At 39.9% G+C, this 72,089-nt stretch overlaps 1 protein-coding gene across 1 annotated transcript; it reads left to right on the top strand.

Moving 5' to 3' along the window:
* Window positions 1–34,809: 34,809 nt before the first annotated feature.
* On the top strand, window positions 34,810–56,699 carry ZNF318 (zinc finger protein 318). Its single transcript, XM_074237020.1, has 10 exons — window positions 34,810–35,382; window positions 36,240–36,391; window positions 41,238–41,856; window positions 42,542–43,960; window positions 46,408–46,507; window positions 47,307–47,638; window positions 49,541–49,747; window positions 50,208–50,307; window positions 51,787–51,905; window positions 52,307–56,699. The coding sequence occupies exons 1-10, from the start codon at window positions 34,885–34,887 to the stop codon at window positions 55,472–55,474; spliced, it is 6,714 nt and encodes a 2,237-aa protein (XP_074093121.1). The 5' UTR covers window positions 34,810–34,884; the 3' UTR covers window positions 55,475–56,699.
* Window positions 56,700–72,089: the final 15,390 nt, after the last annotated feature.

Genomic DNA, 72,089 nt, shown 5'->3' with positions numbered 1-72,089 from the left:
CTTGAAAGTGTATTGTGGCACAGCTTCAGCAGTGGACCCGAGGTGAGAAACTTAACTGCATGATGAAAAGCCACGGAAGAGATGTGGCGGCCCCATCCTGCCATGGACACTTGAGAGCCTCCCAGGCACAGGGCCTGGCCCAGGCCCCAGAGCCCACTGCCAGGAAAGAAGAGAAAAATCAGAAAGAAAAGCTTCCCCAGGATGGTTTTTGATCTTTGAACTGCTGAGGGGAGCTGCAGCCATGATCAGTAATCCATCTCACAATGTTCTCCAGAATGGGGCTTGTTTTAGCCTTCATTTTCAGCTGTAGCCAATGCCTGCTCCAGATGTCTCCATCAGAGTTGTGCCAAACCCACCCTATGGCACCATGGGCAGCAGCATCACCTTGGACATCTATCTGGGGCTTCCCAGAAAATATCCTCAGCTATGTTTGGTTTGAGACATTCTCAGGAACCCTCATCCAGATCGCTGTCTACATCATTCCTTCTGGAGTGCAGATATCCGGGAGAAGGTGCTCCCCAATGGCTCCCTGTTCATCTCCAACCTCACCCTCAGTGACAACAATATCTATATAGTTCAAGTTGGGAATTACACTAGTGGTGAGGCAGTAATGGCTCGGGGATATTTGACCATCCATGATCCACTCTGCAAACCTACCATCAGCAGCAGCAACGTGGCCCCAGTGGAGAACAAGGATAGTGCCACCTTGATGTGCCAGACTTCCAATCAAGATGTCACATTCCAGTGGTTCCCACCCAAAGGCTCTTCAGCAAATGACAGGATACAGCTGTTCCTGGATAACAAGACACTCACTATCCAGAATGTCACAAGGGAAGACCAAGGACCCTATCAGTGTGGAATCTGGGACCCAGTCAGTCACATCTTGAGTGACCCATTCACACTGAAAGTGACCTGTTTTTGCAAGGCAAATGGGGTTGAGTGGCTTGCCCAAGGCTATACAGCTAGGTAATTGTTGGGTGTCTGAGGTCAGATTTGAGCTCAGGTACTCCAGACTCCAGGGCCGGGTGCTCTATCCACTGCACCACCTAGCTGCCCCCTCATTTTAAAGGTTTTTAAGGACAAAAATGACATAATCAAGGAAGATTAGATGGGAACAGTGGTTTGAAGGGTGAATTAAAGGTGAGAGACCAGAAGCAGGAGAACTGTTCAGAAAACTACTGCCATTAGCAAAAGAAATAGGATATCTTAATAAATGTATTTTAGGAAAAACGATTGAACAGACCATAAATGAACTTCCAAAGAAAAAAGCACCAGGACCAGATGGATTTGCAAGTCATTTCTGCCAAATATTTAAAAACCAACTCATTCTAATATTAAATAAATTATTTGAAACAACAGACAAGGAAGAGATCCTATTAAACTACTTTCAAGAACTAAATGGATACTGATGCCTAAGCTAAGAAGAATAAGCAAAGAAAGAAAATCATTCATGAATATGATTGCCAAAATCCTAAATAAAGTACTAGCTAAAAGATTACAAAGATTGTACATTATGACCAAGGAGGATTTATACCAGAAATGCTGGGATGGTTTAACAGAAGAAAAACTATTATCATAATTAATTCTATCAATCATAGAAGCTAAAAAATATATGATTATTTCAATAGATGCAGGAAAAAACTTTTGATAAAGTACAATACTCACTAAAAACACTTAAAAATCTGCATGAACTGATGCTGAGTGAGATGAGCAGAACCAGAACATTGTACACCTTAACAGCAACATGGGGGTGATGATCAACCTTAATGGACTTGCTCATTCCCTCAGTATAACAATCAGGCATAATTTTGGGGTATCTGCAATACAGAATACTATCTGTATCCAGAGAAAGAATCATGGAATTTGAACAAAGACTAAAGACTACTGCCTTTAATTAAAAAAAAAAACCCATTATCTTACTAGGTAATTCTGCTATCTCTTATACTTTATTTTTCTTCCTTAAGGATATGATTTCTCTCTCATCACATTCAACTTACATCAATGTATGCCATGGAAATAATGTCAAACCTAACAGACTGCCTTCTGGGGGGGGGGGAGCAAGATTAGGGGAAAAAATTAAAATTCAAAATAAATAAATAAATTAGAAAAAAAAGTGTATTGTGGCTACATTCCTCACCTCCTTCCAAGTCAGTTGGTAAACATTTACCAGCATACTCGTTTGCCATCATGGAACTGGCAAGAATACCTCTTCTCTCATCCATAGAGCAATAGGCTTTCTGTGTAGAGATGATGTATCCTCACCAAGATCTTAGAACAGTTGAGAAGAAGAAATAGGCTCAATGACTTAAAGTTGAAAAAAATCTCAAAGATTACTTAATCCATCTCCCTAATTTTACAATGAGGAAACTGATGCTCAAGATCACTTGGGCAGGAAACATTAGGGATGAAATCTGAACCCAGGTCCTCTGACTCCACAACTAATGTTTATTTCACTGGACTAAACTGCCTCTTGTCAGAGCAAGAGATAACTATCTCCATGGAGATATCATGGAGCCCAATCCAGATCCTGGTCACCACTTAATGGCGATGAACCTGCATGATCCTCCCCTTCCTTGCCTGCCCCCAACACTGGTAAAAAAGATAGGCTCTCAAGGGGTGAGAGCAGGGGTGGGGGGGATGTCCTCTGCGGCAGCAGTTGCCCTACTGGTGAGAATGAGAATGATCTCTGTTCCAGAACTGCCCTCTCCTCTCCCCTTCTCCCCATTTACTCAAACTGAGATTATCCCAGCCATACTTAAAATGCTGTTTAAGAACTGCTTGTTGAGCATTATATGCAAGTGGAGATAAACTAGAGGCATTCTCTCTCTCTCTCTCTCTCTCTCTCTCTCTTTTTTTTTTTTTAGGTTTTTGCAAGGCAAATGGAGTTAAGTGGCTTGCCCAAGGCCACACAGCTAGGTAATTATTAAGTGTCTGAGACCAGATTTGAACCCAGGTACTCCTGACTCCAAGGCCAGTGCTTTATCCAATAGACCACCTAGCCGCCCCTTGCTAGAGGCATTCTCAATAAGATCAGGGATGAAACAAGGATGCATGTTATCACCACTATTCAATATTATATTAGAAATGTTAACTTCAGCAATAAGAGAAGAAAAAGAAATTGAAGGAATTAGAATTGGGAAGGAAGTAAGGATATGATTTCATTGTCATCACATTCAACTGAGATCAATGTATAACATGGAACCAATGTAAACACTAACAGAATGCCTTTTGTGGAGGTGGGGGGAGGGAAGCAAAAATGGGGGGAAATTGTAAAACTCAAAATAAATAAAATCTTTCTTAAAAAAAAAAAGAATTGGGGGCAGCTAGGTAGCACAGTAGATACAGCACCAGCCCTGGAGTCAGGAATACTTGAGTTCAAATCTGGCCTCAGACACTTAATAATTGCCTAGCTGTGTGACCTTGGGCAAATCACTTAACCCCATTGCCTTAAATAAAAAAAAATTCAAAAAAAGAATTGGGAAGGAAGAAACAGAACTCTCACTCTTTGCTGATGACATGATGGTATATCTAGAGAACCCTAAAAAAATCATCCAAAAAATTACTGGAAACAATTAGCAACTTTAGCAAAGTCACAGGATATAAAATAAACCCACATAAATCCTCAGCATTTGTATAGATTACTAACAAGATATAGCAGCAAGAACTAGAAAGAGAAATCCCATTTAAAGTAACTTCAGATAATATAAAATACTTGCAAGTCTACCTGCCAAAGCAGTCTCAGAAACTATTAAAACAACTATAAAACACTTTTTACACAAATAAAATCAGATCTAAATAGCTGGGCAAATATCAACTGCTCATGGATAGGCTAAGCTAATATAATAAAAATGACAATACCTAAATTTAAACTACTTATTTAGTGCCTTACCAATCACACTTCCAAAAAATTACTTTAATGAGCTAGAAAACGCTAACTAAATTCATATGGAGAAGCAAGTCAAGAAAAAAGTGCAAAAGAAAGTGGCATAGCTTTACCAGATCTAAAATTATATTATAAAGCATCAGTCATCAAAACTGTCTGGTATTGGCTAAGAAATAAGAGTGTTGGTTTAGTGGATTAGGATAGGTTCAAAAGAAAGCTCAGTAAATGACTACAACAATCTACTATTTGAAAAACCCAAAGACATCAGCTTCTTGGGATAAGAACTCACTATTAACTGTACATGGATAGGCCAAGCTAATATATATAATAAAAATGACAATTCTATCTAAATTAAAGTACTTATTTGGTGCTATACCAATCAAACTTACAAAAAAATTGCTTTAATGAGCTAGAAAAAAATTACACCTAAATTCATATGGAGAAACAAAAGTCAAGAATATCAAGGGATTTAATGAAAAAAATGCAAAAGAATATGGCATAGCCTTGCCAGATCTAAAATTATATTATAAAGCATCAGTCATCAAAACTGTTATTGGCTATGAAACAGAGCGGTGGATCAGTGGAATAGACTAGGTGCAATAGCAGGAAATGATTATAGTAATCTGCTGTTTGATAAACCCAAAGAGTCCAACTTCTGGTATAAGAACCCTCTCTTCGATAAAAACTGCTGGTAAAACTGGAAGGTAATATGGCAGAAACTTGGATTAGACCAACATCTCACATCCATTTCCAAGATAAGATCAAAATAGGTAAAGGATTTAGACATAAAAGACTATTATAAGCATATTAGGAGATCAAGAAATAGTTTACCTGTCTCCTATGGAAAGGGAAGCAGTCTATGACCAAGGAAGAGATGAAGAACATCATTAAAAACAAACTAGATAATTTTGATTACATTAATTTAAAAAGCTTTTGAAGGGGCAGCTAGGTGGTGTAATGGATAAAGCACCTGACCTGGAGTCAGGAGTACCTGGGTTCAAATCCAGTCTCAGACACTTAATAATTACCTAGCTGCATGGCCTTGAGCAAGCTACTTAACCCCATTTGCCTTGCAAAAACCTAAAAAAAAAAAAGAAAAAAGCTTTTGAACAAACAAATACACTGTAACCAAGATCAAAAGAAATATAGTAAATTGGGAAATAATTTTTACAACTAGCCTTTCTTTTTTTTTCTTTTTTCTTTTTAGTTTTTTTTTTCAAGGCATTGGGGTTAAGTGGCTTGCCCAAGGTCACACAGCTAGGTAATTAAGTGTCTGAGGCCAGATTTGAATTTAGGTAGTCCTGACTCCAGGGCCAGTGTGTCACCTAGCTGCCCCTACAACTAGTATTTCTGACAAATGACTCATTTCTAAAATATACAGAGAACCAAGTCAAATTTGTAGAAAAAAAAACAAGCTATTCCCCATTTGACAAATGGTCAAAGGATGTGCAAAGGCAATTTACAGATGAGGAAATCAAAGCTATCCATAGACATATGAAAAATTACTCTAAATCATTACTGATTAGAGAAATGCAAATTAAAGCATCTAGGAGGTATCACCTTACACCTCTAAGATTGACCAATGTGACCAGAAAGGAGAGTCAACAGTGTTGGAAGGGATGTGGGAAATCTGGGACACTAATGCATTGTTGTTGGAGTTGTGAAGTCATCCAACCTTTCTGGAGAGCAATTTGGAATTATGCCCAAAGGGCATAATTTGATCCAGCAATACCACTACTAGGTCTCTACCCTGAACAGATCATAAAAAAAAAGAGTAAAAACATCACTTTTACGTAAATATTCATAGCAGTGCTGTTTGTGGTAGCAAGGAATTGGAAATCGAGGAGATATCTATCAATTAGGGCATGGCTGAACAAATTGTGGTATATGTATGTTATGTAACACTATTGTTTATTAGGAATTAGGAGGGACAGGATTTCAGAGAAGCCTGGAAAGACTTGCCATGAACTGAAGCTCAGCAAGATGAGCAGAACCAGAAGAACACTGTACACCATAACAGCAGCATGGGGGTGATGATGAACCTTAATGGACTTGCTCATTCCTTCAGTGCAACAATCAGAGAAAATTTTAGGATGTCTGTGATGGAGAATACCATCTGTAATCAAAGAAAGAATTGTGGAGTTTAAACAAAGACCAAAGATCATTACTTCCAATTTTTAAAAAAGTTGTCTTATGTACTACATAATTTTGCTATCTCTAATATTTTATTTTTTCCTCAAGGATATGTTTTTTCTTTCGACATTCAATTTTGATCAATGCATAGCATGGGAAACAATGAGCCTCCCAGAGGGAGCCCCAGGGCCCTGGGAGCCTGCTCACAGCAGCAGGGGAGTTTCCTGAGCTATGCCTGGGGGAGCACCTGGCACAAATTGGGAGAACAGCAGGGGACCTCTGCCAGAGGGAGCACGTGAAGCCCAGCCCTCAGGGCACACAGAGAGCAGAGTGGCCAGCCAGCCAGGAAACAGAAGCACATGGAGCCAGGTAAGCAGGAGCCTCCAGGGCATGAACCCATTGAACCTAGGGAGGGGAGTGGAGAGAGAGAGAGAGAGAGAGAGAGAGAGAGACTGCAGAGCCCTATCCTCTGCCTCTGGAACAGGACTCTGGGGCTCTGACCACATTCAGATCCTGATCACAGTCTAGGCCCCACCATAGAACAGCAGGAGCCCCCTCCACCTCAGCCCCGTGGCAGAGGGGGGGCGCATATACTCATTCACAGACCAGGAGGGAGGACAGAGCCTCACACAATGAGACCCTTGTGGGAGTGTCCCAAAAGCTCAGGAAGCACCCCCAAAACAGGCTCAGGCTGGGAAAATGAGCAAGCAGAGAAATAAAAGGAACACCATTGAGAAATATTTTGCAAATGAGCTCAAGAAGGATCAAAATACTCAGTCTGAAGATGAGGAAGCACAAGCTCCTGCATCTAAAGACTCCAAGAAAAACAGAAATGGGCTCAGGCTATGACAGAGCTCAAAAAAGACTTTGAAAATCAAATGAGGGAGTTAGAAGAAAAACTGGGAAAAGAAATGAGAGAGATGCAGGAAATATATGAAAATGGAGTCAGCAGCTTAGTCAAGGAAATCCAAAAAAATGCTGAAGAAAATAGCATGCTAAAAACCAGCTTAGGTCAAATGGATAAAACAGTTTCAAAAAAGATATTGAGGAGAAGAATGCTTTAAAAAAGCAAAATGGAAGATGGAAAAAGCAAGATGGAAAAAGAGATAAGAAAGCTCTCTGAGGAAAACAAATCCTTCAGACAAAAAATAGAACTCAGGGAGATTGATGAATTTATGAGAAACCAGGACTCAATACTTCAAAACCAAAAAAATGAAAAATTAGAAGAAAATGTGAAATATCTCATTGAAAAAACAACTGATATGGAAAACAGACTTAGGAAAGATAATTTAAAAATTATTGGAATACCTGAAAGTCATTATCAGGAAAAGAACTTTGACATCATTTTCAAAGAATTACTACAGGAAAATTGCCCTGATATTCTAGAAGCAGAGGACAAAATAGAAATGGAGAGAATCCACTGACCCCCCCCCCAGAGAAAGAGATCCCAAAAAATGAACCCCTAGGAATATTATAGCCAAATTCCAGAACTCCCAAGTCAAAGAGAAAATATTACAATCAGCCAGAAGGACACAGTTCAAATATTATGGAGCTGCAGTCAGGATCACACAGGACTTAGCAGCAACTACACTAAAAGCTCATAGGTCTTGGAATATAATATACTGGAAGGCAAAAGAGCTTAGAATTCAACCAAGAATCAACTACCCAGCAAAACTGAATGTCCTCTTCCAGAGAAAAAGATGGACTTTCAATGAACCAGGGGAATTTCAAATGTTCCTGTTGGAATGGCCAGAGCTGAAGAGAAGATTTGATCTTCAGATACAGGACTCAGGTGAAACATGGAGATTGGAGGAGAGGGGGAAAATATGATGAACTACATATATTCCTGTATTGAAAAATGACACTGATCATAGTCATATAAACCTTCTCAATTAACAGAGCAGGTAGAAGGAGCTTTTTTAGATGAAGCACGGGAGAAAGCTGAATTTGAAGATAAAATATGGTGTAAAATGGAGTCAATAGAAAAAAAAGGAAATGTAATAGGAGAAAGAAAAAGGAGAGGGGGAATAGGCCAAGATATTTCATGTAATAAGATTTTTCTTTATTACAATGAGCTATTGCAGTGATATGGAAGGGGGGAAGGCAAGGGGGAATGAGGGAACCTTTGCTCTCATCAGAGGTGGCTAGTAGAGGAAACAGCATATATACTCAATGGGGTATAGGCATCTGGAGTAAGAAGGAGAGGGGGTGGGGACAGGGGGAAGGGATGGGGATGTGAATGAAGGAGGAGAAGATAGACCATGGGGGGAGAGTGGTCAGATATAACACATTTTCTTTTTTACTTCTTGCAAGGGGCTGGGATTGGATGGTCTGTCCGGGACCATAGGGCCAGGTAGATGCTGGGCCTAAGGGTTGGTATGGGGGCTCAGGGCCTCTTGGCCCCAGGGCCTGGGATCTGTCCACTGCACCACTCAGCTAAAAAGGAGAGAGAAAATATAGTACATGGTAGTGGAGAAATACGAAAGGAGGGAGTTGCGATCAGCAATGGCAATGGTGGAAAAATATGGAAGTAACTTTTGTAATGGACTTATAAAGAATGTGATCCACCCATGACAGAGTTGGTGGTGTTGGAACACAGACTGAAGCACATTTTATTATTATTATTATTTTGCGGGGGGTGCAGGGCAAATGGGGCTGGGTGGCCTGCCTGGGGCCCCACAGCAGGGTGATCATTGGGTGTCTGAGGCCAGATTCGGGCCCGGGTTCTCCTGGTTCAAGGGCCAGTGCTTTGCCACCCAGCCACTCCTACTATTATTACTATTTTATTTTATTTTAGGTCTTTTTTTTCTTTTTTTTTTTGGTTTTTGCAGGGCAGTGGAGTTGGGGTGGCTTGCATGTCACACAGCTGTGTGATTATTTCATGTACGGGGCCAGATATGGGGTCAGGTGCCCCTGGCTCCAGGGCTGATGCTCCATCCACTGCTCCACTTGGCCATACCTACAATTATTACTATTATTTTTTTAATTTTAATGTCAATGTTAATTTTTTTGTCTCCCCTTTACTTTATCGCTCAAGCAAGTCTATATTTTTTGGGGGAGGGGGTATTTTGTTTACTCTTAAACAAGAATATTTTTTAATGTATAAAAAATTATTTGTACAAAATGAGAATAAATATTGAATTAAAAAATAAATTAAAAAAAATAAAAACATCTTGGGATGGAGAATTCACTATCTTCCAGGGTTCTGCATTCCTGATTTTGGATAAAAAATAAAATAAAATAAAATAAAAATCATTCAGTTAAAGAAATAAGTTTGTTTTAAAAAATCTTTTTTTATTTTTATTTCCCATTAAGATTCTTATTTTTTTTCCCAATTTCCCATGAGCTAAAAAGAAAACACATTTATGTTACAGAATAAAATACATTTCCTACATGAAAATAGTTTTAAGGTAGCCTAGCCATACCATATCTAAAATTATATTATATAGCAGCAGTTATCAAAACTATTTGCTATTGATTAAGTGATGGATCAATGGAATAGGTTAGGTTTATGGGACACAGTGGCAAATAACTACTAATCTACTGTTTGATAAACCCAAAGACTTCTGAAATAAGAACTCACTATTACACAAAAACTGCTGGGAAAACTGGAAATTAGTATGGTAGATACTCGGCATAGACCAACATCTCACAGCCTATACAAAGATGAGATTAAAATGGGTACATGGGGGGCACCTAGGTAGCCCAGTGGATAGAGCACCAGCCCTGGAGTCAGGAGTACCTGAGTTCAAATCTGACCTCAGACACTCAATAATTACCTAGCTGTGTGGCCTTGGGCAAGCCACTTAACCCCATTGCCTTGCAAAAAACTTAAAAAAAAATAAAATAAAATGGGTACATGATTTAGACATAAAGAGTGATACCATAAGCCAATCAGAAGATTAAGGAATTGTTTAACTGGCAGATCTATGGAGATAAGGAGATATAAGCAAAGAAGAGATAGAGAACATTATGAAATGTAAAATGGATTAAACTGAAAAGATTTTGCAGCAACAAAACCAATACAACTAAAATTAGAAGGGAAACAGAAAGCTGGGAAACAATTTTTACAACCATGTTTTTTTATAAAAGCCTCATAATGAGAACTGAATCAAATTTATAAGAATACAAATCATTTCTCACTTGATAAATGGTCAAAGGATATGAACAGGCAGTTTTCAGATGAAGAAATTAAAGCTATATGTAGTCATGTGAAACCATGTTCTCTATTAATTAGAGAAATTCAAATTAAAATAGCTCTGAGGTAACACCTGACATCTATCAGATTGGCTAATTGACAGAAAAAGGAAATGATAATTGTTGGAGGAGATATGAGAAACCTGGGATATCAATGTACTGTTAGTGGAATTGTGAACTGATCCAACCATTATAGAGAGCAATTTGAAACTTTGTCCAAAGTTCAATAAAACTGTGCATACCCTTTGACCCAGGAATTCCAGTGCTAGAGCAATATTACAAAGAAATCACGAAAAAGGGGAAAATACCCACATTACAAGAATATTCATAGCAGATTTTTTTTAGTAGCAAAGAATTGGAAATTGAGAGGATACCTATCAATTGGGGAATGGCTGAACAAATTGTGGTACATGAATATATTCTATAAGAAACAAAGAGCAGGCAGATTTCAAAAAACCTGGAAAACATAAATGAACTCATGCAGAGTGAAGTGAGCAGAACCAGAAAAATATTGTACACCTTAACAGCAGTATTATATGAGGATTAACTTTGATAGACTTAGCTCTTCCCAGAAATACAGTGATCAAAGACAGTCCTAAAAAGGAAAATGCCATCCAAATCCAGAGAAAGAACTATGGAATCTGAATGCAGATCAAAGCATATTATTTGTTTTTTTGCTTTTTCCTTATGTTTTCCCCTTTTTTTGTTTGGATTCTTCTTTCACTGCATAACTAATATGTAAATATGTGTAATACAATTTTGTATGTATAACCTATATCAGATGGGGGAGGGAAGAATGGAAGGGAAAAACTTTACAAAAGAGAATGCTGAAAATTATCTTTACATACAATTGGAAAAATAAAAAAAAGTCTTAAAAACAACAACTTTCCAAACAGTTGGCATTCCAACAATTCATTGGAGGAATCCATTCCCTGTTAGACTGTGAACTCCTTGAAAGCAGGGACTGTTTTCTTGGCTTTTCTTTGTTTTGTTTGTTTTCTTGGTCTTTTTTTTTTTTTTTTTTTTTGCTATATATGGTGTCTGGTTCAATAACTGGCCTACAGTACATGCTTAATAAATTCTTATCTTTATATGTTTTTCTAAGGCAATGGAGTTCAGTGGCTTGCCCAAGACCACACAGCTAGGTAATTATTAAGTGTCTGGGGCTGAATTTGAACTCAGGTACTCCTGACTCCAGGGCCAGTGCTCTATCCACTGAACCACCTAGCTACCCAAATTTTTTTTTAATCTTGATAGGACTTGATTCCCTCCAGAGGTCATTTTTGAAAGAGAATTATGAATTTTTCCTCCCTCCTCCTCTATATCTAGTCACAAAATGAGGAAAATTCAATCTCATTTCATAGGAAGATGACAATCTGACTCTCACTCCTAAAAATGCACCAACAGTTTTTAAAGTGCTTGCTATGTGCCTGACCCTTTTCTAAATGATGGACAAGCACATACAAAGAGGAAATTCCTGTTCTCAGGAAGATCACAGTTTGGTGGGGAAGCCAAGGCTGAGAAGGGAGGCAGATGCAGGGGCAGGGTGGGTACTGCAGCCTACAGGGAAAGGAAGCCCTCCTTTAGTGGAGGTCACCTCTATTAACCCTGACACTGCTTATCACACTGCAAGGTCCTCCTAGTGGCAAACTTGCCACCTGTGCTATGTCTGAGCATGACTTTCCACAATCAATGGGCATCTTTCTCTGGAAAATAGGTTTCCTCCAGGCTTCTCTTGGCAAGCATCCCATCTAAGTGACCATGGCAGTGGCCTCACTAGCAATTTCTAAATTGCTAGTTCTGATCAGTAGGTACCTAGAAAATGGAACTGAAGAGAGGGCTTTAAGAAAGAATTGGGGGGGGGGGGGAGAGAAAGAGAAAGAGAAAGAGAAAGAATGAGGGGTGGATAAGTGGTTCAGTGGATAGAGCACTGCCCCTGAAGTCAGGAGTACCTGAGTTCAAATACGACCTCAGAAGCTTAATAATTAACTAGCTGTGTGGCCTTGGGCAAGCCACTTAACCCCATTTGCCTTACAAAAAAAACTAAAAAAATAAAACTAAGTGGGGGGAGAATGAGAATGAATGAATATGTGTCTTTTACTCAGTGGACAAAAGTACTCTTTGCCAGTATACTGGCTATTATCACTATTTAGACCCATTTCTACTGCGAAATAAAAATTGTGTTTAAGCTACACTACCCTTGTACCTCTGGAATGCCATTGACATACCACCAAGCATGCAGTTTCTTATTTTTTTAATGTCCCATCAAATGCAACAATTATCTTTCTGGCAATTTGTTACTTTCAGGGGAAACTCTCTTGAACTTCCTGCATTTCTGATAAGGAATGTTATTTGAGTGAAAAGTCCAGAGGTATATGAATGAGACAAACCTGTCTCACCTGGCACTACCATATTGAAAAATATTAGAAGGGGCGGCTAGGTGGCGTAGTGGGTAAAGCACCGGCCCTGGAGTCAGGAGTACCTGGGTTCAAATCTGGTTTCAGACACTATAATTACCTAGCTGTTTGGTCTTGGGCAAGCCACTCAACCCTGTTTGCCTTGCAAAAACCTAAATATATATTAGAATACTGGGATAGTGAAGCATTGTTGTATATCAAGGAGATATATTCTGAATAGAAGCATGAATGAACGAAAAAACATTAAGCAAATTTTATATACCAAGAACTATATTAGGATCACAGATACAAAAACTAACTTACATTCTAATTGGGAAGTGTTATTTATAGAAATAAATTTTCTGGAGTGAGAACTTTTTATTCATGGATCTTGAATGGGTGCCTGCTTCCCCAGCGTGAGGCACACTGCAGTACACTAATGTCCATTAGTATACAATTTTAGAAACTCCCCTCCCACCTGAATTTTCATAGGCTTTCACCATTTGAGTAACAATCTAAGAGGTCTACCCATTCCATGACATGTCTTTAATATGACCTGCCTCATCTTACAACATGTTATGTTGAACCTCAATTGTCACAGGAGGTGTGTGGAATAATTTCAAGTACCTAATTGTGCAAACTCAATTGGGTTAGGTCAGAACCTCTAGATCACCCTTGACTGGTTGGGGACTGATTCTTCCTAATCTTGGGCCTGTCATCTTTGGGATGAAATTAGAAGAGCCCTCCTAGTTTTGTGATTGACTGGGGTTATTCTTCTTTGTAATGTATATTTTAGGCAGCCTCTACCTGTGGAGACCAATAATATCCCACATTCCTCACAAACCCCCCTTCCTTCCCCACCTTTTCTTTTTAATAAGACCTTGGTCTTCACAATTCACCAGCAGTGTTTTCTTCAAATTGTTTTAACATCAATTCACAATCTTCAACCTTGATAAGACTACTTTTTCTAGGACCTGACCAGGTTTGGGACTGGAACATGTGAGAAATGTGGGGTGTTGGTCTTTACAGGGTGTGGAGGGGAACCGTTTAGGGAATCCATTACAAAGGGGGAATGGCCCAGCCAATCACAAGGCTGGAAGAGTTTTCCTAATCCCATTCCAGGGATAGCAAACCCCAAACTGGTCAAGAGTGACCTAGACATCTTGACCTAATGCTACTGAGTTTGTGCAGTTAGGTAATTGGATAGTAACCCACACACCCCCTGTGATGATTGGGGTTCTTTAGCATATCATGCATTGTATATGTAAGGGGGGATCAAATTAGGGGCATGCCATGGAATGAGCAGACCTCTTAGATTGTAACTCAAACTCTGAGAGTCTATGAACATCCAAGAGGGAGGGGAAAGAGTTTCTGGAGACCATAAATTACCTGACTTTGAAGACTAATATGTGCTTCATGCCTAGGTGTGAGGTACCTGTACCCTGTAAGGTGTATCTTGCAAGATTCATGAATAAAATGTACAATTTTCTCTTACTCTAGCAGGTTTTTCTTTTCATTTATTTATAACAAACAGGTGCCAACTTTCTGATGTTCCTGGTTATTTCCTTTACCACTTGACCATTGTCATCTATCTTTAGGCAACAACTTGATAGGTTCAATTTACCACAGACTCCTTCTTCAGCCAACAGATAGTCTAATACTAATCTATATTGAATAACCCCAGTCTCAGTTAATGAGATATCCATACTCCTTTTCTCTTGGCTTAAGTCATCATATTACCTTATCCCCAACTGGTCCCCTCCCTGTCCAGGCAGAAAGAAAAATTTTGGCCTTACCAACCCTATATAGCAACTCCCTTACCAGCCCTCAGACAAATAGGTGGATGTGGTATTCCCACATATCCAATAATATCTCTTTAGTGCTGGTTGATCTTCCAAGAATATAGTTTCTTGGTTCCCAACAAATGGATAATACTGCTCATCCTTACTTCAGAGGTACCCTCCTAAATAAGCCATATAATCAGCATGCTAATAGGTACATTTCCAAAATTATTGTACCTCCCCCCACTGGCAAATTTTTATACCATTGTCTTTAGATAGGTCTTTCTGGCTACAAAATTGATTGAAATAAATTCCTGATTTTGTGCCATTGAAACAACCCCAGGAATATCTAACATGTCTAGTGATGTTTCTTAAATTTTTTTTTCTTGGAAATGGTCATTTCAGCACTTTCCATGCAAGTCCACACTAATTCATAATCACAATTTCCCTTAACAAGTCTCCCAGTTTGTGCATCTTTAAAAGGGATCCCAGGTACCATCATTACATCGTACATGAGTCCTGGTTCACCTATCTCTGTAAATTGTACAGTCCAGAGTATATGTACCCTGCTTCTGGATATAAGTCCACAGACATTTGCTGCTCCCCAAGAAATTGCCCTGTCCAGGCTGTGGTGTCCTCTCCAGGTGGACACCCTGAACTGACTCCATCAAATGCCGCTGATGTTTCTCTTCTCTGGACCAGAATCCTATGCCAAGGTACACCTCTAACCAGAAAGTGAGAATCCAGGCCAGACTTGAGGACTGGCACCAATGCCACTCCTCGAGCTGTTGTAGACCACCACAAATCCAACAGTCACACTGGGCAATGACTTCCATCAACTGGATGTATTTGTTTTCCCCCGCTAGGGAGCAGGAGCTGGGGCTGTATATGCAGCAGTCACCAAGCCAGTGATGACTAGTAAAAGGAGAATAAATATTGTGGTGTCCTTCAGCAAGAACCTCCCACTACTTCTAGTATCTCGTAGACTACTCTTCCTAGATAGGACGCTGAGACTCAGGTATGATATAACTCTGCCATACAAAATCCCAACCTCTCTATCAGTACAATATGGATACAGAGGGATAGTTCTGAGATAAAAACACTACCCAACAATGAGCCAGTCCCACTTTGCCAATCTTTAGTGCTTCTTCTGACAAAGAACAATCTTCAGGGGCTCTGAATTCTTGTGAACCCCAGTTCCTCCCTGGTCCTTTGACCTTAGTACAATGAATCCAACCCTACTCTGTTGTCCACACAGCAGTCTCTGTAGTTAAAAGAATCAGGAATGGTCCATCCCAGCTTAGTTGAAGTTTCAGCTCTTTCCATGTCTTTATAAGCACCCATTCACTAGGCTTGAAGGGATATACTGAAAACTCCAGTGGTGGAATCTGAGCCAAAGGACCCCTACACAGAAGATCTGTTAGGGAGGATGAAACTATCAGGATATAATTCCTTAAAAATTTATCTTTGATTTCCAAAGTGGGGAGTTATTTTCCCCTTCCCATATAAGTTAACCCAAACAACATTTCATATGGGGACAATCCAATGTCTTTCCTGGGGGCTGTTGTAATTCTCAACAGGGCAACTGAATGACACTTGGTCCAAGGTAACCTGATTTCAAGCCCCATCTTCGATAATTGATTCCTTAATGTCTGGTTCATCCTTTCTACCTTCCTGGAAGAAGGATGCCATAAAACTTGAAATTCCCATTTTATGCCCATGCAACTCATAAAATTCCTTAAATCCTTTGATGTAAAGTGTGTCCCATTGTTAGAGACAATCCTTCCCACCAGCCTGAATCAAGGAGTAATTTGCTCTAAGATGGCCTTATTGACCCTAGAGGCAGTGGCTGTGCTTGAGGGGTAAGCCTCCACCCAGCCAATGTGGTGATCTACTATGACTAATAAATATTTTAATCTCAGTATTATCCACTTGAATGCTCTGGAAGGGCCCTAAACTGACTTCCCTCCCACTGGACACTGTTTTTTTCATCACCTTCTTTTTGACTTTTTGACATATTGGGCACCTTCCAGCAATTTGTTTAGCAACTGTATGTATTCCTACATACCCTTAGAATCTTAAGAATGCATCATACATCACTTGAGTACCCCAATGGCTTCCCTGATATAAGACTCCTAATATTTCTTTATTTCTTTATTCAACACCTTTCTTCCATCAGGGAGTATCCACCACCCTTTTTCTGTCTTAGTAGCCCAAATTTTTGTTAGGTCTTCTACCTCCTTCTCACTGAATATTGGGATTGATTCTGGGGGTGGAACTTCTGGAATAAGGACCAACATCTTGGTCCCAACTTCCTCTAGAGAAGCCTGTTTTGCCTCCTCATCAGCTAATCTATTCCCTGTCTTCAGGGGAGCTTCCTTTTTAATGGCCTCTCATATGTACCACATAATCTCTAAGGAGAAGAGTAGGTTTTCTAATATCTGTGTTTGATCAATTCCCCATGTACCAACTCCTTTTCCCTGCTCTTAATAAGCCCTCTCTTGGTGTCAGTGTAGATGGTCCCAGTTTCCTGTCTAAAATCCTAAGAGCCTGGTTCAAGGTGTACAATTCACAGGTTTGTGTAGATCACTACCTAGGGAAGGGTCCAGATTCTGTCATATGCCAGCCTTCCCATTTATAATAGCATACCCATTTTGGTGTTTACCCTCTATCACCCTGAAGGACCCATCAATAAACACCTTTCTCCCTGTTTCAAAAGGGACCTCCTTTAAATCCAGTGGCACTTTGGTCTGATACTTTACTAAATCCAGGCAGTCATGCTTCAAGCCCCTAAAGCTATCACCCTCTTTCTGCAAGAAAGATGCAGGGTTTAAATGACAATCTGTAGTTAGAATAACATCATCCCTTTCCATTAGTATGGTCTCATTCTTCAGAATCCTAGAACCTGTCAGCTGTCTCCCAGCTTTTTGGCTTAAGATAGTCCAAACCTGGTGTGGAGCACTAATCACTAAGACACCTCCAAAAGTCAACTTCCTGCTCTCCACTAATATTCAGTGAATGCCACTGCTTGTATGCATTCAGGTCACTCCTGGTCTACTGGGTCAAGTAGCTTGGATAGAAAAGCCACCAGTTGGCATTGCCCTGCCTGGGACTGGGTTAACATATTCAAGGCTGTGCTTGGTATACTGGGTACCTAATATACTGAGACAAACAAATGAAAAGGCTTGATCAGGGTGGGCAAAGCTAAGACCAGAGTTTGCACTAAAACTTGCTTCAATATCTTCTTCTTCACCTTTCCATATTAAAGTCTCAGGTTCCTCAACTAACAGCTTCTTGTATAACCTTTTAGTTTTCTGTGCATAAGACTCAATCCATAATCTGCAGAATCCAATCAATTCCAGAAACCTCCTAAATTCTCTCTTAGTAAGAGGGAAAGGTAAGTACAGGATGTCCTGGATGTGTTCTGGTCTAATCTTTCTACTTCCTTCACTGATCAAGTAACCCAAATATCTGACCTCCTTCTCAGCAGTTGTAATTTCTTCAGGGAGACTCTCAAACCCTGTTTCCCTAGTAGTTTAACAACTTAATTGTAGCACCTGAATCCTTACTCATTTCTGTCCTGAGAGCTACAAGTCATCCATATACTGAAGGAGCTTTACTCCAGGAGGAAAGGAGAACATCTCTAGAATTCCCTCCAGTGCTTGCTCAAATAAATGGGATGATTCTGAATACCCTTGGCATAAAACTGTCCACCTAAGCTGCTGTTTTATCCCTTTTCTTGGATTCTCCCAGGTAAATGAAAGAAGTTCCTGCTCTCTGGATGGAGGGGGTAAGCCCAGAAGGTATCTTTCAGATCAATAATGCTGAATCACATATGATCTGGGAGAATCTGACTCATGAAGGTATAGTGGTTGGGCACCACTGGGTGGCATGCTAACATGAGTTGATTAATTTTCCTTAAATCCTTAAATTGATAATACCCATCAGCCTTTCTAACAGCTAGAATTGGGGTATTGAACCTCAACATACATGTCTCCTGGAGCCTGTCCTAAAGCAGCTGCTCAGTAACTGGATGCATTCCCTTCAAGTGGGAGAGGGTTAATGCCTAACACTTGCCACTGACTGGGGGTCCTTTAAGGTGGCTTTGAGAGGCTCTGTTTTTAGACCTTCCCCCCCATTCCCCTCTGCTGTGAGGGGGCACATTAGGACCTTTAATTGCTCATTCAGGACCCTTATTCCCAGATTTAGTTTAATTATTAAATCGCAGCCTAATAGGTTCATTTCTTCTTCAGGAATGAACAGAAACTTTGCCTTCACCTTCCTCTCCCCATATTATACCTCTACTTCCTCAAAAATTGATCTGAAAAAGTTTTCTCCCTTAACTCCAGAAACCCTCAGATTGTCTTTTCCTAGTCTCATCCCTTTCAGCAAAGAGGTCAATGACGATCTCTCAGCTCCTATATCCACAAGAAAAATAATCTTGTCTCTGGGGTCCCCAACCCTCAGGTTTACCAGGGGTTCTTGGTTGGGTTTGAGGAACAAGAGCCCCTGAGTTTCCTAGTTCTCTTCCTCAAAGGTCATGAGGGACACGATCCATTCCTCCTTTTCCAGCTCAGGGCATTTTCTTTTTAAAGAAAGATTTTATTTATTTTGAGTTTTACAATTTATCCCCCATTTTTGCTTCCCTCCCCCAACCCCCAACCGAAGGCATTCTATTAATGTTTACATTGGTTCCATGTTATACATTGATCTCAGTTGAATGTGATGACAGAGAAATCATATCCTTAAGAAAGAACTATAAAGTATGAGATAGTAAAATTACATTATAATATAATGCTTTTTTTTTTTTCTAATTTGACAGTAATAGTCTTTGGTCTTTGTTCAAAATCCCAGGCATTCTCTTTTAAAATATCCTATTCTTCCACAGCTAAAGCATTCCTTCCTTCCACTTCATTTTCCTTTTTTTCCCTTTCCTTCATTCCCTCAGCCTTCTCTTTCTCTGATCCCCTTTCCCCTGCCCCAATACAGGCAGATTCTCCTTTAACACCCTCCCTAACAGCCTGGACCAATATTCTGGCTTTGTTTTTCTGCTTCGCATCCTCTCTCCTAACATAAACCCTCTGCATCTCCCTTAAAAGTTCCTCAAGTGGTCACTCTTTCCATAGTTCCAGTTTCTGCAATTTCTTATTACTATTGGGTCAGGCATTGGTGACAAAATTTACCCTCAACATACCTTCTGTCACAGAATCCTGGAGTTCCAAAGAATATTTTCTCACATTCTCCTTCATTCTCTTAAGAAATTTAAAAGGTAGACATCCTTTCCTTGGAATACTTCAAAAGTTCTGTTCAGATTTTGGGAATTGAAAACAATTTCCTTGATCCCCAAGATGTTAAGGTCCCTCAGATCTTGCATATGTCCCCTATGAGATGGGTGAGTATTATTTCAGCCTGGAACCATGTTAAGGTATTTAACTTGTGCAGGCAGAACCCCTGGAGCTGGAGTGTGTTTCCAATCCCACCCCTCCATGACTGCCTTCCTAATCATTTTCCTCTCTTCCCCTTTGAAGAAGACACTCAAGAATGACTTTAATTCCGCTCCCCCCCCAAGAATTATTCCAGTTGGTCAGACAACCCTACCAGATCCTCTACTAGTGATTTTGTCTCCTTTTTAAATGCCCTGACTTCTGATGCACTTAAAAGGGTCATTCACATATCCTAACCCCCCCCCCCCCCCTGTACTCCTATTGGCACCTCCTATAATGGAAATAAAGACAAAGATAGTGATTAGTTAAAAGGGGAGGTTCTCTATATCCCTTTTGCATTGCTCCAGCTCCTTCCTTAATCTAGAAAATGCTTCTTTTTCTCCTTTTTTCCAAACTTTTCCTTTTTTTCTTGGGCTTTATTGTCAGCCTCCTCCTCTCTAGGAGCAGTCAAAAGACTTAGAGTAGACTGAGGGTCAGGGGATGGAATATAAATTGGGGGCACTATTGCCAGGGGATCCCACCTAAAGATTCTTGTCCCTTTCTAACTTATTCAAAAATAATTTGGAATCCTCAATTATCCAGCATGTTGCATGTTCTACCTCCTCTTTGTTTAGAGGTATCATATTATTCACAAACAGATTCAAAATTTGGCATACCCAATCTTCATCAGATCCAAATTTTGGCCACCACACTAACTGTCGCTGAATAGGGGTTTTAGGGCATTCAAAACCACAGTATTTAATTAATTTATTCTTTACCCTGGATAGCATCCATGCTATCCCAGGTAACTAATTTTCTTCTCAAAGAGCTTTCTTGGGGTATTCGAGAGAGGGTCTCCTCTCTTCCTTTAGGTACCTCTTTTGATCCTCAGCCTTCTATTTATTTATGGTCTTCCCCCCTTGGGGTTATCCAGAATGGGGACTTGTAAGCCACAAGAGGCAGAACTACAGCTTTCCTACCTTTCTGGATCAATTCTACACTTGATCCCTCAATTGTTCTGTTACCCCCCCCAGTTATTATTAGGGTTCCAGGTCCATTCAGAGATCCACTGGAGGAAACCACGAAAAAGAAACAGGGATCTGCTTGAAATCAAGCTGTGATCACTCCTTCCTCTGTCTCTCCTGGAGTTTTCCCAAGGTTTCTACAGATCCCATGAAAACCACCAAGTTGTTATATATAGAAGAAATAAATCTGCTGGAGTGAGAGAATTGAACTTTTTATTGATGGGTCTTGCAAGAAATGGGTGCCCCCTTAGCATGAAGCACACTGAGGTACAGTAATGTCTGTTATTATACAGTTTTAGAAACTTTCCCCTCCCACCTGAATTTTCATAGGCTCTTGTCATTTGAGTAAGTCTAAGATGTTCGCCCATCCCATGACATGTCTCTAATATGACCTGCTCATCTTACATAACACATGTTATGATGATGAACCTCAATTGTCACAGAGGGTGTGTGGGATGATATTCCTTTTGCATTGCTCCAGCTCCTTCCTTAATCTAGAAAATGTTTCTTTTTCTCCTTTCTCCAAACTTTTCCTTTTTTCTTGGGCTTTATTGTCAGCTTCCTCCTCTCTAGGAGCAGTCAAAGGATTTAGAGTAGACTGAGGGATTTAGTTGTGTTAGGTCAGAATCCCTAGGTCACCCTTGACTGGTTGGGGACCTTCCAAATCTTGGGCCTGTCATCTTTGGGATGAGATTAGAAGATCTCTCCTAGTTTTGTGATTGACTGGGGTTATTCCTCTTTGTAATGTATTTCTTAGGCAGCCTCCACTCTGTGGAGATCAAAAATTCCCCACATTCATATAGAAAGAAAATATACAAAGGGATGTGCTGGGAACTTTGGATCAGAAAGTTACAGGGATGATTAAGGAAGGAAAGAAATTAAACATTTATTAAGTGCCTACTGTATGCCAGGCATTTAGCAAACATATCATTTAATCCTCACAAGATCCTTGGGAGGCAGGTGCTATTATGATCCCCATTTTACAGCTGAGGAAACTGAGGCACACAGCAGTTAAGTGACTTGTCCAGGTTCATACAGCTAAGAAGTATTTGAAAATATATTTGAACTTGGATTTTCCTGATTCCTGGCAACAAGCTCTATCTACTGTACCACCTAGCTGCCTAACGTATTGATATACCTTACTCAAGAACAATGGGACAGCCTAAAATCAGGAAGATTCATCTTCCTGACTCCAAATCTGGCCTTAAACACTTGCTAGCTGTATGGCCCTGGACAAGTCACTTTATCCTGTTTGCCTTACCTTATCTATAAAATGATCTATAGAAGAAAATGGTAAAACTCTCAAGTGTCTTTGCTAAGAAAACCCCAAAGGGGATCACAGAGTCAGACACAACTGAAGAATAGTAGCAAAGTTGATCTGATCATAGTTGGGGGAGGGGGGAGGGGGGCAGAAAGGCAAGAAACAGATGGCCAATATGAAGTGAAGTAAGATGGTTAGGTCTTTCTTGAAGTATTGGTTTGGAAAAGATTGTCAGCACCAATCAGAGTGGCAAAAGGGAGAGTACTTGAGTGAGGATCAATGGAGAGAGAAATAAAAGTGAGTTTGAGGCTGGGTACACTGACTCTCCAGTTAGGAGAAAGAATTGGAATAATGAGTATCAGGAAGTATAAAGCTGGTGTAGAAGAAAGATAAAGAAAATGATGGGAAACTTCAACTATCTGGACACTTGCTGATGGTCTCATAGTGCTGAAAGAAGAAAGACTCAGTAATTCTTGAATTGTTTTATTGATGACTTCATCTTATTTTGAATCTCTCTCTAAAGGAAATGATGAGAAATTTGGGAAGCAAGGTGCATGATGTCTGAGAATCCAATATAGAGAAAAATTTTGCTTAGTCTGTTTTGTGCCCTAGGTTTAGAAGAGAAGATTTCAAAGAAATCAGAATGAATAACAACAAAAACAGACAAGTAAAATTCCATTCTAAAAGGAAATTAAGATTATGGAAATTTCCTCTAGACTGAAATTCTGACAACACCTATACAAAGGATTCTAAAAACAAAGCAAAGGAGTTGTATAAAGAGACCTATGAGTCTTCAGAGGGAGTTCATCAAAGCAACTCAGTTAAAAAAAATGTATGTAAGAGGGAATAAGCATAAAAGTACAGCACAGCCTTTTAACATGGTCAGTAGTGTTAGAGGCCAGAGGCCAGAATCAGTTGACTTTGATTTGAATGTTAATCAAAGAAGATAAAGGACCTACTGTGGAATGCATAGAATGACAATAATGAATAATATGAAGAAGGTAGAACTATTCAAATCCTCTTCTGCTTCTGTGTTCTCTATCCAGAAGGAAGAGCTTTAGAAGACTAAGAAGGGGAAGGGGAAAAAACAAAAATATAGCTAACTGAGGGCTGCAATCTGAGATAAAAGAGGGCTGTAAGAGTATCTTTCTGTCCCCAATGCCTTTAAATTATTAGGCCTAGATGAACTACAATCTAGTATAGTGAAAGAGCTTTAATATGTTGATTGCTAAGCCTTGGTCTAAGAAGTTCTTTGCTAAACTCTGAAAAACAGATGTCATAAGAACAGAGATAGGCAAATGTCCCAATTTTCGAAGGTAGATACTTGACTTTGATTCCTGGAAAAAAAAATTGTGACAAACTCCAGGAGAATGAGGAAGCTGTCTCCTATCAAAGGGCCCCAGCTCTGAGGTTAATCCTGGGAGAACCTGGCCTCTTAAAAAAAGCATTCAGGCTTTTTTTTTTCCCCTCCTAGTCTTTGGTTCTTTACATATCTCTCACTACAGAGTTCCAGGGTAAAATCAATTAACGGTATGGCTCTAGTCTAGGGTCTCTATCCCTAAAAGGAATCAGTGTCCCTTTAACAAAAACAGTATTTATTGATTTCTCAGAGTGAATGTAAATCACAATTGTTTCTGTTTTCCTCAGAAATCCTGACTATCTTCCCTTCCCAGATTGATTTTAAAGAAGAGAAAGTGATCCATAGTATATTCTGTTAGTAACAGGAAGTGGTTGGAGTGACCACCTTAAACCCCCATTCCCATCCTCCAAGCTGAGATTTCTTATCTCACTGTAAAATTGAGATCATTTGATGATAATTCCCTTTTATCCCCTCCTCTTCATCCCACATCACTCAAATGCCTTCTCCCATCCTTCATCAGTCTCACATGAAGAGCTAGCCTTACTTTTTGTCAAGGCAACCTTTATCTCATTTTTCTTCTGACTTCCCCAGCAGATTGCCTCCTCTATCATCACTACCTTCTCACTAATATTCAATGTCTCCCAGCCTATTGGTTGCTTCTCTGCTGCACATCAGCATTTTACTGTCAGTCTCCAACTTGATCCTTCTGCCCAGCTAGCACTTTTCTCCTTTTCTTGGCTAAATGACTTGAAAAGTCATCTTCAAACAATATTTCCATTTCCTTTCCTCTCACTGTCTTCTAAAATCTCTAAATCTAGATTTGGATTTCAATATTTAACTGAAACTGCTCTTTCCAAAGTTACCAAAGACCTCTTAAATATCAAACCTAATGACCTTTTTTCAATATTTATCCTTCCTGACCTACACTATTTTTTTTTTTAGGTTTTTTGCAAGACAATGGGGTTAAATGGCTTGCCCCAGGCCACGCGGCTCAGGTACTCCTGACTCCAGGGCTGGTGCTCTATCCACGGGGCCACCTAGCTGCCCCTCCTTTGACATTATTAAGCAGCCACTTCTCCTTGATACTTCAATCCAAATTCTCTCATCTCCAAAAACCTATAATGAACAAAGTATCATTTATTCAGTTCTCACAAGAAGTGGATGAGAAACTCCTCAGAGCTTCTTCACTGGAACAGAAGCAGAGCAAGCTTAAATACTGTTAATTCAGTCCTACCCCTCCCATCAGTCAGGACTGATCCTATAATATAGGCTATATGGTACCATTCTAGGAGTAATTCTTCTTCCACAGATAATGTCAAATAAGGAATTGACTGAGAGGTAATTGATAAGACTGTCTTGTGCTTGAAGATTAATGGTCTGAAGCCCCAATTTTTGAGCTGTAAGGCCTGAACTAGCCAAGACCAGATTGGACTCACTGGGTCATGGCCTGGTCCCCATGCCCTAAGCCACTGTGCAGGCTTAATTAGCTTCATACACATTAACTTCTCTGCCCAAGGAGGAACTTAAGGTTCATTATAATAGCATGATGTATGTGAAGGCATGATCAGGGAAGGGGAACATATCAAGGGGTTACATATGGCGGGGGGGGGGGGGGGTAAAAAGGATTATAACCTAGAAGAGCCAGAATCAATCCTGACTGATAGGAAGAGTAGGACTGAACTTACAGTACATAAGTTTGCTCTACTTCTGTACAAGTGTGGAGGCTCTGAAGACCTTCTCACACACTTCTAGTGAGAATTGAATAAATGATCCTTTGCTCATTTGCATCTTAGATTTTGTCCATTTTAGGAGTGACACATTCTACTGGTTATGCCACTAGGGGAGCAGTGAATCTTGGAAGCATGCCGAGTCTAACCTCCTAACCCTACCAGGGAGTGTCAGTTCCTCTTTCTCACATATAAAGACATCTAGAAGTAAAGGTCCCATCAACATCTTAAATTCAACAAGTTGAAAACTCAACTCATCTTTTCCCCTAAACCCTATCCTCTTTCTGACTTCTTTATTGTCTGGAGTAGAATCGATTTCCTAGTCACTAGGCTAGAGACCTAGTGACTCAATCCCTCATTCTTTCACCACTTTGCCCTCCCTATCCAATTTGTTGTCTTGTATCTCCCTTCCAAACATCCCTCCTATGCATGCCCTTCTCTCCTCTGTCACTGTCACCACTCTGGTAGTACTGGTTTTCATCACCTCACAGCTGAACAAATAAAATAGCTGATGCTGCAAGCAAAACCACTGCAACCAAGATTAAAAGGAATATAAGGGGTGGCTAAGTGGCACAGTGGATAAAGTACCGGCCCTGGAGTCAGGGGTACCTGAATTCAAATCTGTCCTCAGAGGCTTAATAATTACATAGCTGTGTGGCATTGGGCTAGCCATCCATTGCCTTGCAAAAACCTCAAAGAAAAAAAAAGGAATATAAGTTAGGAAATAATTTTTACAATTTTGTCAGTGTTTCTGACAAAGGAATCATACTTAAAATATATAGAGAACTGAGTTAAATCTATAAAAAAGATTAAGTCATTCCCTAATTGATTAATGGTCAAAGGATATGGAAAGGCAATTCTGGGATAAAGAAATCAAAACTATCTATAGTCATATGAAAAATTGCTCTAAATCATTATTAATTAGAGAAATGCAAATTAAAACATCTCTGAGGTATCACTTCATACCTCTCAGATTGGCTAATATGACTAGAAAGGAAAATGATAAATGTTGGAGAGGATGTGGGAAAACTGGGACGTTAATGCATTATTTTTTTTTAGGTTTTTTGCAAGGCAAATGGAGTGAAGTGGCTTGCCCATAGGTAATTATTAAGTGACTGAGACCAGATTTGAACCCAGGTACTCCTGACTCCAGGGCTAGTGCTTTATCCACTGCGCCACCTAGCCCCCCCCTCATTAACACATTATTAGTAGAGTTGTGAACTGATCCAACCTTTCTGGAGAGCAATTTGGAATTATACCCAAAGGCCAATATAAATGTGCATACTCTTTGATCCAGCAATACCACTACTGGTTCTGTATCCTAAAGAGATCATGAAAAAAAGGTAAAAAATCACACATGTACAAAAATATTTATAGTAGATCTTTCTGTAGTGGCAAAGAATTGAAATTTGAAAGGAAACCCAAGAAATCACAAGGGACAGGATTTCAGATAAGCCTGGAAAGACTTGGATGAATTGATGCTGAGTCAATTGAGCAAAATCAGAATAACATTAAACACACTAACTACAACATGGGTGATAATCAACCATAATGGACTCATTCATTTCAGCAGTACAGTAATCAAAAATAATTTAAAAAGACTTGTGATAGAGAATACCATCCATATCCAGATAAGGAACTGTGGGGTTTAAATGAAGACCAAAGTTTATTGTCTCCAATTTTTAAAAATTGTCTTATGTACTGGGTCATTTTTTCTGTTTTTTTTTTTCTTGCATTTGCATCTGATTCTTCTCTCACAACATGACTAATATGGATATATGTTTAGCATGATTATAAATGTAGAACATATAACAGATTGCTTTCTGTTAGGGGGAGGGAGAAGGGAAGGGAGTGAGAAAAATGTAAAATTCAAAAACCCTGGAGAAAAAAATGCTTGGTAAAAACTTCTGTTGCATGTAGTTGGAAAAACAATTAAATAAAACCAAACAAACCAAAAACCCCAATAGCTGATGCTTGATCTCCCTTCCTCAAGTATTTTACCTCTCACAAGTATATTCAGCCTCTACTCAGCTGGTAAAGTGATCTTTCTTCAGTACAAGTATGACCATATTATCTTTCCCCATTCAAAAAATTTCAGTAGCTTCCTATTATTTCAATGATCAAATTTAAAAGCTTTTCCTGGGTTTTTAAAGCCTTTCCCAAACTTGATCCTTTCTGTCTCTCCAGTCTTCTTATACTTGGCTCTCATCTATATTATATGATTATATGATACAGCAACCCTGACTTCCTTACTGTTCTTTACACATGATTTTCCATTTCTTGACCCTGTGAATTTTTAATTTTTTTAAAGATTGTGCCTCTCACGCTTTCTCAGGTAGGAAATGCTGGGGCTATTCCTAGGCCTGACCCCATTACTGATCAGTTTTTTTTTCTTTTGTTTTTTTAGATTTTTTGCAAGGCAAATGGGGTTAAGTGGCTTGCCCAAGGCCACACATCTAGGTAATTATTAAGTGTCTGAGACCGGATTTGAACCCAGGTACTCCTGACTCCAAGGCCGGTGCTTTATCCACTACACCACCTAGCCGCCCCCAACTGATCAGTTTTTACTTGGTTCAGTTCTGATCCCACATCTCCTTAAAGGCAGAGATGGAGAAGAGAAAGCCTCCTGGCTCCTGGTGGTAGAGCCCAGCAAATTTAGAGGAGGGTCAGGTGAGCAGATGCCAAGACTTAGTTTGCCTCCCCTTTGTAAAGAGCACCCCTGATTGTGTGTGGGGTGTCTTCTCTTTGGGATTGACTTGGTGTTGGAGGAAGCTGCCAAGGCCAAGAGCCAAGAGCCAAGAGCCAAGGCCAGCATTCCCTGGTGATATAAGCTCTTTGAGGCAGGTACTATCTTTTTGCCTCCTTTTGTGTCTCCAGAACTTAGTAGGCACTTAATAGAAGGTAATGATTGACTGATGAATTGGCTAGCATAAAACAACTGACAGTATACTGATCTTTCTGCATTTGGTAGCTAGAGAAAGACCCCTGGACTTGAATACATCTTTAAACAGATGTCTGGACTCTCAGGGATGGAAGACTGAAAGCTGAGGGGTGGCTGTGCAAGTAAAGAAGAGCTCTCTCCTGGTTGGGATGCAGAAGAAGGGACCCTAGGTAGGAGAGATTCAGGTTCCTCCTGAGATTAGAGCCAAGAGACAGAAAGAGAAGAGTCCTGGGAAAAGAAGGAGGAGAGACACTTTTCAATCTAAGTGAGCTGTTTATAGACCTTCTCCCCGAGGAACTGGTGTAGTTGAGGGAGAAATTAAAAACAAAAAACAAAAACAAAAACTTGAGTCACAGGAGAAGGATTTAATGGAGCTACTAGGAACCTGCCCTGAAGTATTGATTTCTATAGCCTGAGGGCTTACTTACTTCTGTCCTTTCTGCTATGTCTGTCGCTTCCTGAACCCTTTTGGAGTTTTCCCAGCTGAGATCCTGGCGTCCTCTACCTCATTTTATAGATGTGGAACTGAGGCAAGAGGGTTAAAGTGACTTAAGATGAGCACGTGATCCACTGCTCTTGGATGCCCAGGGCTTTCTTTTACAGTTATCTAAATTTAACAAGTGTCTAAAATGGAGAATTATTCCTACCTGGCCTCTGTAGAGGTGAATTTCCTTTGCAGCAAATTCCAGATAGGGATCTGTTCGAGGAGTAAAGTTCCCAAAGGAAAAGTATTTGATAGATTGAATTTAGGGGAGGGGTGTTTACCCTTTTCTACAATCAATCTGTCTTTGAGTAAGTGGGGACTGTGGTGGCTTGGGCAAACACTTCTGATTGTTTGTAAAGATGTATCTCGAGTCTCCATCAATTTGAAAAGTTTATATCACTCCTTTTGGGGAACTGTGGAGATTATATTTTTGTGTAGTGTTCTTGCTTTCTTATAGCTTGAAAGAGATGACACTAACACTATATAAGTATGATAAATGTGTATTTACTTTTGTTGAGTCATTTTTGGTCACATCCCACTCTTTATGACTCCATTTTGGCAAAGTTAGTGGAGTGATTTGCCATTTCCTTCTCTAGCACATTTGTATAGGAAATTGAGGCAAACAGGGTCAAGTGACTTGCCCAGGGTCATACAGTTAAGTGTCTAAGGTCACATTTGAATTCAGGTTGATTCTTCCTGAGTCCAAGCCCAGTGCTCTCTCTTTACAAGAAAACAACAGATGAGGTCAGAAAGAGTTGAACAGTGTTGAGCAACAGCATTTGACCTGGAAGAAAGGGGCTCCCTTAGTTGACTTGGAAGTAATCCTAAATTACATGGAGTGAGAGAGAGAGAATCTTCATTCAGGTCCTCTGGAAGGGGAGGTAAACCTCTCCACAGAGGTATCTAAGGGTGCAAAGATTTTGTATAATTGCCCTGATTGTAGCTTTGGAGGAGGGACAGGTTTTTATCAACAGGCTAAGTGTGGGGAAGGCAATTGGGACTAAGTAGCTTGCCCAGGTCACTCAACAAGTAAATAGCTGGGGTCCCATTTGAACCCAGGTCTTCCTGACTCCAGGGCTAGTGCTATCTTCTGGACTACCTAGCTGCCCACACCAGCAGTTTCAGGAAGAGCCTTATGAACTTTTAGCCACTTTACTACAGATGTCCATAATGGTGATGAAGGGTTTTTGATTGTGTCCAAAGTGTCCCTGTGGTCCTGATGTTCCTGGAGCAGCTGCTGCTGCTCATCATTACCATCTCACATCAAAGAAAGTGTGTGGCTCTACTGGAGGTGTTGTCATCAGAGCCCTGACTCTGATGTTGCTGGTTCATCATCACCATCTGGAGAGGATGCAGTGGTGGCACCAGGCACCTTGGTCATAGTGGGCAATTAAAAAATGTTTAATTGGCTGATTAGTTGGGAAGATCTTTAAAGAATATTTCTGTATTCCAACCTCTATGCACTGACATTTCTAAAAGTCTGTTAAAAAAAAAAGAGAGTAAGAGAGACATGAGCATAGTATATGAGGATAGATTGAAAGGCAAATAACAGTTGGAACAATCTCCTGGAGATGGGGAGAAGATACCTGAGCAATATGAAAGGAAAGGGGGAATTCTCATATGAGAGTCTCAATTTTTTTCCATTGATCTTAATTTTTATTTTATTTTTTTTAGTGAAGTATGAGAAGAGAAGATAGGTGGATGAGAAACCATGAGAGACTAGAAGAGGGAGGAGGTTTGGACTTAATGGTAGAGAGTGGAATGGGGAATTGATTGGGGGGAAAAATGATTGCTTTGCTTCAGTGAGCACCAAATTGTAGTAGGCCTTATTTGTCCCCATTTTGTGATTTCTTTCAGCTCTGATTATTTCTGTATGAGTAGGAGTAAAAGAAGATGATGGTGGGAGTAGTATATGATTGGAGATCAACAAAGTGTGATCAACTCTAGGACAATAGAGCAAAGGATTTGGAATAAAGGTTAGTACAGAGTTGAATTGCTGGTTAACCAAGGGGTTCATTTAGGATAAAGGAGAAGAATGTAACTCGTGCAGCAGGTCTGGAGAAGTACACAGGAACAGAGGAATTTGAGGTTATTTAGAGACTAGATTTAGGAGGATTTAAGCATGGGAATAGATGGAAAAATAAAAATTACAATCAGATAAACATGAAAATGGAATAATTGTGATGGCAGTGCAACTGACAGGTGTGGAGCTGAGGTGAAGGAAAGAAAAAATTCATTAGGTCCCTACTTTTGAGCTGGGCGCTGTGTTCTATTATTTGAAAGTAAATGTCTAAGGTTGGATTGGAACTTGGACCTTCCTGACCCTAGGCCCATTGCCCTATCCTCTGTACAATCTTGTGTTGGAGAAGAGAAGTGGGTTAAGGGAACTGGAGGAGGAGCTCAGGAAGGAACTAAGCATGTGTAGCCTAGAGAGAAGACTTTGAGGGATGTGGTGGCTGTCTTTTGTATTTGAAGTATGATCTTGTAAAACAGGGATGAACTTTCTTTACTGTTGCCCTGAAGGGCAAAAGTGGGAGTAGTGAGTAGAAGTTACAGGAAAGCAGATTTCAACTAGATAAAAGAAAAATTTTCTAACAAGTGGAGGCATTCAAAAGTAGAAGGTGCTGTTTGTGTGGGGGGATGAGGGAAGGATTGTAGGGAGGCTCTAGGTAGATAGTTCTTTTCCTATCCCAATTGTCAGTGGAAAGATCTTTGCATTTGGAGTTAGAGGCTACAGATGTGGTGTATTCAGGTTTCAAATCCTGCCTCACACACTCCTTTCTACAGTTCTACCTCTTAGAATCCCCAAATCCCATCAAGACAATTCAGGTAGTATAGAAGGTTTTGCCTTTATATATTGCTTTCAGGTTTGCAAAGTATCTTACAAATATCTCATTTGATCCACAAAACAACCCTGGGAGGGAGGTATTATTATTATCCCATTTGGCAGATGGAGAAACTGAGGCAGACAGAGGTGAAATGTCTGTGTCAGAATCTGAAGTCAGATCCTTCCGGATCCCCAAGTCTAGTGTTCTATCTACCATGCCACCTATGGACATCCTTCAAAGAGCCTTTTGTGACTCTCCCTTGTGACCTAAATTCTTGTCTATTTATTTTGTATACTCCCTGTATTTGTGTGTGTATATATATATATATATATATATATATATATATATAAATAAAATTATGTGTCATGTCCAGATAGTTGGTTTCAAAGCTAGGAAAACCCAGGCTCTAGTCCTGCCTGGCTTATACTACTTGTGAGTTGTGTTGCTAAGAGAATATACTAGATTGGTAAAGAAGTTTCCTCACTGGGGATTCCTGAAGCCAATGAAATCTTCCTATCCCCATATTTACTTATCTGTGAACAACATATTAAGGTTGTGGGGTACAGAGGAAAGAGCATTCCCTCTGAACTAGGAGCCCTGGATTCAAATGACACTAAGCAAGTCTCTTAACTTCTACATCCAAACAGATGTCAGATGCTATTGTTTTTACTTTAGTAATCTCTCTTTTCCACCACCAGCCTCCCCCATTATCCTCCTTTGACTTGGCAATTCCCCTGTTCGAAAGGGGAGTCCATGGTTGAACAAGTTGTGAAACAGTTTGATGGAATTCAATTATGCTATGAGAAATAGCACAGGACTAGAGTGCTGAAATCACCTTTTGGGAGCTCTTCCTCAGCTCTCTCTCCACTCCCATCAATTCCCCAGCTAGGAAACAGATGGTGCAATGAGGAAGACTACAGTTCAAATTTGGCTTCAGATACTATCTGAGTGACCCTAGGCAAGTTCCATAACTTCAGTTAACTTCTTCTATAAAAGGAGGTAAGAATAGCACCTACCTGTTTGAGTGGTTATGAGGATAAAATAAGATAATATTTGTAAAAATGCTTACCAGTGCCTGGGACTGGTGCTTCATGTTCATTTCCTTTCCTGCTACTCAGAGATCAAATTGAACCTTCTTATACAAAGTACCAGTATGATTCTATTCAGTAGACTCCAGGGGCTCCCTCTTACCTCCAAGGTCAAATAGGAAATCCTCTTTAGTGTTTAAAGCCGTTACTAACTGGCTCCTTCCAACCTCTCTCCTCCCTTCTCCTTTGAAATGAGACTGGTGTCCTGAGGGTCCCACCTTCTTGCAACCCTCTCCCTCCTCATTGCCATAGCCCTTGAGGTCTTTCTCCAAAGTGCCACCTTCTGGAGAGATGCCTTTTGTTAGCCCGCCTTATCCTTGGCGCCTTTCTTATTAAATCTGTATATATCTTGTTTGTATACATACACAGTTATTTACATTATAGCTCCAGGGGCTGTTGTTTTCCTTTATGTCCCCTGCCTTTAGCCTGACACTATAGTTTGTTCAGTCCTTTTAGTTGTGTCTGATGATTCATGACTCCATTCGAGGTTTCCTTGGCAAAAATATTGGAGGGGTTTGCTGTTTCCTTCTTTGGCTCATTTTACAGATGAGGAAACTGAGATAAACAGAGTGAGATGATTCGATTGGGGTCACAGAGTTAATAAGTCTAAATGGGTTCTTAATAAATGCTAGGTCAGTTTCTTCTGAGGAGGTTACATACTTCTTGAAGTTCCTTGAAACTCTAGATCAGGGGGTTCTCGACCTGGGGGGATCTGTGAACTTGCTTTTAAAAATATCTTGATAACTTTTTTTTTAAAAGAAATTTTAATCCTCACTCAGACTTCATTAGTTATGTCTGGTACTGGTGGTGTATAACATCTTTCATCATGAGTCCTTTGGAATTGTCTTGTAACTTGCTTACCTTCTCAGTGAGGGAGAAGGGAAGGAAGTGGAGAGTGAAGAGAGAGGGGAGAGAAGAAAGGAGAGAATTTGGAACTCAAAAATTTTAAAAATGAATGTTAAAAATTGTTTTTACACATAACTGTGGAAAATATTAAATAGAGATATGGAATTGTCTTGGATCATTGTCTCGATCAGAGTAGCTACAATTGATTATCCTAAAATATAGCTTTTACTATGTCCAATGATCTGGTTCTGCACACTTCATTCAATATCAGTTTTTTCTGAAACCATCCTGTTCATTATTTCTCACAACACAATCGTATTCCATCACACTGTTTCACAACTTGTTCAATCATTCCCCTGCTGGATAGATTCTCAATTTCTAATTCTTTGCCACCGCAAAAAAGAGCTACTATGACTATTTTTGTACAACAGGTCCTTTCCCTTTTGATCTCTACCAACAGTGCATCAGTGTCTCAATTTTTCCGATTCTTTCCATTGATAAACTGTATTTCAATATTAGTTTCCTTTTAGGATTGTATTTTCTGCTTAGGAAGAAGGGGTTCATAGGCTTCACTAGGATGTCAAAAAAAGGTTAAAAGTTCCTGCTTTAAATCTATGAGTCCAGGACCATGATCTCCTAACCAAATTTTAGTATTTTTTATATATTTAAAAACAAAAAGGTAATTTAAAATATTTTTTAAAAAATTAATCTGTGGGGGCGGCTAGGTGGCGCAGCGGATAAAGCACCGGCCCTGGAGTCAGGAGTCCCTGGGTTCAAATCAGACACTTAATAATTACCTAGCTGTGTGGCCTTGGGCAAGCCACTTAACCCTATTTGCCTTGCAAAATCCTAAAATAAAAAAAAGTTCATCTATGGCAGGGTGGGCCTAGTGTGTGCAAAAGCGACTAGGTGGGCTCCCGGCCCCCGCCCCCAGTGTTGGTTTGCCTCCCGGGCCGCGGGGTAGGACCACCCAGGGCGGGAGCGTGGGCGGGCCCTCGCGGGGCCCGGCTCCGCCCACTTCCCTCTTCCCTTTCCTCCTTTCCTCCGCCCCGCCTCCTCGGACCCGCCCCGACCTCTCCAACTACGGGCTGGCGAGCGGAAGAGTCCCGCGGCCCCGGGAGGCGGGGCGAGGGGCCGCCATCTTGCCGGGTAGAAGGAGGATCCAGTGCGCGGCCTTCGCCTCCGCGCTCCCCTTTCAGTCCCGCCTCCCGCCTTTTCTCCCTCCTCCCGATCCGCTGCTCCCGCCCCCACCCATCCCCGCGGAGAAGCGGGTGGGAGGGGGAGGAGGAGGAGGAAGGGGGCGTGTCTCGGGCTCGGCCCAACGACCCGGCGGCGCGCGCGCCTGGCGGCCCGCGGGGGCCCCCGAGGCGGCGGCGGCGGCGGCGGCGGCGGCGGCGGCGGGGGCGGGGCGCGTGCGCGCGCGCGGCGGCGCCGGTTTCCAGGGCACCGCGGAGCCGGAGCGGTCTCGGCCTCCCTCTCGGGGCCGGGCTCGCGCCGCCCTCGCCGGCGCCATGTACCGCAGCGGCGGCCGCTCGTCGGTCTCCTCGCATCGGCCCAAGGAGAGCGGCGGCGGCGGCGGCGGCGGCGGCTCCCGCACCAGCCGCAGCGCCGGCTCCTCCTCCTCCTCCACCGGGCCGGTCCGCCGCGCCTCCCCGCCGCCCGCCTCCTCCTCCTCCTCCTCGGCCTCGTCCCGGGCCCCGGTCCGCCGACCCCGCTCGCCCTCGGGCCACCGCGGCCGCCACGGCTCCCCGTCCCCGCCGCCGCACTCCCTCCGCGGTCGCCGGCGCGGCTCTCCGTCTCCGCCGTGGAGCCGCCGCGGGTCCCCGAGCCCGCCGCGGGGCCGCCGGGGCTCCCCGCCCCGCTCCCGCCGGGCCTCGCCTTCTCCGACGCGGCCCCGCCGTCTGTTCCCGTCGGGCTCCGGCGGCTTCCGCGGCAGCAGCCGCTCGTGCTCCCATTCCGACTTCCCCCGGGACGGCCGCGGAGACCATCCGGCCGACAGCGGCAGCCGGGTAATCCCGCCGAGCCCCGCCGCCCCGGGCTGGGGCGCCGAGCAGGGAGGCCCGGCGCGCAGGGGGCCCGGCGCGCAGGGGGCCCGGGCCGGAGGCGCTGGAGACACCCTTCCGGGCCTAGCCGCCCTCCCCGGGTAACGGGGCTCCCCAGAGGGATAACGGGAGTCGGGACGAGTAAGCGAGGAGCCGCCGGGCCGAGAGCTCCTCCGTGAGCCGCCCTCGCTGTCAGCCGCCCTCGGAGCCCTTTCCTGAGCACCGCGGGCCTCTGGGGCTCGGCAAAGACAAGTCCCGGGGTGCCAGCCTTGCCAGCAGAAGAGCAGCCTCTTGTCTTTCTGTGACATGAAATTAGCCCCATTCCTGGGGAAAAGGGGGGCAGAAAGGGTGGGAGGTGAAAGAAGACCCATCCGGACAAAACATTGCCTCTTCCTCTTCCCTTTCTCCCTCCCCCTTTTGAGTTTTGATTTATTGAGGGGGTTATCTTGAATTCCAGTGGCAGGACTTCCATTTCCTTGATTTGTTCTGGGAGATGCCATAGATGTGAAAGGACCAGGGTTCCCCCTGCTTTTTTGGTCCTGGGAGTCGCCTATTTTTTCTGTCATAATTGAATTAAGCGTTGGTGTCAAGGTCAGGGGAGAGGAAAAGGGCAGGCACTTTGGGAAGATGGAGAGGACATAGACCCTAACTTCAATGGAAGTACTTGGGGTTTACAAAACATCATACAATGATTATTTCTTACTGTGGAAACAATGCTTCCTGGGAAATGGAAGGGTTTGTTTTTTTTTTTTATTTCTAACCTCTGTGATCCCATACTCAGCAAAATTTTACCGAAATTTCCCTTATATTTTTTTCCCTTGCAGAGGCGGTCTCCTGGACTCCGATCTGAATCTTCGGTGGAACAAAGCTTGCGGATCACTGTTGGCAATGATCGATTTTGCCTTAGTTCACCTGACCCCCGGAGGCTTAATGATCGATTGGGGTCTCCAGTGGATAACCTGGGTGACATAGACAGGTAGAAGTCTCCTAAAGTTAAGAGTAATGGTAGTGGTTTGTAATCGCTGAAGTTGCTGTGTTTGAAGTATTGCATATTGGCCCTGAAATTGTGGACCCTTGTCCAGCACAGAGTGTAACTAAAAAGGCCTTGAGGGTTGGAAGGCCTCCAAGAAGGAAGGATACTGATAAAAGACTATACTGACAGATAGGTCTGTTTGGGTAAAAATTTGGAAGGGGGAAAGGTTGATTGAATTTGATCAGTCTGTAAGATCAGGAAGGGATTGGGTAATGTGACTAAATATGTTCATATTACACAAATCCTTGAATACTGAATTAGAATTTTAGAGAGTTTTTGGACCTAACATATAGACTGAAAAATATAGATTCATAAGAATTTGAATTAATGGGTCAAAGATCATAGCACATTTAAAGGGAAATTAGATATTAACTTATGGTAATACTAAGATGGGAATGCATGTAGCTGTCCTCCAGTCCATTGGTTATTGACATGACTTTTAGACATGATTGGTTGGATTCATTAATGTTGCTACAACTAAATGTTTTATTAAAAACTTAACATTGAGCAACTATAAATAAAAGCTTATGCATTGAAATTAATTTTATTGAATGACTATAAACATTGTTTCTGTTGTATAAAAATTATTTGTTCTTTAAATCTCATTAACTTTTCCTAATGTGATCAATGTGTGAGGTCCATTCCTTTTTCACTTTTTATTAGACTTTTTAGGTTATTTCTTTTTTAAAAAATATATAATTCTACTATGAAAATTTTTTTAACAGCTGTCTTTTGCTTTTAACTACACTTTCTGGGTATCTCCCCAACAATGGAATTCCTGGGATAGAAAGTATGATAATTTTTCTAACTTTTACTGTGTACTTTTAGTTTCTCTCTAAAAAGATTCTACAAGTTTACAATTTCATCAGTACTCTTAAGTGTGCCTTTTTGTCTATAATCCTGTCCGAACTGAATTTTATTGCTTTTTAATTATTCTTACCAATGTGAATGGTTATGAAGTGGAACCTCAGAGTTGTTTTAATTTTCATTTCTCTGACTTTTGGTGAGATTGAGCAATGTAAAAAACCGATTATTAGCAATGCGTTTATCCTTTTGAAATCCTTTGGCCTTGTATCTTTTATTGAAGGAATTAACATTGTGTTTGGTTATATGAAAATAAATTTCTATAACAGGTAATTAAAAGAAAGTAAAAGATAGTATATTGAGAAAATAGTTGTATCAAATATTACATATAAAAACTTGACATACATACGTTTTATATAATATGCACATATGTAAAACATATACATGGAACTATTGAGCTATTAGGTGTTAAAGAGAGGGAAATATATTTTGGAGAGAACTAAATTTAGACTTGGCATTGGCTCCCAAGTCTGCAGGAAAAGGGCTGCAATTATGCAAGAAAAGGAACCATTTTGGAGCTTGCTTTTCCCAACTTCCTTCTTATTATATAAGCTTGAGGGTTACAACAATGTCTGTTTTGGTCGATTTGCAGTTTATTGTGGAAAGTATACAAATCGTTTGACAATAAGTGAATTTGCTCTTAGATGGAGAATGTATTTGTACATGAACGCATAGAGTATATGAATGGGGGGCAGAGGAGGACATTGGGTACAAGTGGGAAGCAAAAATAGGAGGAACATAATTGCCATTCAAATAGCATTCACCTCAAAGCATCACTAAATGGACAAATTAAAGTGAGGGAAAAGTCTTCGGTCTAGTCATGGCTTCAGTCTATATTAAAAGCCATGCATAGAAAACATTTATATCCACTCTTCCCAGCTGATTCTGTCTCAGAAATAGAAAGGTCAGTTTAATAAGTTAGATAGGTGGTGATTCTCTAATCACCCTTCCATTGGAATGTCATACTAATTGTGAAGGACCTGTTTTTAAAATGAAGTAAATTTGGTTCTGTTTTTTTTAGAGGAAAGGTGAAGAGTAAAAAGAAGTTCCACAAGGTTATTTTCTATCCTTTTCTACTCCTTCTAGGGAGTGGAAAAATTGTGACTCTTCTTCCTGCTCAGTTTTGTGTTAGTCATTGCTCTAAGAAGAGCTAGCTCCCCAATCCCTTGGGTATTATTGACAAATAACTTGGGGTTCCCTGTCTTTTACTCAGTGTCCTTATCAAATCACATCAGTCAACCTGTATTAAGTCCCTATAATGTGCCAGAGATACAAAAGAAAAATGCCTATTCTTAAAGTACTCATATTCTTTATGTAACGAAGCAACATATACATATAAAGTAATTAGGGAGTGTAATGGCAGTGAGGGAAAGATCAGAAATGGTTTTATATGGAAGTTGAAGCTTGAATTTCATTTTGAAGGAAGGGAAGGATTTTAAGAGTTGGATATAAGAAGGAAATATTTCAGGCATAGAAGATGACCAATGCAAAGGTACGAAAATTAAGGAAAGTATGCTTTGTGTGTGGAAACAGAAGGTGAGTTTGGCTGGATGTAATGTACAGAAGATAGGTTCAAGCCATGTTACAAATTTCATATCAGGATATAAACATTTTTGCTTAAGATAGCAATTTTTTCTTCATATACCTACTCTAATTGGTTTTGTAGAAAAATCTGTTGACACCTGACCTTGTAAGCCAAAATGTGTTAGGTAAACACGAATACATTGGTAATGGAGGCATCCTCTGTTGTCAAGGAACCCTTAGTGCAACTTCCATTCATAGAACTTATTTCAGCACTTCTCATACTTAACTTCAAGGTATGTTAGGGTCATTACTTTTTGCCAGGCTTGGAAAAAGGAATTTCCTAGAATGCCGTAGGGAGTCAACAATAAAGAATGTGGACCCCCAAGTAGACCCATTTCTCTAACAGTAGATCCAGCCAAACCTTGCAAATGGTAGCCTTTCCAGAACTGGATCTGATAGCAAGAGTTAAAGAATTTTTTTGTTTTGTTTTTTTTGCAAGGCAATAGGATTAAGTGACTTGCCCTAGGTTACACAGCTAGATAATTATTGGTCTGAGGCTGGATTTGAATTCAGGTCCTCCTAATTGCAGGTTTGGTGCTCTATCCACTGCTCTGAGACTTTTTTTGATCACTCTCTTCTTCTGAGGTTACTCGACCTGTTGAACCTTATTTGGGAAAGGAGACTTGTAAGTTTCTGAATGATGTAATTTTTTTTGTGTATTCATTTAACATCTTACTCCTTCCAGTATCTCTTCATCTCTTATTGAGATGAAATCTGAGATCTTATGTCTGGATTCCAGATTTCTGGAAATTAACTTTTTCTAACCAGATTGGCAGTACTTAATGCTGACATCTTCATTTACCACTGAAGATATTCAGGGGAATACTGACTGTGCCTTTCTCAGGAATGTTATAGAAGGGATTACTATTTAGGTATGGGTTGGACTAAAAGACTTCTGAAATTCTTTCCAACCCTGAGATTCTGCAATAGGATTAGGCACTAAAAGTCTACATTAGTTGGCATTTGCATTACACCATCATACATCCTGGGTCTGATAGGCTAACCTTGGCAGCACAAATGAATTTGCCAAATCTGCTAGATTTGCTTTTTCCTTAAATAGTATGATTAGAAAATATTGTTAAGGTTTTTTTTTAATTATTGAAGTAACATACCTAACTGATATTCTCTCCTAGTGGCAAATTTATTAAGACCTCAGAGCTTGGCTATTTAAGCATTTTACTTTTTTATAATGTAACTAACTCTATAATTCTCACTTTTAGACATTTATTTCTATACTGAGTTGTCATATACTACCTTGGGACTGGTAATACCCTGCTATACCTCCCACCTTACCCAACACTGGGAAGAGGTGGGTAGTAGGAGCATTTCTTCCCTGGTAGCAGTTTTTTTTCAGCCTCTTCTGGAAACTTTATTCTGGACAACTTTTCATAGAGTTGTTAATAAATGTTACTCAGGTCTAGACCTGTAGAGGAAATCATATTTAGTAATGAAAAAATCAGTAGTAAGAACTACAGAAGGTACCAATAACGATCATCCTAACTTTAGGATACTATTCGCTTTGGATCTGAGTAAGAGGTAAGCACTTTATTTTTTGTTTTGTTTGTTTTTTAAATGCAGATTTCTAAAAAGTTATGTGCTTTTGAAGTCCCTGGAGGTCTTTATATTTGTTCCTTACCTCAAAAGACTCTTCCCTTTAAATGTAAACTGCTATTGGAAATCTGTCCTAACCTGGATAGTTCTATTAAAGGCTTGTGGTAGTATGACATTGGATGTTTGAAGTAATTGATTAGCCTCTTTAGGATGTGCCTGTCCAGTTTTGAGGAAAGAAGCCTTTATATGAGGAATGCTTTCTGGGATTCCCAGTACGTTAGAATGGTTACCTTTGCTTTGTAACTAGAAACAGGGATATAGACAAGACAGAAGTTTAATCCAGTTTCTGTTTTCTCCATACCTGAAAAACTCCCATCCTTTTTACTTTTTTGAGACAAAAATGTGATGAGCCAGAATATCACTTAATCTGTCCTCACTTAAAGAATAGCCTTCTGCTCTTTGGGCATACAAATGCGGCAGAAGAAAACTGAGAGGAGAGGCCAGAGGATCTTTGAAACTTGGAGGCTTGCAGTATGATAGATAAATGAGACATCTAAATGCTTCTGGAAAAGTCATGTTGATGCCAGAGGAAATCACAGAGTAGCTAATTTTTCTTAAAATGTCAGTACCTGACACCAGATATGTGTTCTTACCCATTTTTGACCTTGTAATGTTATATTCTGTCTTTTAGGGTGCTCTGAGAAGTTCTAGAAGCCTCTATCTTTAATCTCTTCTGTTGTTACTAATTTGAAATCAATTATATCCAGTGATTCCTGTCTGTTTTCTTCAGGGATGACCTGGCTGATGGTCCTATCTTCACACATAGTTCCCAGTGCTCCCGGGGCCTTGAACGCTACACCACCAGGGAAGAAGGACCCCTTAGCCCTTTTCTGGGGCGGGTGGACGAGGACTACAGGACAAGGGAGACCTTCCTCCATAGGTCTGAGTATAATTCACATGTTAGCCGTCATGATGATCTCCTTCGAGACAGAGACAAACTCAAAGTCTCCTATTCTGTTCGATCTGAGGAAAGAAGCCGGGAAGCCAAACGGTCCCGCTATGATGACAGTGAGAAACTACATAGTTTGAGCGGGGACCACTCTAACTATGTATCAGGTTCTCGAAACTACCGACAGCGAAGGCATAGCCCAAACTCCCGGTTCATGGATCCTGAGTTTCGGGAGCTAGACCTTGCCAGGAGAAAACGGGAAGAAGAGGAGGAGCGCAACAGGAGCTTGGCTCAGGATCTGGTTGGGGTGGATAGCAGCAGCAGCAGCAGTTGCACTATCTCTGGAGTATCAGGATCAGAACCAGGATATACAGTACATCGACCGGAGGATGTGCCTATGATGCCCAAAAAGTCCATTCTGAAGAAGCGAGTGGAAGTAGATGTGGAACCTTCCTTGCAGGTCTGAATCCTATTTCTCTTTTTCATCTGCCAGTCCCTCCTTTCCCTTTTCTGGTTATATTTTTTCTTCTTAATTTTGTTTTTGAGACAGCTTTGGGTACTTTCCTAAAGGTCTTACCTGAACTCTTTTTGCTGTATTATACATTGATATATTCAAAGGTTTTCTTAAATAGAAGATGTTCTATCCAGATCATTCCTAGGGATATGTAATGTTAATAGCATATTAGTGATTAAACATCTAACTCTTTCTGATGATAAGATGATCTACAAATTGTTGATGTTGAAGAGAACTAAAGGGGACCCATCAAGTCTGCAAGACTGGTAATATCCCTGTGAGTCTTAGGACCAGTCTACTTTATTCCTTGTTTTCTCTTCCTGAACACCTTCTCTCTTGACCCAACCCCTTCATTCCCCTCCCCCCAGTGCCTGCCTAAGGATAATTTTGTTTTCATTTATACTTACTTTCTCCAACTGACTCAGCAAATAAAAATGCATTTTTTTACTTTGTTATTTATCATTCTTGACAAATGAACTCAGAGCACGAACATTTCCATATAAAAAGAACATAAAGATTATTGTATATGAAACTATAACTTCTATAGTGTTGTAGTTGAACAAATACATTTTAAATAGGATCCTGCCATGGATCTATTTGAGGGCTAAATTCTTGGTATTTTTCTTTGCAGATGGAGGGTTTTTCCAACAGTACCAACTCTAACCAAGAACTTCCTCTTCTCTCTGGCCACCCGTCTCTTCCCCCAAGCAATGCTACAGCTCCTTTTACTTCAGAAGTTGAAAACAACAAAGGAGCCATGACAGAGACTGCACTGAAGGAACCCCAAGAATCCTATCAGTGGGGTCCTCTTTCTGGACTGCCTAAGGATACTAGTCCCCTCAGAGAGAAGTTTGGGAGTTTTCTAAGCCACAAGGAGAAAATAGATGGGAAGGCTGAGTCTGGAGAGCGGCACACAGATTTTTTGTTGCCCCATGAGAGAGCCAGCCAAGATGGCAGTGGCTTTTCCCGAATTCTGGGTATGTTGGCAGAGCCTACCAGTGCCCAAGAAAAGAGGCGGCGTAGTTTCCCAGACATAGAGGATGAGGAAAAGTTTCTCTATGGGAATGAAGAAGAGGACTTGAAACCAGAATCTCCACCAAAATCCCTTGGAGGTCTTGGGAATGAAGCCCGGAGAGATAGAACAAACTCCTCTCCTTCCCCGTCATCAACTTTGAAACTGGATGCACGAGAGGAAACCAATCCAGAATATGCCAAAATCCATAACTTGCTCAAGACAATAGGGCTCGATATTGGGGTGGCAGAGATTAGCAAATTGGCTGTGCGCACTCAGGAACGACTTCATGGAAAGAAGTTGTCTTCACACTCCTCAGCTGATCGACGCTCAGTGGATAGACGTTCTTTATCTGATCGTAGTTCTTCAGACTCACATAGACTGGAAAACAGGGAGGCACGGAGGAGTGACACTCGTTCCCCTGAGGTGTCCCGGCCTCACATAGCCTCTCCTGTGGATTCTTATATGAGGGCAAAGAACAGTCCCCCATTCCTTAAGTCTGATCATCCCATGAGCCAAATGCCAGGACCAGAAGTGACCAGCAGTGGGCCCCGGGCATCTGCCATCAGATGTCTGATTCCCTCAGCCCCAGCTCCCCCCATTAGACTTCCACACTGTACTTCCTCTGTGACCCAGTTTCAGATTCCTACTAATACACAGTTCTCTGCAGCTCCGATCCCCCCCAACTATCAGACACCTGCTATGCCTCCTTCTACCTTTGATGCCTATAGACACTATATGGCATATGCAGTTTCTGCTTGGCCCATGTACCCTTCTCCCCAACAGCCTGGCCATCCAATGAGCGATCCCCACAGACTCATACCCATCACTAAACAGGTCACCCCTAGCCGTCCCAACCTTCGTGTAATACCTACTGTGACCTCTACTGAAACCAAGAGGGATGAGTCACTGCTAGTTCCTATCCCTGTTATCAACAACTCCACCAAGGTACCCGTTCGACTACCCATTCCCCCACTTATGAGATACAATCCAGAAAAGATCTCAGATGAGAAGAACCGGGCTTCCCAGAAGCAGAAGGTGAAGATTAGCCTCGTGGTTTAATATTGTACTTGGGAAATTTGTTTTAGGCTATGGTGGCAGCTCAGGGGCCACTAAGTTTATTTTTATTCTGGAAAGAGGAATTGTGGTTGGGCACTGATTTTTTTTTTCAGATGATGCAGAAGTTGTAATCCTCTTCCATGAAAGTGGGCCTGTTCCCCCCCCCCCCAAGTTTCTTCATATGTTGCTCCTTGGAGTGAATTGTCCTACCAGAGTATGATTTTTGGGAGAACAGTTATCTTTTCAATCTAATTTCCTTGACAAAGGCAAGGTCTCTATTCATATTGGGCTTTTGTGGTATTGAATGTACAACTATTTAGAGTAGAAGCCTTAAATAGTCACTGTTACTTATGGGCTAATAGGATAGACAGAAGATATGGATCTTTATGCTTCATCCTAGTGAGTTTTGAACAGTGGTTATAAGAAAGGCATGTCACTTGGGAAATGTCAGCTGTCTATTTTTTCCAACTGTCCTTAACAGGGAGTACTATGACCTCATAACAGTACCCCATAGCTCTTTAAAGTTTGCAAAGCACTTTCATTTACATTCTTATTTGATAATGACTCTTTGTGTTCACAGCTTGTGGAAGGAGAATTGTAGAGATATAAAAGGATCTCAAGAAATTTGAATCCTTGAAAGAAACTTTTAAGGATTTTTTTTTTGTTTTTGTTTTGTTTTTGATTTATTTTTCTTGAGGGAAAGGGGCTTAGAGATTATAAAATGTTTAAGGCAATTGAAAGATTTGCAAATACAATTTAAATGCCCTTTATACATAATTTAGATAGGAATATACACATGCATACATATGTACATATAGCACACATATATGTGTATACAGGTGGATATACTTTTTTATACCTATACACACACACTTGGGTTTTTTAAAAAAAATTGTATATTTTAATATATGGAGATATTAGAAAAAGAACAGAAAATAAGGGTGTTCCCCCCCTTTTGTTTTCTGAGGCCTTTTTATCTCTGGAGTTAGGAAATTAGGAAGACCTGAGTTCAAATTTAGCCTCAGACACTAGCTATGTGACTCTTTCAAATCGTTTATAACTTTCTCAGCTTCAGTTGTATCATGGGTAAAACAGATAATAATGGCTGTAGAACTTTTTTTTTTAAGGCTTTTTTTTTTGCAAGGAAAACAGGGTTAAGTGGCTTGCCCAAGGCCACACAGCTGGGTAATTATTAAGTGTCTGGGACTGGATTTGAACCCAGGTACTCCTGACTCCAGGGCCGGTGCTTTATCCACTACGCCACTACGCCACCCCACTGTAGAACTTCTTAATATTGTTGGGAGGATCAAATGAGATGTTTGTAAAATGATTTGCAATACTTAACTAGCTATATAAATGTTGATTGTTGTTTAACAAGCTATATTCTTTGGCTCTTGAAGTAGACACTGGTGGCTTCTCTGGAGCTAGAACCTAAAAAATCTCAGAGCCAACTTTTGCTTTTTTTTTTTGCAAGGCATGTGGGGTTAAGTGATTGCTCATGGTCACACAGCTATGTAATTCTTGTCTGAGGTAAAATTTGAACTTAGGTCCTTCTGAATCCAGGGCTGGTGCTCTATCCACTGAGCCACCTAGTTGCCTCTCAGAGCCAACTTTTATTTTTTTAGGGTTTTTTTTGCAAGGCAGATGGGGTTAAGTGGCTTGCCCAAGGCCACACAGCTAGGCAATTATTAAGTGTCTGAGACTGGATTTGAACCCAGGTACTCCTGACTCCAGGGCTGGTGCTTTATCCACTGCACCACCTAGCCTCCCCTAGAGCCAACTTTTAATGACTGATTCTTTTCACACAGTCCTTTGTATAAGCCCTAGGCTCAGGGCTAATGAATATAAGGACTTTTGAAATTCAGAAATCATTTAAACCCAATGATCTTGTTTTCTTGGCCCAGAAACACTTATTTGCCATGCCTGTCAGGTAGAATTCTATTGGATCTAACTTCTTGACTTAGAAAGGAACTTAATAGCAATAATCTGTTACTTCCTCAAAAGGTATAACTGAAAAACAAAAAAAAAAAAACAAAAAAGGGGCAGCTAGGTGGCACAGGCCCTGGAGTCAAGAGTACCTGGGTTCAAATCCAGTCTCAAGACACTTAATAATTACCCAGCTGTGAGGCCTTGGGCAAGCCACTTAACCCCATCTGCCTTGCAAAAACCTAAAAAACAAAAACAAGGTATAGCTGACAAGAGAGACAACATCTGGAGAGAGGAAAGAAAAGAAAGTTTTTTTTTAACCACTTTATTAGAATAAAAATTCATAATGTAAGCCCAAAGGTCCTGAACTCAGATGGTAAGCAAGCACATTTATCTCTGAGATTGTTATGTATGAGAGCTTTTGGGGAAAGGATTTTAGTAATATGGATGGACTCATGCTGGAAATGCGAGGAAGCACCTTACCATTCTGTACTTCACAGGTTATTGAAGAGAGGGAAAAGCTGAGGAGTGACCGGGATGCACGGCAGAAGAAGATGTACTATCTCAGAACTGAGCTGGATCGGCTTCATAAACAGCAAGGTATTGCTCCTTGCCCTAGAATGAAGCTGTTCTTATGAACCAGGCCCTTATCCCACTTTGTGGAGGAAAGCCAATTGGAGATCATAGAGGGAGAATCTAGGGCAATTGATTTGTTGCCCTTGGGTTCTGAATTATACAGTCATGCCTAACTCTACTCCCTTAGAAACTTGAATCCCTAGCTGCATAAGAGAGGTAGAACTTCTTGCTCTAGCATTAGTACTGGGATCTGACAATCTCATAGGTGTAGTGGTGTGGGAGAAGAGTCGCTAACAGTTTCATTGAGGTTGAGTATCCCTGTCTTGTGTCTGGTAAAATTGACCAAATAAAAGTAGAGGAGGCTCATTGTTAAAAGAAATATGCCTGAGTAGTTGGAAAAAGAAGGAAATTTATATGCCTAAAAATGTATTAGGGAAGGGAGAGAATCTGGAATTTTGTGATTGAGGCCAAGTGGATTAGGAATGCCACAATGGCCCCCGAATCAAATTAAGAAATATGAGCAAGAAACCTTTTCTGGTTTAAAGACCCATTTAGCTATTCTATGTCAAATCATCCTGTTTCAGGAGGAGTTCTTGATTGAATATCATCATCAGATGTAGTCATGGAATGGAAAAGGGCACCAGAGATTGTGTCCCTTCAATCTATTTTCAGTTATACTTCACTTAAAACAAATGACTTAAAAAAAGTAATCCAAACTGTTAGTTTTAGTAGTAGTCGTTTGTTTTTTTCCTCCATTGTGGTATAATAGGATAATACTCTTAACTAACTTGTTATATGATGCTTTCTGCTGCTATCTCACCAGGGGAGATGCTCCGTAAGAAACGGCGGGAGAAAGATGGCCACAAAGACCCACTCCTGGTGGAGGTGAGCCGACTTCAGGACAACATCATGAAGGACATGGCAGAGCTGCGGCGTGAGGCAGAAGCAGCAGAAAAGAAACAGTCTGAGCTGGACAAGGTGGCTCAGATCCTGGGGATCAACATCTTTGATAAAACCCAAAAGCCTTCTAATGATAGTAAAGAGTCGGCAGAGAAGTCTGGAAAGGCTGAGAAATCCAAGAGCCCAGAAAAAGTGTCTCCATCCTCTAACAACTCTTCCTCCTCCTCCTCCTCTTCCTCCTCTTCCTCTAGCAAGGTAAAGTCTGAACTGAGATATTGATGAGGAGGAGAGAGTCTTGGGGCTCATCAGGCCTAATCATCTATACCTAGTCAGGGCCTGGCAGAACAGGGCATATGTGTACTTTTCAAATACAATCATTCATGTGTTATCAGCTCTCTTATTTAGGGACTGGTTATTTCCCCAGAACTTACTGGAGTTGATAAGTGTTTTCCTGGCATGTGGTGGTACCTTATGCTAATCATTGAGAAAGAAGCATCAGTCTGGAGGTGATGTGGTCCCTGATAGAGATTGGGTCATTGTGCAGAAAACCATGAGTTACATTCTTGGCCAGGTGAGATAGCAAATTTTTTCCCTTTTAAAAGAATAGCTTCTGAAATCACCCTCTGCAGTTAATGTGCTTATTTTTCTTGAATTATCTCTTTTGGGTTTGGCTACAGAATAGGTTTCTGAATTTCCTCAGACAGTTCTCGTATTTTATGAGTTTCATTTTTTTTTTTTTTTTTTTTGTCCTGAGTTGTTCCTCTGGCCCATTGAGACTTAAGGGAAAGCCTTTATATGACTTTTTCTGAAACCTAATACTCAAATGACTCCATATATCTCCATATAATTTTGTTTTGCATCATAGTCTAGCCTTTTTGTCCTAGAAGAATGAGTTTTAGTCTCCCCATATCCTTTTAGAAAAGTCTTTTCCTCAACTAAAAGGAGTTGTGATTCCTGTTGCCTCAGAACACAAGAGGAGTGGTTGACACATAGGTTATGATTATTGCCTTCCCCAGTTCCTGAGATGATCTGTCAGCTTGACTAACATTAGAGCCTATAAATCCTCAGTCTGAGTTGTCAGGGACATGGATAGAATAGATCTGTTGTTTCTGAACTAATCTTGCAATCTGATTTTCTTCTCCCTAGTGAAGACCTTCTTTTGCCATGTCCTTATTACCCTTGTTATTTCTCCTCTATTTCCTCATATTTTGATTAAAGGTTAGTGTTCTTAGTATAGTTACTCCCATGTAGAATGGCAGAAATATTTAGCATTTGCCTTTGAATCTCTTAACAGTTGTCCTTTCTATTACCTCATAATACCACTTTGCAGTATACCTCCCATATCCCAAATTATGTTCTATAATTCTTTCCCCCACACCACCTTCCACCTCTTTTAGTGCTTTGCTCTCAACTAAAGTATTTTAATGTGTCAGTAAAATTAGATTATGAAGACAGATTTAAGGGTTACTCCAAGGGATTGCATTTCAAAAAAAATGTACTTCTAATAATGGAATTTCTACTTTTAGAGGTAGAAGTCCATTCCCAGAGCCTTTTGAATCATAGTCTGAAGGTAATCATCTATTCTATCCATGCACAATGCTTAGGCTTTCTCTTAAGCTTCCCAAAGAAGGAATTAAATGTCTACTATACTTTCCAAGAAAGATTCTTTTTTTTAAGTTGTTTTTTTTTTTTTTTTGCAAGGCAATGGGGTTAACTGGCTTGCCCAAGGCCACACAGCTAGGTAATTTATTAAGTGTTTGAGGCTGGATTTGAACTCAGGTACTCCTGACTCCAGGGCTGGTGCTCTATCCACTGCGCCACTTAGCCGCTCCTAAGAAAGATTCTTTTGATGCATTTTATCTCAGTTACTTCTGTGACTTGGTGCTTGTGGTGAGGTGAAACTGAAGTATCAGTGACTTTGAAGTATCAGTGACTTTGTCTTAGGGCCAGATTTCTCTAGGTTTCTTCTTTTTTGAAGGCCTAACCAATGCTTGTATCCTGGAGATAAAGTCACATGGACCCTACTAAATCTGAAATGGGAGTATGTTCTTTGAATTGTCCCCACCATGGCTAGTTATTATGTCCTTTTTCTGAGATGGCAAGAGTTGGTTAAAGTTTGAGTTCTTACTATTTGAAAAAATTTTTCCTCCCCTGTAGGAGTCAAAGTCGAATAATGAAAAGTCTCATGCCAAGAGCCCCAAGCCCACAGATACCTCATCCCAGCCCTCAGCCAAGCTTTCTTCCCAGCTGGCTACCGTATATGAATATTATGATGCTGGGAACCACTGGTGCAGAGATTGCAACACCATTTGTGGGACCATGTTTGATTTCTTTACTCATATGCATAAGAAGAAGCACAGACAGGTAGGTATCCTGGCATCTCTCTTCTTTCTTCTTTTCCCCTCATACCTGTTATTTCTTTCCACATCTCAGTCTTTCTTGACAAGTGAAAAGTTCTCATGTGGGCAGGAGCCCTAATTCAAAGAGCAAAGCAACCCCTTCGAAGGAGACACCATCCCCAGGACTCAGTCCAAGGGTCCTGGCTGTACCTAGGCACCATAATAAGTGTAAGTGGAGCTTTTGTCTCTTGATTCCTTGAGTACCTGATTCTTTTTGAGTTTTACTTCATCCATTGCTGGCTGCTTGCTCTAACATTTGTTTACCTTTTTCACAGGTGATTTCCGTTTTAACCATTTGGCAGATGGGGAGGGGGGAGGGTTGCTGGGGCCTATGGCTTCAGGTGGGAGAGAAAATGACAGAAAGGAAAGGTGTATCCTTGAGTTATTAGTGCTATTGTATGAGCACCTCTGCCTCTTGCAAATAGACATTGGATCCTTACAACAGACCTTGGGCTTCGAAGATCCAGAATGAGGCCAAACAAGATACCACAAAACGTGTCGATAAAATAACAGTCCCTGCCAAAGGTATGTACCCTTCTTTACCTGCCGCCTTTTTCAGCCATTTGGTGGAGGATTTCTTGGGCTGTGATGGTGGGAGGCAGCACTGTTTCTTCTAAGAGAAGCAGCAAAGAATAGAAGTAGGGTGAGTGCTGTCCTCATGGTCAAGGTCAGGCTTTCAGGTTATTGGCTTTTATTTACCATCCTCTTATTTTGTTTTAAATTGGAAATTCAGTGAACTAAGAAGTCAAAGGGAAAATATTTCATTTTAACTGTTTTGCTTTTGAAAGAACCAAAAAAAGATCTAGATTAATTTTTATGAGAGTGAAGTATTTAGAGTAATGAGAAATAAGTTCCTTTGTTCTTGATCTTCCCTATTTGAAAAGTAGTCAGTATTTGCCATTCAATGGATCTGATAGGTAGACAATTTAACTGAATAATTTGACATTCACTCATATAAGTAGTTCTGGTCTGACTGTCTCATAATGTTGTTTGCAAACCTTTTTGGATACTTAGTGTTAGTTGAGTTTGCAAGAGAATTGGCATCAGAATTATCTATGAAGGGATAATGCATTGCATTCTGAGAACTCATCAACAAATGGTATCAGCATGATTGAGCAGATGACAAAGCTAGTTGTTTTGATTTTCTTGCATGGGGTGGGTGTGAGTTTTAGAAACTTACATAGTTTTTGTTCATAAAGAGAGTAATGATTCCAAGGAGCAAAACCAGTCTTAGGATAAGACTTGATTTAGTAGAAAATGATTAAAAGAATGTTCTCTATTCTTCCTGAAAAAAAAAAAAGTCCAAAAAAATTGCAAAAATTTTCTTAGGGATGCTGCTTTTATTTAAGTAGTGAGGTTTTTAAAACCCAGGTTGGTAGAATTATCATAGGTTTTTCCTCCCAAGATTTCATGTTGGCATATAACCCTCTATCCCTTTGATGACACTTTGTTTTTAAGAAGGTCTACATTAGAAGTATCTAGTGATCTTTACTATAGTAGGAATTTCTAAGAGATTTAATTCTAGATAGTGGAAAGTAAAGGGATGGATGACTAAATGCAAAAGCATTTATTATATGTCAAGCTTTTTGTAACAACTATAAAAACACCTCCATCTTACTACAAATAGCTTACAAATTAAGAGTAGAGGAAAAAAAACACAGGAACCTGTAGTTTCAGTGTGGATATAGCAATGCCTAGCAGTCCGGAGAATATAGAAGCAAGTAGAAAACATGGTATAGTACTCCAGAGAGTTCATTAGTAAGGTGGATGACAAGGCTCAGCTTTCCATAGAGTGTATGCAGGTCCTATGTTCAAGCTTTAAATTTGAGATGGGGAACAACAAGTCATTGAGAGAGCTTCAAAGGAATAAGATTTCTAACTTAATGTAAGTGAAAAGTTTTATTCTTTACCATATTGACTCAGGTAAATGGAATTTCCTTTAGCTGGTGTTATTCTGGGTGTTGTGTGTTCATTTCTTTAACTCTCTCTATCTGCTTGCTCCAGGCTCTGAATTTCTGATTCCCATCACTGGATATTACTGCCAACTCTGTGAGGAGTTTTTTGGGGATCCAATTTCTGGAGAACAACATGTGAAATGTCACCAGCACAATGAGAAGTATAAGGTTGGTTTCTTGAATAGTATAATGCATTGCTTTAGTGTCTTTTTTTTTTTTAAATTTCCTTTGCCACCCCAGCTTCACCAACTAAAACCCAAACAGAATTTATTAAAAAATATATAGTCATTGATGCATTTTTACCTAAGTAACATTGACTGATATGACTGCAGATTGGAGCTTTTGTTTTTTAAAGCTCCACATCAAAAGGGACAACTTCTAGGAAAGTCTCAACCCCCAGAGAGAAAGAGACACTGAACCTGTCAAGAGAGTGTGTACTTCCTTAGAAAGGTAACCTCTGGTTTTCTATACTGGTAACATTATTGTTCAAAACAGTGTCAGGACCAAGGTTTTCTCATTTTTCTAGCAACCCAAACTAGTTGTTGAGCTCCTGCCTTTTCTTTTTCCAGAAATATGTGGATGAAAACCCGCTGTATGAGGAGCGAAGGAATCTGGATCGTCAAGCAGGTCTGGCTGTGGTCCTAGAGACTGAGCGCCGAAGGCAGAACGAGCTGAAGCGAAAACTGAGTGAGAAACCAAAGGAGGAAACAGATGAGAAGAAGGCAAAGGTGGTGAAAGAAATGAAGGAAGATGAAGAAAAGCTTTCTGAAGAACTAGATGAACAACTCTCTGAGACGTGGAATTCTCCAGATAAGCTTGAGAGCAAGCGAAAGATGACCATAAAACTCCAGCTGAAAGAAGAAACAAAGGAGCCACTGACATCCTCCTCTTTTGGGAAGTTCAGTTGGAAGAAGTCAGAGAAGGACGATGAAAAAAGTTCTGCAGTAGCTCCAAGCATCCCTAAAGAAGAGAATATGGAAACCAACAAGGACAAAGAGGATGGCAAAACCCAGGCTGGGAAAGTGAAGCCTATTGAGATCAAACTATCTGGGAAAACTGTCATTGCACACACCAGTCCCTGGATGCCTGTTGTTGCCACCTCTACCCAGGCCAAAATCCGGCCTAACCTTCCTATCCCCACCACAGTACTACGAAAGTCTGGCTCAGCAACTGTGAGCAAACCTGCACCTCTTAACACTTTCCTGTCCATTAAATCCTCAGGTGCCACTGCCAAACCTCTGCCAGTGGTCAAAGAGTCTTCAACTGATCTCCTACTACCTCCTGACATAATCTCTAAGGCATTTGGTGGGGAAGAAGTGATCTTAAAAAACTCCCCAGAGGAAAAGACTGTATTGGCTGAGAAAAATGAGCCAGCTCCTATACCTGAGCAGCTATTGCCTCCACCTCCCCCACCTCCGCCACCACCACCCCTCCCAGTTACACTTAAGTCAGCTACTACATCACCTGCACAAACAAGCACTGGACTGTCTCCAGTCAAGTCAACTCCTACCATATCCCAGATCTTGACCCCTGGCATAGGGGGTTCTAATCTCTTGACTCCAGTCTTGCCAGCTTCCATCTTGGCTCCAGTGCACTCTGCTGCCATCCCCTCAGATGAGGTGGCACCTGGGGTGAGTGAGAGTGACCATGACCAGGCTCTGCTGTCTGTGTTAGTTCGTCCTCCACCACCACTCTCAGGTGTATTCAGTGAACAGGCCAAAAAACTGGAGAAGCGAAACTCATGTCTAGCTACAGCCAATGCCAAGGATTTGTATGACATCTTCTACAGCAGTGGTGGGAAAGGGAATCCAGAAAGCAAGTTGGGCAATAGCACATTGTCTAATGGGGAGAGTAGCAACTTCTCTAAAAATGAGAACTCTGATAGTTCTTTCAGCCCTAGGGAGAGTGGTGTTCTCCTAAGGGGGACGTCCCAGGACAAGGGTTTGGCCAGTGCTCCTTTGGACATCAGTTTGGCCAAGCCCAGTGCAAAGACTATGGAATCCCCCAATCAGCGGACAATTGTAGAACAGAGTTTGGGGCTAAAGAATAGAGGTTGCCTACAGCCTCTTACAGGAATGGACTTTGATTCTGCTTCTCTGGCAGATGACCAGGGTAAGCCCCAGGAGGAGTTTAACCCAGAGGCAAATGCTTCAACCATATTGCCCTCTAGTCCTTATGAGAGAGAGACCAGTACAGACATGTGTCTGGAGGGGGAAGCTGACCTCAACTCAGGAGAGCCAGGTCCTCCTGGTGTAGAGGAGCCAGCCACCCACATGTCAGACATAGCATGTCCTGCCAAGCTGGTAGCTACCAGGGACCTTGGAATAGTTGGTAACCAGGCTAAAAGGATTCAAGAGTCTCACCTAGCTGAAGAAGCAACCTCTGGACTGGAAGAAGGGAGATTATTACTCTCAGAGGGTGTGGGGAAAGAGAGAATAGGTGACCAGGATGAGGAGCTTCAGACTTCACCATCCATAGCTCAGAAGGACCCCAACAGCCTGAAGGATTTCAGTTTGAAATGTGAAGCCAGCTGTGTGTGGAAGAGAGAGGCCGAACTGACCATGCTGCCAATGGATGACCAAATTGTTGATCAGACTGAAGAAATGGTGGTAGTTGCTGAAATGAAAGGTCTAGGTGAGGTAATGACAGAACCCTATGCACAAACTCAGTCTGCTATGGAGATAAAAACAGACTCAGTTCAGCTAGATACTAGATCTATAGCACAGATCCCACAATTAACAGGTATCCAACATTGTGCCCCAGAACCATCTTTCCAATCTGTAGTCAGGAGAAACATTTATTTAACAGGAAGCCCACAAGAGCAAGCTGTATTAGTTGGTTGTGAGGAATGTCAGGAAGACCAGTCTCTTGAACCAGCTAGTGAAACACCTAGGACAAGAGGCTTCAAACTAGTGAGAGCAAAGCCAAAGGAAGAGCTGAAGAAACTGACCTGCCAACTAGGTATTTTGGAGGAGGGGACCAAGAAACCTGAGAACATCAAGATTCCTAAGGGGCAAGAATCAGGATCCCAAGACTTGCCCATTATCAATACTGAATTAAGATTGGCAACAGAAAGCAAACCTATGGAGGACCTTGAAACTACAGATTCAGGGAAACTTTGTGCCCCAGGCAATCCAGCTTCGGACTTCTCCAGTGGTCTGTTAGAACCAATCCAAGGGTCTGAGAATATACATAAAGGGAGATTTTTATGTTCCACAGGGTCAACTAACCTTACCTCCACTTTTTCTGAGTTTCCTTTTGAACCTCCAGAAACCATGGCACTTGACTTAGGGATAAAGGATAAGCAAAACACTAAGCCTAGAAATGAGAAGATACCTGAAAAAACTCAGCTGGTGGTGAAAGCTGTTGAGGAGGAAATGGAAGTAATACATGAGCCCTTGGACCTCCAGACTGAAGGACTTCCTGAGGACACAGAAGAGACTTTCCAGTTAGAGGCTGAGGGGCCACTAGGACTGGAGTCAGATACCGTCTGCTCTCCAGGCCTTCGGCCATCTGCCTGCCAGCCCGACCTGGTCAGCTTTGTAACATCAGTCTCTGAAAAGCAGAAAGAGAAGCTTTGTTCTCTACCCTCTGAGCTAGGTAATAAACCTGAGAGTAGTAGCCTAGTCACAGGCACACTACAGCCCGAGTTTCAGAATCCCCCTGCTATGATGGAGACCTCTCAGATGGACAAAGACAGCACTTTGAGTGCAGTAGAAATGCCAGCATTAATTTAGCCTGGAAAAGAATGGGTTGTTAGTGCTGCTGTAGGCCCTAAGGAAATGCCAATGCAGGAGAAAGGTACAGTTGATGCTACCTAGGACCACACTAAATCAGTTACCAGTGTTAGAAATGGAGAGGAGAGGACGTTCAGAGCTGCATGTAAATAAGTTGTATTGGCTTCTCAAGCTCTCTTTTTTTTAGAAGGTCCAGGAACTGACTGGTCCTCCATTTTGGAGTTTCTATGTAATGGTGCACTTAGCATTCTACAGTGAGTATTGGTTGAAGTTAGAAAACATACTTCTTTCTCCCTTTCTAAAAAGTACTACACATATCACATTCTCTTCTGTACAGATGTTTAAAAAAAATATTTTTTTCTGTGAATTCTTTTGCCAATTTCTTTTCTCGTACTTTGCCATTAAAACAGATTCTATCTGGCTCAATACCTGGTGTGTTTTTGGTTGTATTTTGGTTTTGCTTCTTTGCCAGCTCTTGGATTTGGGGGAAGGAGGCAACTAAAAAAATTATTTTGCTGTTCCCATATGTGGTAACAATCCATGGAGATGCTGATGGAGTTTCCTGTTGGGAAATAGTATAAGGCTTGTTGACTTGGGAAATCTCCATGGATGAATGGAAAATAATGGTTCTTAAGCATTCGACCTGGGTGACTTTGCCTTTGTGTTGTTTGAAATGAAGTGTGAGTAGTTCATTTTTTCACTGTCTCTCTTGATCTGTGGCATGTTAATTTCCCCAAATCCCTGACTATTACCTGTGCTTGAGACCATCCCGTCCACCCACAAACCTGTATGGAAATGGCCTCAGTAAACATGGAAGAAAATCTAGCCGACTCCCTTTGTGGAAGACAACAAATCGGTAAGGCTCATGGCTCGACACCTGGACGAGACACACTTTGAGGTCACTTAACATGATTTTAAATGGCCTTTCATTCATTGTATTGTGATCCAGTAACTTTTTGTGTTAAATCATTTAGCAGCTGATCCTGCACTGAAGAGGCTGAAGACCTGAACCTTATCTTGGGATCAGACTCGGTCCTTATGCCAGGAACCTATGTGTGCCCCTCCCTTCACCTCCCATCCTTCCAGGCCACTTCCACCATGGAGTGGTGTTTTGGGTTGTATGTTTTGTTAAAAAATAATTAAAGAGTTCATGTGTTTGGCTTACACAAGTTTAATTGTTTTATTTTTCATTGTAAATCACCTTGGAATAAATATATTGATGCAACATGTTTCATTCTGGATTTTTGTTTGGAAACCAAATACATCTGAAACACAAAGAAAATGGGACCTTCAGACTCCCATTGGAAATGACTGGTGAACACAGAAGAAATCTACTTGGGTTCTCAGTGAACAATTCACTCCCTACCCCTAGAACCTGAAATTGCTAATCATTTTTCATAGTACCTAGCTTTTAGTTGAATGATTGATACATGGGAAGTTTTAAGACAAATTTGTGGGCTCACATCAGCAGGTAGTTGCCAGTTGCATTTGGTCAATGTACCTTATCTTGGGGACTGAAATGGGGCCCATGACCTTGATGTTGTAGTACTTCTGGAAAATAAGGGCTCTTACCCTTGATTTCCTTAATTGCTGCTGCCAACCCTCTTGTCCCTTATGGAACCTGTCAGAAATTGAGCTTCAGGATATCCACTTGATAGGATAATCCATAAATTACTATATAAATAAGCTATAAGTGACAACATATAATGATACATTTCTTACAAACACATACACATCCTTTAGAGCAAAGACCAGACTGTACCCCTAGCCTGGGGTTGTTCCATCAGTGGGCCTTTTCTCATTTAAGGATTAACCCTCCCCACCTTTTCTTCACAAGGTCTTAAAATCTCAAATATGTGATAAATTAATACCTCTTTCCCAGAGCAAAGACTGTTAGCAAAGTGTACTGTTAGCTATCCATTAAATCTGGCTGCCACTAAGTTTTGTGGAGAGAGTTGGCAGATGTGAAGCGGATCTGTGCTTTTGCATAGCCAAGGCCTCACCCCAGGTACCTAAGCATTATTAAGCCTGAACCCCAGAATTTAGGCTCTACTACTTGGTCTTAATAGCTTTAAACTGACCTAGAAAGTGTCAAACTGAATTATGTCAAATCATGTCAAAATTATGTCAAACTCTATGAATTCCTAACCTTGATTTTGTCCTCCAGAATCTTTTAAGGTTGGATGTGCCCAATGTATTTGGAAGTTTAAAAGAAGCCTCTTTGTCCTGATTTTGATTTTTTTGCCTAACACTGATTTACTCAATATGATTGAAAGAATGTTTAGGAAAATTGACATTGGAGTCCAACATTGCCCACTGTTGAGAAACTCCTCTTTTCTCAGCTGGAATGAGCCCCAGTTGGGAAAGATAATGGTTTCTGGTGGTTTGGAAAAATATAGAATGGTTTTTGTATTGGCAATTGTAGGATGAACAGTTGTACCTCTGCTTTGGTAATTTAGAGGTAGACCATCCAAATAAGCAGGCATCTAGGTAAGTCCTATGACATGCAACTCGGATGGAGATTTGGGCTAGGGCATTTCTCCATATAGTCTTTCATGTATTTCCTTCTGTTAAGCCCATTCCTGACACCTCCCTTCCTGTGATTTCTGATATTGAGTAGTAAAAGAATTCTTAGAATATCCTAGATGGGACAGGAAGTGGTGCTGGCTGTGTATTCTAGATTTGTTGTTAATAGAGCTGGAATAGTCTTTAGGGATACTTTGGGGCCATAGATAAGTCTACCTTAGGGGAAGGAACAGAAGACTTTGCAGGGAGTTGATTCCCTGAAGAGTGAAGCAGTAGCTATAAAGTGCCTGGGGCACTGTCACCTTAATGGAGACTGACCTGGAAGTTATGAGACTCCTATAAATAAGGTTTTATCTTCTGGAATCTTGGAATCTTGTTTCATGCTAGGTTTGTTTTGTTTTGTTTCATTTTTAATCCACAAGCCTGGATGAGTCCTCCCCCCCCCCATTCCACCCTAAATTCTAGGAACAGTGTCATACAATAGAAAGAACCCTTGACTTGAGGTCAGATCTGTCATTTATGAGCTACTTAAGCAAGTCCTTCCTTTGCTAAAAAAAAAAGATGGGATTGTAGAATGAAGATTCCTCGAGGTCAAGGACTTGTTTGACTTTTGTCTTTATATACTGTGCACCTGGCTAAGAGCAGTGCTTAAGGCTTGCCTAATTGAAAGGGGCATCCTTTCCACCGCTAATATACTGTGACATAACTGCTTCCATTGTCAGAATATCGCCATGATAGATTTGTAGCACTGGATTTGGAGTGCAGAGAGTTGAATTCCCATCCTACTTACTGTTACGGGACCTTGAGCAAATTACTTGCTTCTGAGTTTCAGTTTATCATCCTTAGAATAAAAATGATGCTTGTCCTACCTACCTTCCTTAGGTTAGAAGGAGGAAAGTGCTTTGTAGACCTGAAAGAATAACCACAATTTTTAAAATTTTCCCTTGACTTTGCGAATGAAGACCTGATGCCTGTATGTCCTCTTTAGCAAGCCCTCAGAAGATGATTAGCAAGTACTACAATATCTTTTAAGGGCATCAAAGTAATTCAAGCCTTTTCCCCCAACCTAACACTATGGAAGGGGAAAGAAGTAAAAATTATTCCTATTTGTTAACCAACGTTAAGGAGGTTCAGGAGCACCTATCAGCTTACCAGACTTAGCAGAAACCAAGGAAAGAAACAGGAAGGGAGAGCTTTCTTCCTATACCAAATATGCCTATGAGATTAATTGGGTAAAGCTGGAAAGGAATCTACTGGATAGAGGCTTAAATTCAATCAGGAAAAGGTTATGAACCTAGCTTCACTCCCAGACCAAGTCACTTAACCTCCCTCAGTTTCTAGTTTCCTCATCTGTAAAATGAGAGTCCATCCTGTTGTCCCCTAGTGTTAGAAATCTGGTCCTCCTTGCTTGGACCAAGTAAGTAAACCTTTCATGCTCCAAACAAATTTTGTGACTGAGTTTTCATGTCTAGACAACCTATAGGAAAGGCAATCTAGTGACAAAAGCATGGAATGTCAGAACTGGAAAGGACTATAGATGTCATGTTGCCCAACCTCATTTTACAAATGAAAAGGAAGCCCAGAGAGGGGAAGTAACTTGCCCAATCATTCAGTGACAGAGCTTCAATTCAAATCTAGGTTTTCTAACTCAATTCAGTGTGATGTCTAATTTTATAAGCTTAAATTAGGGGTTCTTAACTTTTTTGTCATAGACTTTCATAATAATTTTTAAATGCACAAGATAAAATACATAGGATTACAAAGGAAATCAGTTATATTATGAGTTATCGAATATTAATAAATTCGTCATAGACCCCAGGTTAAAAACGCCCTGGTTTAAACTAACAAATTTCCCCCACAATCTTCACTATCCCTCTAAACCACCCCCCTCACCACCACAGTTCCATTTGGTAAATGGTCAAATATAACAACTCTTTGCTTCCAAATACTGGCCAATAAGGATAACTTTCTTTTGTCCTTCATCAATGGCATAGAGGTAGGATGGGATTGGAGAGTATGAGCTATGGCTTGGTTGGTTGCATTTAAGAGACACTTTAATTAGTTTACAAATTTAATAATCCCTCATTCTCTCTTCATTTGTTCTAGTCTCAAAATGAGATAACCCTTCTTTTTTGCAAATACTAATCTCTATTTGTGCCTTCGAATTTTTCCCCTTCTTTCTCCTCTGGGGAGACTCCTTTGATCATCTCAATTTCTGTAACTACCAACCTCTCCTTTAGCTACTGACTTTCTCTGATGCTTACAAACATTCCCAGATTTCCCAGATCTATTTAAATAATCATTTGACCATACCAACTCACATTACTATATTTCCCTTTTTTATTTATATTCAGACTCCTAGGGAAAAGCTGTTTACATTTGCCATTTTTACTTATCATATTCACTTCTCATTCGTTTGCAATCAACTTTGTATTCCCTCTATTAGACTGAAACTGCCTTCTATAAAACCACTAGTAATCTTTATTGCTAAATCTAGTTGCTTTTTCTCAGTCCTCATACTTTGACTTCTTTGTAGTGTTTATCACTGTTGACTACCTACTCCTTTTAGATAAGCATTCTTTTTTTTAAAGAAAGATTTTATTTATATTGAGTTTTACAAATTTCCCCCATTCTTGCTTCCCTCTTCCCACCCCCCAGAGAAGGTAGTCTGTTAGTCTTTACATTGTTTCCATGGTATATGCATTGATCTAAGTTGATGGTGATGAGGGAGAAATCATTTCCTTAAGGAAGAAAAATAAAGTATAAGAGATAAGATAATGGGTTTTTTTCCAAAATTGAAACTTCACAATTCTTACTCTGGATACAGATGGTATTCTCCATTGCAGATAGCCCAAAATTGTCCCTGATGGTTGCACTGATTGGAATAAGCAAGTCCATCATCACCCCTGTGTTGCTGTTAGGGTGTACAATGTTAAGCCATTCCCCAATTGAAAGACCTTCACTTAATTTCCAATTCTTTGCCATCACAAACAGGACTGCTATGAATATTTTTGTATAAGTGATGTTTTTACCCTTTTTCATGATCTCTTCAGGGTATAGACCCAGTAGTGGTTATTGCTGGATCAAATGGGTATGCACATTTTTGTTGCCCTTTGGTGTAATTCCAAGTTGCTTTCCAGAAAGGTTGGATGAGTTCACAGCTCCACCAACAATGTACTAGTGTCCCAGATTTCCAACCTCCCTTCCAACATTGCTCATTGTCCTTTCTGGTCATATTGGCCAGTCTGAGAGGTGTGAGGTGGTACCTCAGAGATGCTTTAATTTGCATTTCTCTAATAAGTAGTGATTTAGAGCAATTTTTTAAATTTAAATTTATTTTTTATTAAAGATATTATTTGAGTTTTACATTTCCCCCCCAATCTTGCTTCCCCCCCAGAAAGCACTCTGTCAGTCTTTACTTTGTTTCCATGTTGTACCTTGATCCAAATTGGGTGTGATGAAAGAGAAATCATATCTTTAAAGAGAGGTCTAAGAGGTAACAAGATCAGACAATAAGCTATCTGTTTTTTTCTAAATTAAAGGGAATAGTCCTTGTACTTTGTTCAAACTCCACAGCTCCTTATCTGGATACAGATGGTACTCTCCTTTGCAGACAGCCCAAAATTGTTCCCGATTGTTGCACTGAAGGAATGAGCAAGTCCTTCAAGCTTGAACATCACTCCCATGTTGCTGTTAGGGTGTACAGTGTTTTTCTGGTTCTGCTCATCTCACTCAGCATCAGTTCATGCAAATCCCTTCAGGTTTCCCTGAAATCCCATCTCTCCTGGTTTCTAATAGAACAGTAGTGTTCCATGACATACATATACCACAGTTTGCTAAGCCATTCCCCAATTGAAGGACATTTACTTGATTTCTAATTCTTTGCCACCACAAACGGGGCTGCTATAAATATTTTTGTACAAGTAATGTTTTTACCTTTTTTCCTCAATTCTTCAGGGTATAGACCCAGTAGTGGTATTGCTGGGTCAAAGGGTAGAGCAATTTTTTCATAAGACTATGGATTGCTTTGATTTCTTCATCTGTAAATTGCCTTTGCATATCCTTTGACCATTTGTCAGTTGGGGAATGGCTTTTTTGAAAATTTGACTCAGTTCTCTTTATATTTTAGAAATGAAACCTTGGTCAGAAATACTAGTTGTAAAAATTGTTTCCTAATTTGCTACATTCTTTTGATCTTGATTACAGTGGTTTTGTCTGTGCAAACCCTTTTTAATTTAATGTAATCAAAATTATCTAGTTTGTCTTTAATGATGTTCTCTATCTCTTCCTTGGTCATAAACTGCTTTCCTTTCCATAGATCTGACAGGTAAACTACTCCTTGATCATCTACTTTGTTTATAATATTGTTTTTTATGTCTAAATCCTGTATCCATTTTTTTTCAGATTTTGCAAGTCAATGGGGGTTAAGTGGCTTGGCCAAGGCCACACAGCTAGGTAATTATTAAGTGTCTGAGGTCAGATTTGAACCCAGGTACTCCTGACTCCAAGGCCGGTGCTCTATCCACTAGCTGCCCTTCCTGTATCCATTTTGATCTTATCTTGGTATAGGGTGTGAGTTGTTAGTCTAATCCAAGTTTCTTCCATACAACTTCCAATTTTCCTAACAGTTTTTATTGGAGAGAGTTTTTATCCCAATAGCTTGACTCTTTGGGTTTATCAAACAGCAAATTACTGTAATCATTTCCTGTTATTGCACCTAGTCTGTTCCACTGATCCACCACTCTGTTTCTTAGCCAATATCAGACAGTTTTGATGACTGATACTTTATAATTTTAGATCTGGTAAGGCTAAACCACCTTCTTTTGCACTTTTTTTCATTGAATCCCGGGAAATTCTTGACTTATTTCTCCATATGAATTTACTTAAAATTTTTCTAAATCATTAAAGTAATTTTTTTGAATTTTGATTGGTAATTTAGTTCCGGTAGAATTGCCATTTTTATTATATTAGCTCAACCTATCCATGAGCAGTTGATGTTTGCCCAGTTATTTAAATCTTATTTTATTTGTGTGAGAAGTGTTTTGTAATTGTTTTCAAAGAGTTTTCAAGTCTGCCTTGGCAGGTAGACTCCCAGGTATTTTATATTGTCTGAGCTTATTTTGAATGGTATTTCACTTTCTAACTTTTTCTGCTGTATCTTGCTAGTCATATATAAAAATGTTGAGGATTTATTTTATATCCTGTGACTTTGCTAAAGTTGCTAATTATTTCTAGTAGTTTTTTAGATGATTTTTCGGGATTCTCTAGGTTTACCATCATGTCATCTGTGAAGAGTGAGAGTTTTGTCTCTTCCTTCCCATTTCTCTTATTGCTGAACCTAACATTTCTAATACAGTATTGAATAGTAGTGGTGATAATGGGCATCCATTGCATATAATGCTTGCTGATGGTTTCAGATAGATACTGCTTATTATTCTAAGTAACAATCCATTTATTCCTACATTCTCTAGTATTTTTAGTAGGAATGGGTGCTGTATTTTGTCAAAAGCTTTTTCAGCATCTATTGATACAATCATATGATTTCTGATAGGTTTGTTATTGATATAATTAATTATACTAACAATTTTCCTAATATTGAACCAACCCTGCATTCCTGGGGTAAATCCTACTTGATCATAATGTATTATCCTAGTGATAACTTGTTGTGATCATTTTGCTAAGATTTTATTTAGGATTTTTGCATCAATATTCATCAGGGAAATAGGTCTATAATTTTCTTTCTCTGTCTTAACTCTTCCTGGTTTAGGTATCAGCACCATATTGGTGTCATAGAAAGAGTTAGGCAGAGTTCCGTCTTCACCTATTTTTCCAGAGTTTATATAGAATTTAAATCAATTGTTCCTTAAATGTCTGATAGATTTCACTTGTGAATCCATCTGGCCCTGGAGATTTTTTCTTAGGGAGTGCAATTATGGCTTGTTCAATTTCTTTTTCTGAGATAGGGTTATTTAGGTATTTAATTTCCTTTTCTGGGCAACTTATATTTTTGTAAATATACAATCATTTCACATTGATTTCCTCTTTCTCTAATATATTCATGTAAGCATTTAAAGATATAATATATTCCCTGACAGCCACCTTGAGTATATCCCATAGGTTTTGGTATATTGTTTCATTACTGTCATTATCTAGGATGAAATAATTATTTGTATAATTTGTTGTTTGATCCACTCATTTTTTAAAATGAGGTTATTTAGTTTCCAATTAGTTTTGGATCTGTATCTCCCTGGCCCAATATTGCTTATGATTTTTATTGCACTGTAATCTGAGAAAGATGTATTCACTATTTCTGCCTTTCTATAATTATTAGGTTTTTATGCCCTAGTACATGGTAAATTTTTGTGTAAATGCCATGTACTGCAGAAAAAAAGTATATTCCTTTCTATCCTCATTCAATTTCCTCCATAAGTCTATCATATCTAAGTTTTCTAACAATCTATTTATCTCCTTAACTTTCTTCTTGTTTTTCTATGATTTGATTTATCAAAATCTGAGAGCAGGAAGTTGAGGTCTTCCACTAGAAGAGTTTTGCTGTCTGTGTCTTCCTGTAACTCTTTCAACTTATCCTCTAAGAATATGGATGCTATACCATTGGGTGCATACATATTTAGTATTGAAATTACTTTATTGTCTATGGTACCTCCTAGGAGGATATGGTTTCCTTCCTTATCTCTTTTAATGATTATCTGTTTTTTCAGTTGCTTTGTCTGAGATAAGGATTGCAACCCTTGTTTTTTTCACTTCAGCTGAAGCAAAATATATTTTGCTCCAACCTTTTACTTTAACTCTATATGTATCTCTCTGATAAGCATTCTTTTAAAAAAATTAATAGTATTTTATTTTTTCCAATTTCATGTAAAGACAGACCCAAAGAAAAAATAGAAAATGAAGTTAGTATACTTTGTTCTGCAGTATTCTTTCTCTGGATGTGGATGACATTTTTCATCATGGGTTTTTTGGAATTGTCTTAGATCATTGTATTGCTGAGAAAAGCTAAGTTAATCATAGTTGATCATTGCACAATATTGCTATTACTGTTTACAGTGTTCTCCTGGTTCTGCTCATTTCACTGGGCATCATTTCTTGTAAGTAGATTTTTCTGAAATCTGCCTGCTTATCATTTCTAACAATAGTATTCCATGACATTCATATATCACAGCTTGTTCAACAACCATTCCCCAGTTGATGAACATCCATCCCTTCAATGTCCAATTCTTTGCCACTACAAAAAGCTGCTATATATATTTTGACATATAGATCATTTCCCCCTTTTTATGATCTCTTTGGGATAAAAACCTAATTGTGACATTGTTAAATCAAAGGGTATTCTGCTTTATAGCCATTTGGGTGTAGTTCCAAATTGCTTTCCAGAATGATTCTATCAGTTCACAATTCCACCAACAATGCATTAATATACCAATTTCCCCATATAATCTCCATTTATCATTTTACTTCTTTGCTACATTAGCTAATGTAATAAGTGTGAGATGGTACCTCAGAGTTATTTTAATTTGCATTTTTCTAATCAAAAATGCTTTAGAACATTTCTTCATATGACTATAGATTGCTTTGATTTCTTCATTAGATAAATATTCTTTCTTCTCTGGATTTTTATAATATTGTTTTTTTCCTACCTGTTTCAGTGTATTTTTTTTTGTTTTTGTTTTTGCAAGGCAGTGGGGTTAAGTGGCTTGCCCAAGGTCAGATGATTAAATCAGATTATTATTATTATCTGGTCAGCCAGATTATTAAGTGTCTGAGGGACCACCTAACTGTCCCCAGGTGTCTTTCTTATTCTTCCTTTGCAGAATCAACATATGTTTCTTACCTGTTATATGTGGGTGAACATCTGGACTCTGTTCACATCCCTTTTCTTGCTTTATTCTCTTTTGGTGATCTCAACTAATGTGAATTCAACAACTATTTATGTAAATTATACCTAAATTTACATATCCAATCTTCTTTCTTATTTTGGAGTCCAGGATCTCCTACTGCCTATTAAATACTTCTATCTAGATATCTTTTAGGCATCTTAAACTGAACATGTCCAAAATAGAACTAATTTTAAAATATAAAAATAGTTCCTTCTCATATTTTCTTCTCTTTATTCTGATTCTTCTTTCATAGCATGACTAATATGGAAATATATGTTACACAGTTATACATGTATAACCTATAACTGCTTACTTGCTATCCTATGATGGAGATTATAAAAATGAATGTTGAAAACTAACTTTAAATATAATTGAAAAATAATGAAAAAGAAAAGAAAAAAATAGAACTACCATTCTTCCTAAAACCACTCTTGCTCTTGACCTCCCTATTTCTGTTAAAGGATACCACCATTTTTCTAGTCAGCTAGATTTTGAACTTTAGAGTCATGTTGAATTCTTCATTCTTTTTTTTTGGCAAGGCAAATGGGGTTAAGTGGCTTGCCCAAGGCCACACAGCTAGGTAATTATTAAGTGTCTGAGGCCGGATTTGAACTCAGGTACTCCTGACTCCAGGACTGGTGCTCTATCCACTGTGCCACCTAGCCACCCCTGACTTCTTCATTCTTATCCAATTATTTGCCAAGTTTTATTGATGCTACATCATCAATATCTTTAGCATCCATCCCTGTTCTGTACTCACACAGCCTTCAGCTTGTTTAAGACCTTATTACCTTTCTCCCAAGATTATTTCAGTAGCCTCCTAATTGATCTTATATCAAGTTTCTCTCTAATCCATCCTTCACAAATCACAGATCAGTGTGCTTCTTTGATCAAGAACTTTCAGTGACTCCCTATTTCCACTAAGATAAAATGCAGTCTCCTCTGTTTGAAATTTAAATAACTGTACCATCTGGCTCTTGCCTAGCTTTCTAGCCTACCTATGCATTACTCCTCCTAGTCAAACTGGTCCTGCTTTTGTGCCATTCACCCATTGCCTAGACTTTCCCTTTCCACCCCTCTGACTTATAAATTATTTAATTTCCTTCAGTTTAAATGACACCTCCTCTACAAAGTCTGTTGCCATTACCCATTACTTTATATTTCTTTATACATATTTACTTTTTTTTTTGCAAGGCAATGGGATAAGTGGCTTGCCCAAGGCCACACAGCTAGGTAATTGTCTGAAGCTGGATTTGAACTCAGGTACTCCTGACTCCAAGGCCGGTGCTCTATCCACTGTGCCACCTAGCTACCCCCTACACATTTACATTTGAACAAATGTGATAATATATATCCTTCCCTTCCCAAATTGTGTGCAATTTCCTTGAGGTAAATCTCTAGGCTGTAGTCTTTAGACCCCAAAGGCCATTAATAAATGCCTGTTGGTTAATTTCCATTAATTTAGAAACTTTGCTCAAGATACATGACTCTTATTTTTCCTTGATTCTATAAGTAACTGTGGCCATCAATTCACTTAGAAGATTATCTGAATGTTTGCTAATATTTTAGAGAAGATAGGGGAAGAAGGGATGCTGCAAGATGGCAGCTCTTCATGTCACCCTCCCTGTTGGCATCTAAGGGAATTCAAATCAGAGTAAAAGAAGTGAGGAAAGCAGTCTCTACGGGCCTTTAAGAGTATATTGGATGGAGTAAGCTAGGTGACCCAGTGAATAAGAACATGGGCCCTGGAGTCAGGAGAACTTGCCTTCAAATCCAGCCTTAGACACTTAATAATTACCTAGCTGTGTGACCTTGGGCAAGTCACTTTAACCCCATTGCCTTGCAAAAAGAAAAAGAAAGTCAATTGGAATCAACCTTGGGAAGAAAGACCCTTTCTTCTCCACAAGGAAGCCAAGTGGAGCTTTAAAGTTTACATGACCAACCCATTCCACAAAATGAATGTGAGGAAGTCAAAGCATTTTATAAACTTTAAAATGATTTGGAAATGTAAGATTTTATTAAAGTCAACTATAGATTCCACATCAAGTATAGTTGGGGTTTTGTTTTGATTTTTTTGAAAGGGGGGGAGAGGTTTTTCACTTTAAACAGAAAACAATTGAGATTTCTCAGAAAAATTGTAATTCAGTTTCTTCATGTCCTAAATTTACCTGGAGATCTGATCAAAAGGAATCAATTAGCTCCTGAGAAGCTAACATTTTTTTTTTAGTTTTTACAAGGCAATGGGGTCAAGTGACTTGCCCAAAGTCACACAGCTAGGTAATTATTAAGTGTCTGAGATTGGATTTGAACTCAGGTTCTCCTGACTCCAGGGCTGGTGCTCTATCCACTGCACCACCTAGCTGCCCCAAAGCTAACATTTCTAAACTCCTCTCAAAGACCTAACCAAGAAGTTCCCCCCAAATCCCATTAACGCCTCAGTCTTTCCCCATTTTCTCTTTTTCAGTTTTTTAAATTTATTTTTATTAAAGATATTATTTGAGTTTTATAATTTCCCCCAATCTTACTTCCCCCCCCACAGAAAGCAATCTGTCAGTCTTTACTTTGTTTCCATGTTGTACCTTGATCCAAATTGGGTGTGATGAGAGAGAAATCATATCCTTAAAGAAGAGAAGTCTAAGAGGTAACAAGATCAGACAATAAGATATCTGTTTTTTTTCTAAATTAAAGGGAATAGTCCTTGTACTTTGTTCAAACTCCACAGCTCCTTATCTGGATACAGATGGCACTCTTCTTTGCAGACAGCCAAAAATTGTCCCCGATTGTTGCACTGATGGAATGAGTGGGTCCTTCAAGGTTGAACATCACCCCCATGTTGCTGTTAGGGTGTACAGTGTTTTTCTGGTTCTACTCATATCACTCAGCATCAGTTCATGCAAATCCCTCCAGGCTTCCCTGAAATCCCATCCCTCCTGGTTGCTAATAGAACAATAGTGTTCCATGACATACATATACCACAGTTTGCTAAGCCATTCCGCAATTGAAGGACATTTACTTGATTTCCAATTCTTTGCCACCACAAACAGGACTGCTATAAATATTTTTGTACAAGTAATGTTTTTACCCTTTTTCCTCATCTCTTCAGGGTATAGACCCAGTAGTGGTATTGCTGGGTCAAAGGGTATGCACATTTTTGTTTCCCTTTGGGCATGGTTCCAAATAGTTCTCCAGAAAGGTTGGGTGAATTCACAGCTCCACCAACAGTGTAATAGTGTCCCAAATTTCCCACAACCCTTCCAACAATGATCATTATCTTTCCTGCTCATATTGGCCAATCTGAGAGGTGTGAGGTGGTACCTCAGAGAAGCTTTAATTTGCATTTCTCTAATAATTAATGATTTAGAGCATTTTTTCATATGGCTATGGATTGCTTTGATCTTCTCATCTGTAAATTGCCTTTGCATATCCTTTGACCACTTGTCAATTGGGGAATGGCTTTTTGTTTTAAAAATATGACTCAGTTCTCTGTATATTTTAGAAATAGTTGTAAAGATTGTTTCCCAATTTACTACATTTCTTTTGATCTTTGTTACAGTGGTTTTATCTGTGCAAAAGCTTTTTAATTTAATGTAATCGAAATCATCTAATTGGTTTTTGGTGATGTTCTCCAACTCTTCCTTAGTCATAAACTTCTCCCCTTTCCATAGATCTGTCTGACAGATAAACTAGTCCTTGATCTTCTAATTTGCTTATAGTATTGTTTTTTATGTCTTAAGTCCTGTAACCTTTTGTGTCTTATCTTGGTAAAGGGTGTGAGGTGTTGATCTAATCTAAGTTTCTTCCATACTAACTTGCAATTATCCCAGCAGTTTTTATCAAAGAGGGAGTTTTTATCCCAATGGCTGGACTCTTTGGGTTTATCAAACAGCAGATTACTCTAATCATCTCCTGCTTTTACACCTAGTCTATTCCACTGGTTGACCACTCTGTTTCTTAGCCAGTACCAAACAGTTTGATGACTGATGCTTTTCTCCATTTTCTCTTGGTAGATTCCTTTGCTTTTCCTAGGCTTCCTATTTTCTGGACCCTTTTATTTTTAATATTTTATTTTTTCCAACTACATATAAATACAATTTTTAATAGATTTTTTAAAATTTTGAGTTCCAAATTCTGTCCCTCATTCCTATCCTTCCCCCCCTCCCTAAGACAAAAAGCACTTTGACATGTCATACAAAATATTTCCATATTAGTCATGTTGTAAGAAAACAGACAAAAAAGCACACACAAAAAGGTAAAAAATAATATGCTTCTATCTTCATTCAGACTCACCCTGTTCTTTCTTTGGAGGTAAGTAGCATTTTTCATTTTCAAAAGTCCTTGAGAATTGTCTTGGATCTTTGTTATGTTTGCGAATAGCTAAATTTTTCACAGTTGAACATTGTATAATATTTTCCTGATTCTGCTTACTTCACTTTGCATTGGTTTATGAAGTCTTTCCCTGTTTTTCTAACCATCCTGCTCATACTTCATCACAATCATATACCACAAGCATTCTCTGATGGGTATCCCTTTAATTCTCTGCCTCCACAGAAAGAGCTGCTAGAAATGTTTTTACATTTAGGCTCTTTTCCATTTTAAAAAATCTCTTTAGCAGATAGATTGCTGGGCCAAATCCTTTGGGCAGAGTTCCAAATTACTAGGTCCTTTTGTATATTCAACAACTTGTCCTATCAAGTCAGAGACACAGTATCAATAATGATAACCTTCAATACTCTTTATTTTCTTTTTGGAAATTGGTCTTTTTATTCTGAACTTAAGCACAAAAAGCGAACATTTCCAAATACACTGCTTTTGTAAAAAAAAGTAATAATTTCACATGTTCCTTTCAAAACTATCCTGCTTTTTCAAGATGCCTTTTTATGAACTTCCTTTTTCCTTCTATTTATTTAAAATTATTTCCATGAATCCTCCCTTTTTATTATCACTGTTATTAATTCCCCTCTCCAACTCTGGTCCCTGTTAAAAAACAAAGGGAAAAAACATCTTGATACATAAGCACAGTCAAAACAAAATGAATCTTCATAATGCCACATTCTCAAAGTGTGTCTTTTTCTGCACCTTGAATCAATCCATTACCTTTCTGTCAAGTGTTAGTTAATATTTTTTGCTAAATCCCCTAAAGTCCTAGTTGGTTATTGCGTTGATCAGTTCTTAAATCTTTCAAACTCATTTTTTTTTGCAATGTTGTCCTTCTCTAAAGTATGCTCCTTATTCTCCTTGGTTTATCCTACATCTTATACTGCCTAGTATTTTATGAATCATATCTTTCACTATTTCTAATGATGTAATAATATTATACTACATTAATATACCACAATTTGTTCATTTACTCCCTATATTCTAATTATTTGAGCTAGAATAACTTCACTACTTTGGATTTCTTCATCATGTCTTCCTTCCCCAGGATACTCATCTCTGGGAAATCTCAAGATTGGTATCCACATGTGGGAAATCTGGGACACTAATACATTGTGAGTGGAGCTGTGAATGCATCCAACCTTTTTGGAGAGCAACTTGGAATTACACCCAAAGGGCAACAAAAATGTGCATACCCTTTTATCCAGCAATACCACTACTGGGTCTATACCCTGAAGAGATTATGAAAAAGGGTAAAAACATCATTTGTACAAAAATATTCATAGCAACTCTGTTTGTGGTGGCAAAGAATTAGAAATTAAGTACATGTCCTTCAATTGGGGAATAGCTTAACAAACTGTGGTATATGTATGTCATGGAACACTATTGTTTATTAGAAATCAGGAGGGATGGGAATTCAGAGAAGCATGGAGGGATTTGCATGAACTGATGCTGAGTGAGATGAGCAGAACTATCTTTTTTTCCCCTTGGTTTTCTCATCTTTTGATTTTGTTCTAATATTTCTTTTCTGTTTCATGGAATCATTGATTTCTATTTAGTCTATAATAAAATAGTAGAGAACTTTAAGGTTTGCAAAACACTTTAGAGATATTTGCTCAAAGTGGTTAAAACTTACATTTTAATCTATTTTATTCTAATTCTTTGTTATGTCTTATTGATCTATATCCATCTATATCTTTTTTCATTTCTTATTTATTGTATTCATGTAGTCCCTGTGGGGTATAATTTTTTTATTTGATTATGCTTGAAGTTATTACAAAGTTTTTTGCTCATTGACTTAGGGATTCTTTAGATCTACA

The sequence above is a fragment of the Macrotis lagotis genome, chromosome 5 (genome assembly GCF_037893015.1).
Source record: "Macrotis lagotis isolate mMagLag1 chromosome 5, bilby.v1.9.chrom.fasta, whole genome shotgun sequence".
In the NCBI taxonomy this organism is placed as follows: domain Eukaryota; kingdom Metazoa; phylum Chordata; class Mammalia; order Peramelemorphia; family Peramelidae; genus Macrotis; species Macrotis lagotis.
The sequence above is the reverse complement of the archived record's forward strand: the minus strand, read 5'-3'. Positions and strand labels throughout refer to the sequence as shown.

What these genes read in the sequence shown, in the direction of transcription:
- ZNF318 (XM_074237020.1), top strand. Translation starts at nt 34,885, where the DNA reads ATGTACCGCAGCGGCGGCCGCTCGTCGGTCTCCTCGCATCGGCCCAAG. An exon ending in TCGGCTTCATAAACAGCAAG is followed by an intron (nt 46,508 to 47,306) that starts GTATTGCTCCTT and finishes CTATCTCACCAG; the next exon opens with GGGAGATGCTCCGTAAGAAA. An exon ending in AGCACAATGAGAAGTATAAG is followed by an intron (nt 51,906 to 52,306) that starts GTTGGTTTCTTG and finishes TTCTTTTTCCAG; the next exon opens with AAATATGTGGATGAAAACCC.